The sequence below is a fragment of the Saccopteryx leptura genome, chromosome 2 (genome assembly GCF_036850995.1).
Source record: "Saccopteryx leptura isolate mSacLep1 chromosome 2, mSacLep1_pri_phased_curated, whole genome shotgun sequence".
Lineage (NCBI taxonomy): Eukaryota > Metazoa > Chordata > Mammalia > Chiroptera > Emballonuridae > Saccopteryx > Saccopteryx leptura.
This window is the reverse complement of record NC_089504.1, coordinates 116121861-116193949: the sequence shown is the minus strand read 5'-3', so window position 1 is coordinate 116193949 and position 72089 is coordinate 116121861. Positions and strand designations below refer to the sequence as shown.

Below are 72089 nucleotides of genomic sequence, written 5' to 3'. Positions count from 1 at the left end.
GGTATTAAAACAGAATCTATTGCCAAGTCCAAAGGCCCACAGATTATGCCTATGTTTTCTTTGAGAAATTTTATTGTCTTGTGCCTTTCACTTAGGTCTTTGCTTCATTTTGAGTTAACTTTTATATATAATGTAAGGTTATGGTACAACTGTGAATATCCAGTTTTTCCAGAAAGCATTCACTTTTGAAACTTATCTATTTCCCTACTTAGGTCATCAGTTCCATAAGGACAAGGATTATTTTCTGGTTTTTATCACTGATGTATCTATCCTCAGCACCTAAAACATTGCCTGGCTCACAGTGGCCTCTAGACTTGTTGAATAAATAAATAATAATTAACTCAAAAAATGTTATTTATTATCATCATCAATATTTCACACTTTTCACCTGCAGCCCATGTAGTCTGAAATACCTCATCTAAAACAGTCTGCCACGTGAAGCCTACCTTCATTCTTGTTCCTGGAATTTACTTCTCCATGGTAGTAACCCTGACCTTGCAAACACCCTAAGGGTACTCTCAGCCCTTCCCTCTCCGGTCTGTCAGCCTCCGGAGCACTTTCTCTCCAACTCTCTGCCTTCTCTCTTTCTCTTCTATCTTCCTCATCATTCTAGCCTCCCACTTTCAGGGCTCCCTGTTCTGCGCAGTGCCCTCGTCACCCACCCTGGCGACCCCTAATGCTTGCCTGGTTTCTTGCCTTTCACAAGGTGCTCTTGAGTTTGCCTTTTGGATACCCACGAGGCCCTGAGACAGACTGAGCGCTCGGTATTACCCCTGCAGAAAAAGGAGAGCCTCAGTCCTGAGAGGCTGACTGGCACTCACGCTGCCGGCAGTCTCCATCGCTCGCCAGCAGTGGCACTGCGACTACCCCCAGGTCTGACTCCAGATGGGGGCAAATGCCACAGAACAGGCCTTCCAGATTTTTGTTTGTATGAGAACTGTTCTGTCACACTGTCTGGGCTGCCTTCCCAAATTGCCAGTCCTCTCCTGGGTCACACTAAGCATTGTTAAGGTATCAGTCAGCTTTTGACAAATGATGGCTTAAGTACCAGACATTGCCATTTCACAGACATTTTGTTTTAATTGTTTTAATCCTCACTGTCCTCTGAAGCTGAGGGGTTAACAAACTTCCCCAAGTTCACCTAACTAAAACTGGTAGAGTTGGAATTCAAGCCCAGGTCTTTAACAGTTGTTAAGCAAACCCTTTCCATAAGGAGATTCACGCTGAGGAAAAGCCGAACTAGTCGAAGGGAAGGGCATAGCCGTCAGTGAAGATGGCTATGCATTGGTCCTAATCACTCTCCTTTCTGAAACAAGGACAGCTTCCTTCAGAGGGCTCCAGAATGGGCATTCTGAGTCCTGGGTTTTCTGCACTTGCCTGTTGAGCTCTTTCAACTCTTCCCCCTCCGCTTTCCTCTAGCTCCTGGGCTAGCCCCTCGCTTCCCATCCTCCCACTCACCCAAACCAGGCCCTCTTCATTTTCATGTCCCCACTCGGGAGCTGGAAGCCAAAGAAGCCTGCAGCCCTCTCTCCCCCAAGCAGAGCAGTAGCTCAGGCTGAATAAAAGCTCTGAGCCCTGAGCCACAATCATTATTTCTTCTTAACTTGCCATACCTTTTCTTTCAAGTGACCCCCATTCATCATTCTCTGCAGCTTGTCCCCCAGTCCTCTTCTCTAAGGACCCATTCTTGGACATCTTCAGAGAGGGACTTGCTTTCCCAGCCACCATTAGAGCCCCCTCCCAGCCAGCCCCCAGCCCGCAGATCACAGAGTTCATTACTGAGCCGACTGCTGCTCTCAACAACTGGATGCTTAATGGAGACGTATCTATCCGCCGGCACGGCTCTAAAAGCAGCATACGTCAGTTAATAGTCTCTTCCTGATGTTTTTTTCCAAGGTAGGGCAAACTGGTGAAAGGCAGAAGAAATAATCTTCTCATTATGTCTTTGGGAAAAAAAATTAAAACTTGCTCTAATAAAATCATCATTCCCAAAATATGCAGGAAGGAAGATGGAATTTCTTCCATTCCTAATTCAGATGGCAGCATCGAGAAGGGGAGAAAAAAACAGGGAACGCACGGTAGATTGGAAAAGGCACAAGGGGCCTAGATTTGGAGTAAACAAAGTCTTATTTCATTACAAAACATTTGTATTAGTGGTCCCTCTACTTTGTTTCATTGATTTGCATACTCAGTTGCACAAGCTTGAATTAGTTCTGACCTTTCTCAGGCCAAATTTCATTTAATTCTCCTCTAGATGACTTACATTTACTTATTTATTCCTCTAAATCATCTTGTCTGATTCAATCCACCACTCCCCCGTTATCCTCCTCGATGGAGCTCCCATTATAATCTCAGCGAGGGGAGTTTTCGTGTGTGAGTTGGGGGTTGGGGGGAGGGGTACTGTTAGTAGAAAAAGAGGCATCAAAGGAAGAGTTGGAAGGCTAGGGCCCTGGTAGCAGAGCCAGGAAGGGGCGCTCCCTCTGTCAGACTAAGAGCTCTTTCCTAAGGTGCTGGGGCTAATGGATTATTTTCTTTTGCAGTATTCTTTTATTGATACTAATGGGCTATTTCTTCCTGAATACTGTTCCCTGATATACTCTAAAAGAATCTATGAAAGAGGACTGCTCTCTCAACCCACAAATTACACTTCCTGATGCATTTGTTGTGTGTTCTCTGAGGCATTCTTTGTGATGCACAAACCACATTCAACATTTACTGTGTACAGGATACTGGTGTCAGCACCAGCACTTGCTTAATTGAATTCTAGAAACAACTTTACCCTTATAGTCAGTCAGAAAGACTGGCCAGATGTTCTGTAAACCATTTTCTTTCATCCTGAACACACACGTGGACTACATTTCCTAGTTTCTGTTGCCATTAATTGGGTGAAGTCACGTGACTGGGTTTTGCCCAGTGAAATGTGGGTCAAAGGGATATGGATTACTTCCTGTCCTGGCCCATTAAATTACACTAACCTTAAGAATTTCTCACCCTTCCCCATCTTTTGGTCAATTGGGGAGGACTCTGAGGGGGTGTGAGGGAGGCCACAAGACAGGGGAACCTGAATCTCTGAGCCACAGGTAGGAGCAGAGCTATGCAGAAGAGCCACCAGCTCAGGAACACTGGTGTTGAACTATAGTATGAGTAAGATATTAATTTTTATTGTGTTAAACTACTAAAATTTTGGTTACAGCAGTTAACTTACCCTGACTAATATGTCCCACATTTTACAGATTATAAAATTGAGACTCAACAAATGTATGTGGCTTCCCCAAGTTCAAATGACTATTAAATGGCCAAGGTGGAAATCTTGGACCGGTTTTCTGACTAAAAATCAATGCTTTAGCCACTACGCCACAGCTGCTTTGTAATCGCTTATATTACTAACTTCAAAGAAGGAATCAGAGACAAGCAACTGTTTTATACAAATGCACTTATAGTTCATTGGTGCTGTCCTAATTAGGACCTTAATTAAGATGGCTCTGGGGAAAACGAGACTGAAATCAGGGAGGTAATCAGGGCCAAGTCCTGGGCAGAATACAGGAAGAGATATTGCAAGGTCACCTTTGCAAACCTCAAAACATCCTTTGCCAACTCAGCAACAAGGGTAGAAAACGGCTCTGCTGTGCTCACGCTAGCAAAAGGTAGACCATGTGTGGCCCTTGGGAGGGAGAAAGTCTTAAGCAATCAAGGAAGAATGTTTGGAAAGTCATTTTGCATAGCCAGCAAATCAGCCCACCATCACTCCTCTGTTTGAAATTCTTCAGTCGCTTCCCAGTGTTGACATCAACATCATAAAGTTCAGCTTTTTATCTGAACACAAGGTCCACCATACTCTACCCACTCTTACCTTTTCAGTTTCAACTCTCTTTCTTAAGAACAGTGTGGGCAGAGTGTGGGGAAAGTGGCTTATGCTCCTGCAATCTAGATCATCTCAACTCCAGAGCATACCATGCTGCCCAGGTCTTTGCAAATGCTATGCCCTCTGCATGCCCCCATTCTTAGTCTCTGCCTCTTTAGAGCTCAGGTCATGGGCCATCTCTTTCTCCAGTCTAGGGTTGGTGCTCCTCCATACCCCACAGTTCCCTTTGCACATCAACTATCATGGTGGCCAGACTGTACTGCAATTGTTTATTCAGCTTCTTACCAGACTGCGTATTGCACGTCTCTGATTTTCCAACACCCAGAATAGCACATACAACACAGTAAGAGCTCAACAAATGTTAGCTGAGGGTATGGGTAGATAACTGAATAAACGGAGTCCTGGAGAAAAGTCACTTGGCACCATAGTAGGCAGAATAATGGTCCCCCCAAAGGTGTTTACATCCTAATCCTTGTGACTTGCAACTATGCTATGTTACATGGCAATGTAGAATTAAGGTGGCTGACCAGCTGACCTTAAGATCAAGAGGTGATCCTGGAGTGTCCAGATGGGCTCCTGGACTCACAGGTGTTTTTAAAAGAAGGAAGAGGGAGGCAGAACAGTCAGTGGTGGTGTGATATGAGGTGACAGGGGTTTGACCAGCCACCACCAACTTTGAAGCTCAGGAATACAGCAGCCTCTAGAAGCTGAAAAAGGCAAAAGTAGAAAAAGAAACAAACATAAAAGCACGATTTTCCTCGTAGAACTTCAAGAAAGAAACGCATCCCTGCCAACACCTTAATTTTAGCCCACTGAGAGCCATTTCAGGCCTCTGACTTCCCAGCTGTAAGATAATGCATTTATGTGGTTTTTAGCTACTATTTGTGGTAATTTGAGAGAAGAAAAATACAGGCACTTTTAAACCCATGCAAAGAATTTCCAAAAGAGAAAACTCTGTTTGTTCTTCCACATGAATTGATATCTCTATACACAAAGCTCTATGCTAAGATCTGGAAAGATACAGGACTGAATAGGAACAAGTTCTGACCTTGGAGTCTATCCTTCCAGGGGATTTTGGGGCAGGAAGGGTTGGATCAGACGATGACCTGCCTCTAAAAGACTCTAGAAACCATTGAAGGAGGGAGAGAACTAATATTAGGAAGGAAAAAGAACTGGAAGCAGTAGCTGAGCAGATCTCTCCCGGGCAAACACAAGCACAGGGAAATGTGCCCATGGGAGCCACCTGCCACACTGCAGTAAAGGGGGCTGTGAAGGCAGCTGTGCAATGTGAGCTCTGGATCAGGCTGCCCAGGGAACACATATGTAACACACATGTAGTTCCATACATGCAGAAAAACCTGCCCTTGGTGACAAACCTGTGTAAGACAGGGGAATGAGAATTGCAGAATGCTCAAGCCAGAAATTGCTCTTGTCCAATTCCTGTGTTTAACAGGTGAAGTGACCATGGCTCAGAGAGGAAAATCCACCTTCAGTTTTTTGTTTGTTTGTTTTATTTTAAAGATTTTATTTATTGATTTTACAGAGAAAGGAGAGGGGGTGGAGTAAGAAACAGCAACTCATAGTTACTTTACTTTAGTTGTTCATTGATTGCTTGTCATATCTGCCTTGACCCGGCAAGCCCAGGGCTTGGAACCGGCAACTTCAGCATTCCAGGTGGATGCTTTGTCCACTGAACCACCACAGGGCAGCCCCACCTTCGGTTTGAAGTCTTCTTTGGCTCCAGCCAGCCAGGTTTAATCCTCCTCCCACCACACTGGCATTTCCTCAGCCCAATTCAGATCTTCACAGCAGTAATCACTACAAGTGCCACAGTGTGTATGTGGCTACCCAATTCCATTGTACTCTCTACTTCTTGAAGAGGGGGACTAAATCATCCAATTTTTTTAAGTCCCCTTAAACAGTGACTAATACATGGTCATTGAAAAATAAATGTGTGTTGAATGAATTAATATAAAATGGTGACGGGGCAAATCAGATATGCAGAGACTTCCCAAATTAAGGTACTGGAGAAAAGAGATTAGTGACAATTTTTCTTTCTTTTTTTTAAAATTTTTATTAATTTTAATGGGGTGACATTAATAAATCAGGGTACATATATTCAAAGAAAACATGTCCAGGTTATCTAGTGACAATTTTTCTTAAAAAAATATTTATCACTTTTATAGTCTCAAAGAAAGTTGTGTTTTAACAAACATGATTCAAATTCATGTTTTTTGTTTATATTAAAGCCTATAGTTTTCTATTTTTCTAACTCTTGGAAATCTAAGTTGTAGTCCTCACACAGTCATCTGCCAGTTGTGTGACCATGAATTGGTCAATTAATCTCAAGAGTTTCAGTTTCCTTATATGGAAAGTATGGATGACAACACCTATTTTGTTAGACTGGTGAGTGAATGACCATTCTGGCACAGCCCCCAATGCCAGCGCAGAGCAGATGGTTCTCAATGAATGATAACTGAGTGGGCATCCTCTTAGCGGGGTACATCCCTTTGCAGTCAACCGGGAAGGTCTAACCCCATCACGACACAGCAGCGTCAGCCTCTCGGGCCTCCAGCCACCGCACCAGGGAGAGCACGACTCTTATTTCCAGCCTCCCTCCCTCTGCCTTCTTCCTTCTCAGAACAGCGGCCCCTGTGCAAGGCGGGGAAGCTGAGTGCTCTGCTGCACCTGTGCCTGAAAGAGACCCGCCAACGCCAAATCTGTTCTAAAAACTCTGTCCTTTGGCAGGTGGCTTCTCTAAACCCATAAATAAAGGACTAGTGAAAAATGCTGGATTTCTATATAAAATATTACATTAAAAAATGAAGCTACAGGTATACATAAAGTATGGTCCTAATTTTATTAAATGTATAAATATAGTCAGGCACACAGATTCAAAGAAAAATAAAGACAATAAGAAAGTAAAGAGAAACTTATAATTATTTCCTCCAAGTGATAAGGTCATGCATGTTATTTGTTTATTATTTTTGCCTGTATGTGTTTGGAAGTGTTTACAATGAAAGCTAAAACATAACTATTATTCATTCATTCATTTCTCTATGCACTCCTTAGGGAGACAGCACCACAGGAGACATTATTGCTGGTTGCTGTGTGCCTTGTAGGCCCAGCACCATCTCTCCCCCAGGGCTTGCCCTCATCTCTTCCTTGTCCTTCCATTCCATTCCGGCAAATTTATTGGTGGCTCTCTTTTCTCCCAGTTCGACATATCTGTTCCCTCGTGGCCACATTCCTTGGGACGGTCTCAAGCCTCTTGAACAGGGAGAGTCTACTTCTCCTCACTCATCTCTTCCAATCCCACCTTGTTGGGAAGCCTTCAAAGCCTGAGGAGTGAACTGAGAAACGTCTTCACTCACCCCTGTTCACCTGTCCTTTATTCCCAGTGGTCCTGCTTCCTCTTCGGCATCATTCAAGTTGATTTGACCAAGTGTCAGATGAGTAGAGATGAAAGCTAGGACTGAAGGTGAGAAGGATACAAATTGGGCGAAAAACATAAAATTGGAAAAACCAAGTTTGCATAACTTGGTGTATCTAGGCCATGCATTCAGCAGCTACAAAGTCTCAAAGGCAACTACAGAAAGGGCTTCAAATGGTCCTTTTTCTCTGAGCTCTGCAGGAGGAAGCAAGGGAATGTGTCTGAAAGAGAGGAAACAGGGTGTCCCTTCTGTGAGGACATGCACTCTCCTTAAGAAAAACACTGCATTACAAGGTCCCCTCCAGACTGGAGAGGAAACACCCAGTCTCAAGGTAAGCAGAGCTGTGTCCCCAGAGTCACCCCTGTGGGGAGCTTATTTACCTAGAATTTTCTGTTCTCTGACTCATGAATTTAATGTGTGTGTGTGTGTGTGTGTGTGTGTGTGTGTTTTTAATACACTGTGTTTTTAAAATCTCAATGGTGGCTTTAGAACTGACTTGTATCCTCAGTCTAGAGGCCCATTTATAATCATAAATAACAGGAGGGTGGTGACAGGGTTGAAGGTATTACTTATTAAAATAACATTATAAGAGAGTCCCTGATTCAGTCCAACGTTTTCTTTCTTAAAATGGGATATTTGTCTCTTCTTGTTGCTATTCCAGGGAAAAGAACTGCCAAATGGAGTTTTTCCATATTTGACTTGAAGGAGGGTTGTGAGAGGGAGAAGTGGATCCTTGTTATAACATGGGTGCCAACAGTTGGCCTGGAATAAGTGTTCACAGCCAGGCTTTCAAATTCCAGTAACCAGGAGCCCCAAAATGAAAAGGTGCGTACAAATGCCTCTCTCTGAGGCCTTTGGCCAAGAAGAACGGGAACCGTTGATCTCTACTGGAGCCAGAAGGACCGAAGGATGGGGCGAAGACAGACAGGAGTGCTGGCAAAGAACTCAGCTGGGGCACTTACTGAAACCATGTGGACATGAAGTCTCTCCAGCCCTGGGCTTGCCAGACTGCTCCAGCCTTGGGCCAGGGCTAGCTGGGCTTCAGAACACTTGCCTGTTTATTCTCCCCTATTGCGCCCAGGGAGTGACCAGCCAACTGGTCTCTTTGCCCAAAGAGGCCCAACCCCACCACAGCCAGCCTCTCCCCGTCCCCGGAGGGGGGGGGGAGGGCTTGGCTGTTCCCTTAACAACCTCCCTTTCTTGTCTTCTGGATAGACCGGATTCTGGACTGCTTTTGTTTTTCTAAATGCCTCTGCAAATAAACTGATGTTTGGAAAAGCACAAGATGGCCATGGGTCTTCTGTGTTGGCCACTGGTTCTCACTTGGAAAGCAGTTCTGGGCGACACCAGCTCTGGAGGGCAAAAACAGATAGAACTCTCTCTCTCTCTCTCTCTCTCTCTCTCACACACACACACACACACACACACACACACACACACACTCAGAACTTGGCTACAAGGAGTTCATACTGGTAGGGGTAAAGTAGAAGAGATGCCATCAGTTCTTAGAGATGTTTCCTGTCAGGGTCTTAAGAAGTCTTCCCTGCTCCCAAAGGCTTTAGAGAACAAAGGTGAGTTCCATAGGTAGGAACCTTACTCTTTACAGAGCTCTTCTCCAGTTTTTGTAGGTTGGGGTAGGACCTGAAGAAGAATTCTCTATGGAAAACTGCTATCTGTGATCAAGGATCCATTGGGCACAGTGTTTGTGAGTCAAGACCCCCTGTTGTTCTCTCCTGACTGAACAGAAAGATGGATGCACAAGAGCAGGTTAGCTCATGGATCAACAGGCACCAGGGCCTGCTACATGGGCGCTGAGTTAATCCCAGGAGGAAAGGTCCTAACATCTTATCATCTGAGGGTGCGAGGAAGCCATGCCCCCCTGCAGGGAGGGGATAAGCACCGGGCAGCCTCAGACAGAGGCCTCTTCCCGGCTCTCTCAGCTGTCCCTGCCTGGCCCATCCCAGCTCAGCTATCGACATTTTCACAGAGTCATCACCTGCCATGGCCAGAGTTCCCAGAGGGCCACCCAGCATCACTGCAGCTTCCTGCAGCAGCTCTTGGTGGCAAGAATAGGCAGTTTCACCCCACTCCTCCCGTCACCTGTCACTTGTCACCAGCACACTCTGCTGCCCTTGCTGAGAGTGTCCTGGGGCACGCTGGGCCCCATGCAGCCACGCCCATCCACAGCATCCTCCAGCGCCCAAACTGCTTTGGCAGTCACCCCGGTATTGTCCCCAAGCAGTGCTTCTCTATCCCTCAGTCTGTCTCCCCTGTTCCCTGAGCCCAGGGGAGCCAGGCGAGGCCGGGCAGGCAGCCAGTGCCCAGAGCAGCAGCCGGCTCTGCCTGCGAGAGAGAAGCCCTCACCAGAGCATCAGGGCCCAAGGCTGCGAAAGCCAAGTGTCTGTGCCCGGAGCTTCTGCACCAGGGAATCTGTGACCCCCTCCTGAACCCTCTCCCAGTTTGTGAGGAAAGATTCCAGCCGCAGTACAGGGTCCACAGCAGGGCTAGCGCAGCACTCGAGGGGTGGGGTGGGGGAGAAAAGGCCCCCATGCTCTGTGATGCTAGAGCGCTGTGCTACTCACAATTGCTTTTGTTGCCATTGTTACTGTAACCCATTCCCCCCCCTCTCACCACCAGCAGCGGTTAGAGGACACAGGAAAAGGGCAGGTTATTCCACTTCACTTCCGTGAACTCTATCTTCTGGAGAACTCTCTTGTCCTGGAAAGAAGCTCATGAAGATTAAAAAGTCACTGAGAACTAATCGTGGAAGACTGTTAGTAACTAGAACCATGTGCTTAGTAGGAGCCCACAGACTCTGTGTCCAGGCTGTGGGCCACCCAGGCAGAGTTCTCAGGGCCAACCCCAGCACAGGTCCACACAGACACAAGGAGAAGAGACCGCTGGGAAACTACTTTGTGAAAGAAATTTAAAAACATTTGGTAGAAGAAGAAGAAGAAGAAGAAGAAGAAGAAGAAGAAGAAGAAGAAGAAGAAGAAAGTATTTTTCAAGAATGAAGGCCAAATAAAGGAATTTTAGATCAATAAATGAAAAAATATAAAATAAATAAAAACATGTGGAAAATTTGCAACAACATCAATGGACCTGGAAGACATTATGCTAAGTGAAATAAGCCAGACACAGAAAGACAAATACTGTATGATCTCATTTATATGTGGAATCTAAAAATAGTCAACGTCACAGAGACAGAGTAGACTGGTGTTTGCCAGGGGTCAGGGAAGGGCGAAATAGGGAGGCAATAGTCAAAGGCACAAAGTTTGAGTTATGTAGGATGAATAAGGTCTGGGCATCTCCCACACAGCATAATGCTGATAGCTGAAAAATACTGTTTTGTATTCTGAAAACTTTTCTGAGAGTAAATCTTACAGTAACTATGCTAACCACACACATACACACATACTATTACTACTGCTACTACTAATAATAACAACAACAATAATAAAGGGGGGCAAGAGGAATCTTTGAAAGGTGATGAATATGTTTATGGCCTTGATGGTGGGGATGGTTTCATTACTCTATTCTTATCCCCAAAGTCATTGAGTCGTATACATTAAATATGGACAGCTTTTTAGACGTTAATCAAACCCTGTATAGTGGTTTGAAAAAAAAAAAACACTTAGCAGAAAAAGGACACATTTTTTTTATAAAAGAAGCCTGTTTGATTGATTGTCCAATGGAGAACCCAGAGCAATAAATTGAGGACTAGGTTTCAGCCAATTCCTCACCACCCAATAGGCTTTGACAATGTTAAGGTAGTATTCCAAGCAGTTTCCCAGCGGAACAAAAAAGGAGAACTCCCAGGAATTTTCAGGAAGTCCCCAAAGCATAAGTTATTCTTTATGTATTTTTTAAATTAATTATACTCTTTATTCATTATTATGGATCTCTAAAAATTTGCTTAATAAATCAATACTAAGTTTAGTAACATTTGCGAAAGTTTAACTTCAATATAACAAATATTCAAACATAGACAACATCAGCAAACATTACTATGGACGAGTCAAATAACGTACGTAGCATTCAGACCTCCTAGTAAGACCTTCACTGGGCTAACAGCACTAGTCAGAATCACATGTTGAAACTGCCAATTTCAGGACATATTTTGCTTCCAAACTTGTTATTCCTAGGATATTTGTGACATTTGTATTAAATACATTATGCATAAAACTTATTAATATGTATCTTTTATTTGCAACAATTTTTCACCATGAGAAACAAGTGGTAGGTCACAAACACACACAACGTGGAACTGCTATATGTATGACCAACTGATTAGATCTTGACTGATTTTTTTTTCCTGTGTGCACCTATCCTGGTTTCCAAAACTGTCATCCTTTACCTTGAACTCTGTCCATGTTTCCTGCTCTTGAATTCCACTGGACTTCAATGGGTCCCTTTAAACCAGTAACATCTCTGTGTTACTTGCAAAACTTGAACTCACGCAGAAGAATTAGAGCTCCTTTCTCTTTTTTTAATTTTTCAATGGGTTTTTCTTAGAATTTGGAATTGGAAAAACACAGAAATTTCCCGAACAATGCTGGGAAAGAATCTTCCTGCGGAAATACTCGATGGGCTGCAAGTCCAGTAGAGAAGGCCCAACAGCAGGCTGTCTGGAATGGAAAATAGGGGGCTTGTGGGAGCTGGGACTGGGGACTGCAGCTGGTTCCAGGATAACTCGCCAGGACCTCAGAGAGCACAGCCCATCTGCTTCAAGTTCGCCTTGGTCAGAAAATGTATTGTGAGCAGAAGCCCCCAGACTCATTTTGCAGTTAATGAAGAACCTTAAAGAATGAAAGATGAGCCTGAGCAAGTGGTGGCACGGTGGATAGAGCATCGGACTGGGAATCGGAGAACCCAGGTTTGAAACCCCAAGATCGCCGCCTTGAGCATGGGGTCATCTGGCTTGAGTGGGGGCTCACAAGCTTGAGCACAGGGTCACTGGCTTGAGCATGGGATCACGGACATGACCCTATGGCCCTATGGTTGTTGGCTTGAGCCCAAGGTCACTGGCTTGAGCAAGGGGTCACTCACTCTGCTGTAGCCCCCCAGTCAAGGCACATATGAGAAAGCAATCAATGAACAACTAAGGAACCACAACGAAGAATTGATGTTTCTCATCTCTCTCCCTTCCTGTCTGTCCTTATCTGTCCCTCTCTCTGTCACAAAAAAAAAAAAAAAAAAAAAAAAAAAAAAAGATGGGCCACAAGGTGCTTGAACAAGACAAGTCCTGACCTGGCCATGGGATCTGTTAGAGAGACAAGGAAGTTAAAACTGAACCTATTTCTTATCTTGTTCTGATAAACTTGAGTTTGTGCCTTGGTCTTTTCATTAAGGTGGCCAAGCAGCTTTCTGATAATATTGAGAAATTTGGTTTTTATCATTCCAAGGGTAGTAGACTTGTAATCTTGAGACAAGTTTGGGTCTTGAAACCACATTTGTCAAAAAGTTTGAGGGAAAAAACTGTGTTTGTTAAAATTAAAACTTTAAGTCATGTGAAGTTGATTTTATCCACCAGTTCTTGCGATAATCACTCACTATGACATTACTGTCCTAACTCTATTTCACTTAATCTCTATAAAAACACTTTGCAAATTTTCTTAAAATTGAAAAGTTAGCTAAAAGCACATCTCCTGTGGTAAAAATAGATAACAAGTAAAATAAAAGGATCCTCTAGAAGACTAACGTTAAAACTGCTAGAATCTCAGTTTGTCATGACAGGTCTTGGCCCTTTTTTTCTTAGGTTTTGCACAAATAAGGCAGTTGTTTGCTCTAAAGAAAGCACTGGGTTGTCACACCTGGCGTAGACAATGCTTCAGGCCTGGAGGAGAGGGCCAACCCAGTCAGGGGGCCAGAACCCTAAGAAGAAGCAGCTGCAATAGAGACAGGGGAAAATTCAAGCTGTGTCCCTGGGGTTTCTGTGGGAACGTGAGGGGCCCAAACACAGCTGGTTTGTACCTTTCGTTTTGGACAGATGGCATGCCTGCCACTGTAGGGCAGAGAGGAGCATTTGGTAACAGTGAAATGTGGTTCCTTTAGGATGCTTGTAGGCATGGCTTCTCCACATGGCCCCATGAGGTGTCAATCAGGGATGGCCATCAGGAAACCCAGAGACAGTGTGGATGGGAGAGAAATGGACATCATGAGACACCCCGGGGACTCACTGTCAGAGCAGTGGAAGGAAACAGGCAGACCACAGCTCCAAAGACCCAATTCATGGGCAAACACAGAATTCCTTCTCTGTTGGGGTTGTTTGATGGTTTGTATACCACCCTGTGGTATTTCTGCTGTTTATAAAGTAACTTTAACTTATAGTAGAGCTCCAACATTCCCAAAAATTGGAGAGAGAGGAATCAGTGAAAAGTGAACTTATTTACCAAGGTCCCTTAACTGGACTAAAGATGGTCACTGAGCCTTGGCACGCCGAGGTTGCGGGTTCAGTCCCTGGTCAGGGAATGTATGAGAAGCAACCAATGAGTACACAACTAAATGGAACAACTAAGTAGAACAAAGAGTTGGTGCTTCTCTCTCTCTTTCTCTCAAATCAATGGAAAATTAAAAAAGAAAAAAAAATCATTACCGAGATGACCTTCACAATGTTCTTTTTTTTTTTTTTTAATAATTTTATTTTTTTAATGGGGTGACATCAATAAATCAGGATACATATATTCAAAGATAACAAGTCCAGGTTATCTTGTCGTTCAATTATGTTGCATACCCACCACCCAAAGTCAGATTGTCCTCTGTCACCTTCTATCTAGTTTTCTTTGTGCCCCTCCCCCTCCCCCTTTCCCTCTCCCTTCCCCACCCCCCCCCCCCCCCCCCCCCCCCCGTAACCACCACACTCTTATCAATGTCTCTTAGTTTCACTTTTATGTCCCACCTACGTATGGAATAATGCAGTTCCTGGTTTTTCTGACCAATGAAGGCTGATAGCAGATAGTGAGTAGAGAAGAATTTTATGTAGAACTTTGGACAAGTATATAAGCGATTTCAAAGCCAAAGAATCAAGTCGATACCGTCTTTGTCTTAACTAGCAGGACGCCCCACACATCAGAGCTGCTGGAGGAAGCTGAGGACCTCTGGGAAAGTGGGGGAGCCTGAGTCACTGTTTGCCATCCAGACTGTGTGTGTGAGAGAACCTGAGAGAATAGGGAACATCAGAGTTCGATTAAGCAGCATGGCTTATAGATGTGGTTTAGCAAGAGGAGACATTTAATGTAGATCTACACAGACATTTTTTGTTTGAGTGTGCTTTAAGTCTTTTTATTTTGTAATAATTTTAGCCTTACAGAAAAGTTGCATAGTACAGAGAATTCTTATATATCTTTTCCTTTCATCCAGAGTCACTTTACTGCATTTGTTTTATTATTTTCTGCTCCATCTGTTTGTTTGTCATCCATCTGTCCATTTGTCCATCCATCCATCCATCCATCCATCATTCTATATATATTATATATATGTGTATATATATGTGTGTGTGTGTGTGTATATATATATATATATATATATATATATATATATATATATATTTGCAGAGATAATGCCCCCAACTCACTTTCTGGTGAGTATTTCATAAAATCAAGGGCATTCTCATATAGCCAGAGTTTGATGATCAAAATCAGGAAAATAACATGGATACAGGGCTATTACCTAATCAACAAGCCTATTCAAATTATACCAGCTGCCCACTGCTGTTCTTTATAACCAAAGAAAAAAATCATTTCTCCTTAGGCCCAGACTCCAACCCAGGATCACACAAGACATTTAGTTGTCACGTCTCTTCAGTCCCCTTTATTCTGGGGCAGTGCCCCAGGCTTTCTCTGTCTTTTCTGACTTTGACATTTGTTAAGCATACAGACCAGTAATTTTCAAGAATGTCTCTCAATGTTGGTTTAATTGATGTAACCTCAAAAATTGTAGATTCAAGTTCTGTATTTTGGCCAGGAATACCATAGAAGCAATGTTGTATTCTTCAGGGCAAATCAAATCAGGAGGCACATGATATCCATTTGATCAGTAACCAGTGATGTTAACATTGATCACTTAGTTAAGATGGAGACTGCCGGGTTTCCCCACCACGAAATTACCATTAGTTTACATCCATTACTTGATTATTCTTGTCTGAAACAACTTTAACTATGTGGGTTACCAGATAACTTTTTTTTAACAAGAGAAAATAACCAAATGTAATACCTGCATTTGAATGGGGACCCCGCATACATGAGAGAGTCAGAGACCCACCTGCAGAGGAGGTTCAGAGACAGAAAAGGAACATGGGTATCTGAGACATTTCTGAGCTACAGCTACCAATGAGGTAAGGTGCCTTGGGGGCTTCAAAGGGTCATTGCAGGATGATAAGAAGAACAGATGAGTAGTGACAGAAGTTTTCCCTGCCCTATAGATTAGATTGGTCAAAAGCAGTTATTTCTGATAATAGCTTATTATGGGTAAAGCCCCTGATTCAAGTTCTTCTAGGTAGTTAAGGGAGGGGAGAAGTTTCTCTCACACCTGTGGTTAAAGTTGCCTTTGCTCAAAACAACCAAATAATTTTCTTTTTTTCTTCTTTTTTTTCCAAATAACTTTCTAAATCCATAATTCTTCCTACAAGTTTTAGTTGGCATTCTGCCATAAAGAAGAGCTTTTCTTTCTCCTTATTTATTCATCCATCCATCCATCCATCCATCCATGGATTTATTTGTATGAACTTGTGTGGATTCTTGTTCATTGTATGGCTTATAATCTATAAAAATCACTTTTAACTTTAATGCCTCATTTGTTCAAGATTTGGCCAGTGGGAATCCCTTGAACCTAGCTGCTATAAATTATGACATGCCTCCATCATTCTCTGAGTAGTTTCTTATTTTAAAACTATAAGAAAATGTCCCTGACCCCAACCCTAAAATTAGTGATTTCTCCGAGGTGTCCTAATTCCTTTTACAGAAAAATATTTAGAAACCAAGATCTGGAGGCTGATGCTGAGTGTGTTTAGAGTGAGTGTGTATTCACTGAAGGGAGAGAAATATAGCTAGGTACACAGGTTGGCTTGTATTTTCTTCTGTCCTTGCTGGTTTTATCTACTTATGTTTGAGCATATGAAATATAACATGGTTCTAAAAGTCTAAATTATAGAAAAATATGTATAGTCTGAGAAGCGTCATTACACACACACGCGCGCATACACACACACGCACGCACACACTCACGCACACACACACACTCACGCACACACACACACACACTCACACACACACACGCAGCCCTCTGTCCTGTTTCTGTCTCCAGTCCTTTCCACCCTTTTCCCAACTATCACCCATCAACAACCAATCTCATCAATTTTTGGTTTATCTTTAATTTTGCATAAATAAACCAATGCTGGTATATTTCTCCCCTTATTTCTTACCTAAAAGATACAGACTATAAATGCCATTTTTCTTTTTCACACTGGAAATCACTCTATATTGGTTCAAAGAAGCTCAGCTACCCTGGGCATGCCTTCCCACCGCTCCAGCTAGGGAAAGGGCGTACCCAGTGGACAGCAGTAAGGAGTCTGGTTTCAAGCTTTCCTACAATTCCTCCTTTGTGTCCCAATAAGTGACACCCCTCTGTGTCAAGCCTCATTTTCTCCATAATATCCTGGGATTGTACAAGACAATGAGTAATTAAATCCATTCAATATTACATACTACTTAGAGGAAGATTCAAATAGCTTGGCTGTTTCTCCCACTCTCTCTGCACTGCACAGAGCTCTTTAGCTGAAGTACCTTCTCTCCTATTCTCAGCCTCTGAAGCCTAGTTGATATGGGACAGGTTGGGTAGCCCCAGTAAGACAGCTGTGAGTGGATAACTGGAGGAATTTTTAAGATTACTAGTCTATTTGTTGTACCTTTCGGGACAGCTCAGAAAAGAGAGAGGATGAGCAGGAACATGCCTTTTGAGAATTGAGGGCATCTAACCAGGCCTCTCCAATGTGGCAGAGCCAAGGGGGTGTGGGGTCTCTGAGCAGATGAGCTGGGAGGAGGTGTGGGACAGAGGGTGAGAGTCGTTGTCAGGAATGAAGATTAAACAGTGTCGGGAGCCTGACCAGGCGGTGGCACAGTGGATAGAACGTCAGACTGGAATGCGGAGGTCCCAGGTTCAAAACTCCAAGGTCACCAGCTTGAGTGTAGACTCATCTGGTTTGAGCAAGGCTCAGCATTTTGAGCCCAATGTTACTGGCTTGAGCAAGGAGTCACTCGTTCTGCTGTAGCGCCCTGGTCAAGGCACATATGAGAAAGCAACCAGTGAACAACTAAGGTGTCACAGGAGAGTGATGCTTCTCATCTCTCTCCCTTCCTGTCTGTCTGTTCCTATCTGTCCCTCTCTCTGTCTCTCTCTGTCTCTGTCATAAACAGTGTTGGGAGAAGTCTCCTAGTTCTCTCCCCTACATGAAAGCCAGATGATGGTGGCTATTTCAAGGAGTTTCCAAGAATGGCATTTGATCTATATCACGACTTTCCAAGGGAAGCTGGGGGTGAGGCGTTGTAGTTTCCTAACTTCTCCCCAGCCAGGTCTCCCGGACACATGCACAGACCTCCCTACACTCTGTGGGTCACAGGCTAAAGTCACGGTAAACACACACACGCACATTTTCTCTCTCACCCTCTTCCACTCTGATCAGCATTGGGAGCAGAAGCCATTCAGTGACAAGAATTGGTATCCCAATCTAGGCTCCAAGGATCACTGGTGTCAGTTGGACCCCCAGTTTCGGACGGTATGCTGGACTGACCACGCCTGTGCGGTACAGGTCTGCAGCACAGGCATGTAGAAACCTAAATTGCTCTTCTTTACCTCCAGACATCGTTTGGTGGCTCTGTTTTTGAGGGCTCTTCCCTGCATGGTAAGAGAGACAATCAAGGTATTAAAATGCCCTAAGAGTGCCTCATCTCCCCTGCTCCTATTCTCCCTCCCTGCTCTGTTCATAGACTGCGGGAGGGGTCCCACAGCACTCTGCAAGTCATCCAGAGAACAAGGAAGCAATACGTAGAGTTAGGTCACTAGTGCTTTCCCAGCTAGCCCAGTGGTAAGCTCACACAGATCTGGGAGTGAGCACCACAGTGCTGGGTTCTGATGCTGTCACTTGCCTCTCCTGAGAAGGAGGCATCAGGTCAATGTAACTGACAGGACATGACGCACCTTGGAGAGCCATGGCCCTTCTCTACTTGACCTTCCTTTTCAAGTCTTCACCTCTGAGGCCATGAAGCCTACTGGGATTCTCCCTCCCTCCTCGGTGAGTCTCTGTGGTGGGACAGGAGCAGGAGTTACATTCAAGAACCTCAGTCTATTTTTTTCCACCACTCTGTGGAGGATACTTCCTACCTCTCCCGTGTGGGGGTTTCACTAGGGTTTACACTAGGAACATTGTGGGCTTTAGAACTAAAGTGTCTGGGTTTAATCCCTGCTCCACCATGTACAAACAGAGCATCCTTCAGCAAAGTACCTAATCTAGGTCTCAATTTCCTCATCTATAAAATGGGTTTAAAGTTAATATTAGGGCTAATATTGGGGCGTATATTTACTGGGCATCTTGAGGCAGAGGCCTCTCCCATTCTAACGGGGGAGAGGGAGGAGGGGTCACCCTTCTCTTGTTCCCATGTGCCAACTCCACCCCCCCCCCCAGCTCTTTCTTCCTCATCTCCAAGGCTCACTTGATGAGCACGCCACTGGCCTAGCCCTGCGCTCTTCCCCCAGCCCGGTCCGCCCACTCTCCACACCCTCTCCACCTTTCGGCAGGAATGACTCAGACTATCTGCCTCCGTGCAGGAGTGACTTTGTTCTCCCTCTGTTATCATCCCCAGGGTTAATCGCCTCCACTTGTCTCACAAGAAACCCTCATCTTGCTGTCCCAACTCGGGTTTCCAACCACCAAGTATTTTAACAACAGGAAGGGTACCAGCTCTACGTTCACATCCCTGCTCCCTCCTTAATCATCATCACCTCCTTATTTCTCTTCTCTTCTAATTACAAACTGCTCCCAACAACCTACTCCCCCAAAGTCAACTTCCCCTGGCCACCATAGACTCTCCTGCCTCCTCCCGGTACCTCCCTCCAGCACCAGCATTCAGGGTGGCTCTCTCAGGTCTTGGACTCCTCCTGTCACTCCCACTGCTCCTGGAGACGGGCCACCAATGCGGTGGGCCTGGCCCACAACTGTGCCCACAGCAGTCTGGCCTCAGCACCGGGCTTACTCCTTACTGCTACTCCTCCAGACCCCCTCAGCACGCTTTACCCCTGACACTTGCTTTCACTAAATGCCTTCATTTTTCACGTTTCAGAAGACCCCACTTCCAGTCAATCTAGCCCCTTCCCCAAATGCCATGAGTGGTCCTGGGGTGCTGCTTGTGGATAGTCTCAAAGGAGCTGACCTGCCTCTGTCCCTTCTGTCAGCCGTCCCTGTGCTCTGAGCCCAGCCACCCTGACATAGACAAAGGAAAACACTCTTCCTGTCTAACACCCTTCTTTTATTTCTCCCTCTTGGCAGCTTCCTTTTCCAATGATTTTAAATACATCCAAATGTTCTAATATGACAAAGGGAGAAAAACCGCCTTTCACGCGACCTTCCTTTTCAAACCAACATTCAGTGTTTTCTCCCTTTCAGAAGCAAACTTCCTAAGCAGCAAGGCAACAACAAACAATGGGTGAGATTCTGCCTTTGAATCCTGAACATCTACTATGCTGTGTGATTTGGGACTATTATTTGACTTCTCTGTGCTTTAGTTACTTCATTGGTAAAGTAGGACTAATAATAATATTTCTCTTATAAAATTTATGTAAAGACTAAATTAGATCACGTTTAACCCAGTGCCTGGTACATAATATATGCTCGGTGAATCTTGGCTATTATAATTTAGCATGACCTTTCTGATAGAGCCAATGGTGTTTTATCTATTTTCTCGTCGCTGCCAAGCAACATGTGCGTTGGCAGTGCTCCTGACACCCTCTTCACACTCTGACTTGCTTTATACTGTGTTCATCTGGGTCTTATAGTTTTGTGTTTTGGCTCTTATTGGGGGGGGGGGGGTTGGGCTGCCAGTTGTTAAAAGATCTTCTGTTTTTGTTTCCCTTCCACTTTTACAAAAGGAGTATGTACTTATTTTTTTAAACGTGGAAAATATTATTTTCAAGATTAGAAGCACTCACAATGGGATAACATTGTATATAGAAATTTTATATTCTGTTCTTTAAATTTAACATTACATCATGTGCATTTTCTAATTTCATTAATTTTTGAGAATAAATAGTTTGAATAGCTATATAATATTCAGTTCTCAAGAGATGAACAAAAGTCTCCCCTACTGTTGGACATTTAATTTTTCCTAATATTTTGCTATGATAAATATTAAAATATTTTCAATATAAATCTTGAACTACATTCTACATTATCCTTTAAATTAAGATATGGTTTTGCCCTGGCTGGTTGGCTCAGTAGTAGAGCATCCGCCCGGCATGTGGAAGTCCTGGGTTTGATTTCCAGCCAGGGCACACAGGAGAAGCTCCCATCAGTTTCTCCACCCTTCCCCTTTTCCTTTCTCTCTATCTCTCTCTTCCCTTCCTACAGCCAAGGCTCCATTGGAGCAAAGTTGGCCCAGGCGCTGAAGACGGCTGCGTGGCCTCTGCCTCAGGCACTATAATGGCTCCAGATGCAATGGAGCAAGGGCCCAGCTGGGCAGAGCATCGCCCTCTGGTGGGCATGCCAGGTGGATCCCAGTTGGGTGCATGTGGGAGTCTGTCTGACTGCCTCCCTGCTTCTCACTTTGAAAAAATACAAAAAAAATATATTAAGATATGGTCTTAAAAGAGAATTTAGTGCCTTTAAAAGGAGCATAATGAGTTTTTGGCTTCTAATCGATATCAGGATTTTTCCTATAAAGAGCTAAATTATTTTCTAGAACTATTCCCACCAGCAACTTGGAAGAGTGCTCCCCAGAAGTCTCTTCCTCTTCCCAAGCCCTGGCTACAGTGGTCTCCTCCTTCTCACTACCTTCCTCAGAGATTCTCTATGTCCTGAGCTATCACTCCATCTGATGACCTTCATCACATTCTCCATAAGTTCAGGTGTGTCTCTACTCTCAACTCTGCTTCTCATCTCAGAGGTCAGATATCTCAGATTCACCATCTCTTTACATTGGGTCTCTTCTCAGTCACTGGGTCTGTCTCTCTTGTGGTCTTTAAAGGTCATAATCTCCTCCAGTGGACTGAAAATGGTAATCATCAATTTGGAAGAAAACAAAGCGATTATCTAGTTTCAGCCCCTTTTCAATTCTGGAATATATCTTTGGTAACTTTCTAGTAGAATTAGTGTGTATGTTGTTTCTACAAAGTAAACAGAGCACAAAAGGGTCCCAACTTTCAATCAAATGTCATGTCTATATCTGAAAGAATTGAGGTAAGATAGTTATGGAAAGCATAGATAGATGAATTAATGTAAAACTAACTTAGAAGTCAGGGAACACCATGAGATCCACGGTTGCCTCCCTCTCTAACGTTTGCGGTTCTTGACACTGTGACCATGACAAGGGACCAGCCTGGACATCAGAGTAGGGGCAGACCTCCCTGGGATGTCCTGCAGCTGCAGCTCTCCCCAGCCAGTCTGTATTCTATCAGCAACTTCAGGCACCTAAGAAAGCAATCTTCCAAAATTCTCTTAAAATGGCAACCCTCAAAATGGGATGTCATTCCCAGGAGATAGAGAATAAAGTATAAATGTCAAAGGAATAAAACTCACAATATTTGTTAAAGGTTCTGTGTATATTACTATTTTTAAGTACATGCCATGTTTAAGAAAAAGTGTCTTACAGATTAATCTTGTTCTACCAAGTTTAAAATGGTCAATTGAATAATTAAGGCCCTGGCCGGTTGGCTCAGCGGTAGAGTGTCGGCCTAGCATACGGAGGACCCGGGTTCGATTCCCGGCCAGGGCACACAGGAGAAGCGCCCATTTGCTTCTCCACCCCTCCGCCGTGCTTTCCTCTCTGTCTCTCTCTTCCCCTCCCACAGCCAAGGCTCCATTGGAGCAAAGATGGTCCGGGCGCTGGGGATGGCTCCTTGGCCTCTGCCTCAGGCGCTGGAGTGGCTCTGGTCGCAACATGGCGACGCCCAGGATGGGCAGAGCATCGCCCCCTGGTGGCTTCGCCCCTGGTGGGCGTGCCGGGTGGATCCCGGTCGGGCGCATGCGGGAGTCTGTCTGACTGTCTCTCCCTGTTTCCAGCTTCGGAAAAATGCAAAAAGAAAAAAAAAAGAAAAATAAAAAAGAATAATTAAATCTATGATTTTATGTTGACATTTTACTAAATTGCAAACATTTTTTAACATTTAAGAGAACTTAAGAATCATTTAAAGTCAGATAATTAAATTTCTTAAGAAAGAAAATTTAATGTATTAAATGTATAAATATAGTCTACAACATTTAAGGGACTTTATTAAATTCTAAAATCCCCTTTAAAGTTGCTAGGAAAGAAGATCTTAAAAGTTCTTATAACAGGCCCTGGCCGGTTGGCTCAGCGGTAGAGCGTCGGCCTAGTGTGCAGAGGACCCGGGTTCGATTCCCAGCCAGGGCACACAGGAGAAGCACCCATTTGCTTCTCCACCCCTCCGCCGCGCTTTCCTCTCTGTCTCTCTCTTCCCCTCCCGCAGCCAAGGCTCCATTGGAGCAAAGATGGCCCGGGCGCTGGGGATGGCTCTGTGGCCTCTGCCTCAGGTGCTAGAGTGGCTCTGGCCGCAACATGGCGACGCCCAGGATGGGCAGAGCATCGCCCCTGGTGGGCAGAGCGTCGCCCCTGGTGGGCGTGCCGGGTGGATCCCGGTCGGGCGCATGCGGGAGTCTGTCTGACTGTCTCTCCCTGTTTCCAGCTTCGGAAAAATGAAAAAAAAAAAAAAAAAGTTCTTATAACAAAAAAAAATTTTGTAACTGTGATGATGGATGCTAAGTAAACTTATTGTGCATGGTGATCATTTTGCAATATCTACATAAACTATGTATATTATGTTGTGCACCTAAAACTAATGTAATATAATAAGTCAATTTTATCTCAATAATAAAAAAATAAATAAAACACTACAAATAACTCTATACTCATAAATTTGAAGAGTAGGACAAATTACTCAAAAAACATATAAACCACCAAAACTCAATCATCACAGATAATCACAAAGACTCAAAACAAATCATCTGAATATTCCTGTACTATTTTTAAAAATTAATTCATGATTTAAAAGCTCCTGGAAAAAATTTTCAAGGCCCAGAAGGTCTCACTGCAGAAGTATACTAAACATCTAAAGAAAGATTATATTGTCTAAAATTTCCAGTACTATATTGTACGCCAGTTTAAGATAACCTATTTCAGAAAATCTCTTCCAGAAAATCTCTTCTAGAAAATGCCTCTTCCAGAAACTAAACTATTCTATAAGTTTTGTCAAAAGAATGAATTTTATCAATAGGAAGAGGAAACACCTTCTAACTCACTCTGTAAGGCCAGTACTAAAACCAAAGTCAAAAAAAAAAAAAAAACAACAAAAAACAAAACAACCAAAGTCAGTACAAAATAAAGAAGAAAAGTTGTAGACCATTATCTCTAATGAACTTAGACAAAAAAAATCTTCAACAAAATACCAGCAAAACAAATTCAGCAAAGTATGAAAAAAAGGTATACACCATGACTAAATGTGATTTATTCCTGGCATAGAAAGCAAGATCAACATTTGAAAATTAATCAGGAGTGACGTCATAGAAATGGCGCCGTGAGGACACGAACTGAAAAATCTCCCCAAAATTTCAACAAATTCATCAACCAGAGACATAAAAATATATCCTTAGAGCATCCAAGAGTTCCACACCCTGAAGGCAACGTGCTATCAACAAGACCACCCTCAGATGCCATTAAGAAAAAGGAAATTGAATATCATGGATACAAAAGAAAGAGAAGTAACACAGATAGATGTGGAAAAAATCTATGGAGAAAAAATTTAATATATTGGAAACCTTGGAGCTAAATGACAAAGAATTTCAAATAGAAATCCTAAAAATACTCAGAGATATACAAGAAAACACAGAAAGGCAATTTAGGAAGCTCAGAAAACAACTCAACGAACACAAAGAATATATTACCAAGGAAATTGAAACTATAAAAACAAATCAAACAGAGATGAAAAACTCAATTCATGAACTGAAAAATGAGGTAACAAGCTTAGCTAATAGAACAAGCCAGAGAGAAGGTAAGATTAGTGACATAGAAGACAAGCAACTTCAGGCACAACAGAGAGAAGAAGAGACTAAAAAATTTTTAAAAATGAGAAAGCCCTACAGGAATTGTCAGACTCCATCAAAAAGAATAACATAAGAATAATAGGTATATCAGAGGGAGAAGAGAGAGAAAATGGAATGGAGAATTTATTCAAACAAATAATAGACGAGAACTTCCCAAGCCTGTGAAAAGAACTAAAGCTTCAAATTCAAGAAGCAAACAGAACACCGAGTTTTCTTAACCACAACAAAACTACTCCAAGGCACATCATAATGAAAATGGCACAAACCAATGACAAAGAAAAAATTCTCAAGGCAGCCAGGGAAAAGAAGAATACAACATATAAAGGAAGGCCTATTAGATTATCATCAGATTTCTCAGGAGAAACTCTATAAGCTAGAAGAGAGTGGACCCCAATATTTAAAGCCCTGAAAGAGAGGAACTTTCAGCTAAGAATACTATACCCATCAAAGTTATCCTTCAAGTAAAAAGGAGAAATAAAAACATTCACAAATATAGAAAAGATGAGGAAATTTATCATCAGAAAACCCCCACTCCAGGAAATACTAAAAGGGGTTTTCCAACCAGATCCAAAGAACAAAACAAAACAAAACCACAAGTAAAAACTCCACCATGAACACAATAAAACCAAATTTAAACTGTGACAACAAAAGCAAGGAAAAAAGGGGAGAGGACAGAGATTAACAGTAGCAAAAGACAATGAAGTGCAGAAACACTCGCAAAAAAAGGTACTACAAGGAATATGATAGGTACCCATTTCATTACTTAATGGTAACCACCCTTGAAAAAACCACCACAAAAGCCATGATTTAAAAAAGGTAGCAACAGAGGAAAGAAGTATGGAATACAAACAAACAAAAACAAGTGTTAGAAAAACAAAAGAGAAGAATCAAACAAGATACAAAACTAACAGAAAGCAATATATAAAATGGCAATAGGGAACCCACAAGTGTCAATAATTACACTAAACATAAATGGATTAAACTCACCAATAAAAAGACACAGAGTAGCAGAATGGATTAAAAAAGAAATTCCAACTGTATGCTGCCTACAAGAAACACATCTAAGCAACAAGGATAAAAACAAATTCAAAGTGAAAGGCTGGAAAACAATACTCCAAGCAAATAACATCCAAACAAAAGCAGGTGTAGCAATACCCATATCTAATAATGCTGACTACTAGACAGCAAAAGTACTCAGAAACAAAAATGGTCATTTCATAATGATTAAGGGGACACTGAATCAAGAAGACATAGCAATACTTAATATATATACACCAAACCAAGGAGCACCAAAATATATAAGATAGCTACTTATTGACCTTAAAACAAAAACTGACAAAAATATAATCATACTTTGAGACCTCAGTACACTGCTGATGGCTCTAGATCAGTCATCCAAACAGAAAATCCATAAAGATATAGTGGCCTTAAACAAAACACTAGAGCACCTGGATATGATAGACATCTACAGGACACTTCATCCCAAAGCGACAGAGTATACATTTTTCTCTAGTGTACATGGAACATTCTCAAGAATTGACAATATGTTGGGCCATAAAAATAACATCAGCAAATTCATAAAAATTGAAATTGTACCAAGCATATTTTCTGATCATAAAGCCTTGAAACTAGAATTCAACTGCAAAAAAGAGGAAAAAAAACACCAACAAAAATGTAGAAACTAAACAACATACTTTTAAAAAATGAATGGGTCAAAGAAGAAATAAGCGCAGAGATCAAAAGATATATACACAGACAAATGAAAATGACAATATGACCTATCAGAATCTCTGGGATGCAGCAAAAGCAGTGATACGAGGGAAGTTCATATCACTTCAGGCATATATGAACAAACAAGACAGAGCCCAAGTGAACCAACTTAACTTCACACCTAAGGAACTGGAAAAAGAAGAACAAAAACAACCCAAAACCAGCCGAAGAAAGGAGATAATAAAAACCAGAGCAGAAATAAATGAATTAGAGAACAGAAAAACTATAGAAAAAATTAATAGAACAAGGAGCTGGTTCTTTGAAAAGATCAACAAAATTGACAAACCCCTGGCAAGACTTAACAAGGAAAAAAGAGAAAAGACTCATATAAACAAAATCCAAAATGAAAGAGGAAAAATCACCATGGACATCATAGATATACAAAGAATTATTGTAGAATACTATGAAAAACTTTATGCCACTAAATTCAACAACCTAGAAGAAATGGATAAATTCCTAGAACAATAAAACCTTCCTAGACTGAGTCAAGAAGAAGCAGAAAGCCTAAACAGACCTATTAGTAGAGAAGAAATAGAAAAAAAACATTAAAAACCTCCCCAAAAATAAAAGTCCAGGCCCAGACGGCTATACTAGTGAACTCTATCAAACATTCAAAGAAGACCTGGTTCCTATTCTACTGAAAGTCTTCCAAAAAATTGAAGAAGAAGCAATACTTCCAAACACATTTTATGAGGCCAACATAACCCTCATACCGAAACCTGGCAAGGACGGCCCAAAAAAAGAAAACTACAGACCAATATCTCTAATGAATACAGATGCTAAAATACTAAACAAAATACTAGCAAATCGAATACAACAACATATTAAAAAAATAATACATCATGATCAAGTGGGATTCATCCCAGAATCTCAAGGATGGTTCAACATACATAAAACGGTTAACGTAATACACCATATCAACAAAACAGAGAACAAAAACCACATGATCTTATCAATAGATGCAGAAAAGGCATTCGATAAAATACAACACAAGTTTATGTTTAAGACTCTCAACAAAATGGGTATAGAAGGAAAATATCTCAAAATGATAAAGGCCATATATGATAAACCATCAGCCAACATCATATTAAATGGCATAAAACTGAGGACTTTCCACCTTAAATCAGGAACAAGACAGGGTTGTCCACTCTCTCCACTCTTATTTAACGTGGTGCTAGAAGTTCTGGCCAGAGCAATCAGACAAGAAAAAGAAATAAAAGGCATCCATATCGGAAAAGAAGAAGTAAAGATATCACTTTTTGCAGATGATATGATCCTATACATCGAAAATCCCAAAGACTCCACAAAAAGATTACTAGAAACAATGAGCCAATACAGTAAGGTCGCAGGATACAAAATTAACCTACAAGAGTCAATAGCCTTTCTATACGCCAACAATGAAATATTAGAAAACGAACTCAAAAAAACAATCCCCTTCACGATTGCAACCAAAAAAATAAAATACCGGCCCTGGCCGGTTGGCTCAGTGGTAGAGCGTCAGCCTGGCGTGCAGAAGTCGCTGGTTCGATTCCCGGCCAGGGCACACAGGAGAAGCACCCATCTGCTTTTCCACCCCTCCCCCTCTTCTTCTTCTCTGTCTCTCTCTTTCCCTCCCGCAGCGAGGCTCTATTGGAGCAAAGATGGCCCGGGCGCTGGGAATGGCTCCTTGGCCTCTGCACCAGGCGCTGGAGTGGCTCTGGTTGCAACAGAGCGACGCCCCGGAGTGGCAGAGCATCGCCCACTGGTGGGCAGAGTGTCGCCCCTGGTGGGCATACCGGGTGGATCCCGGTCGGGCGCATGCGGGAGTCTGTCTGACTGTGTCACCCCGTTTCCAGCTTCAGAAAAATACAAATAAATAAATAAATAAATAAATAAATAAATATAATAAAATAAAATAAAATACCTAGGAATAAACATAACAAAGAATGTAAAGGACCTATATAACAAAAACTACAAAGCATTGTTAAGGGAAATCGAAAAAGATACAATGAGATTGAAAAATATTCCTTGTTCGTGGATAGAAAGAATAAATATAATCAAAATGGCCATATTACCCAAAGCAATTTATAAATTTAATGCAATTCCCATCAAAATTCCTATGACATTCTTTAAAGAAATGGAACAAAAAATAATCAGATTTATATGAAACTGTAAAATACCCCAAATAGCCAAAGCAATCCTAAGAAAAAAGAATGAAGCTGGGGGCATTACAATACCTGACTTCAAACTATATTATAGGGCCATGACAATCAAAACAGCATGGTATTGGCAGAAAAATAGACACTCAGACCAATGGAACAGAATAGAAATTCCAGAAATAAAACCACATATATATGGCCAAATAATTTTCAATAAAGGGGCAACAACACACAATGGAGAAAAGAAAGCTTCTTCAACAAATGGTGCTGGGAAAACTGGAAAGCCACATGCAAAAGAATGAAACTCGACTACAGCTTGTCCCCTTGTACTAAAATTAATTCAAAATGGATCAAAGACCTAAATATAATACCTGAAACAATAAAGTACATAGAAGAAGACATAGGTACTCAACTCATGGACCTGGGTTTTAAAGAGCATTTTATGAATTTGACTCCAAAGGCAAGAGAAGTGAAGGCAAAAAATTAATGAATGGGACTACATCAGACTAAGAAGTTTTTGCTCAGCAAGAGAAACTGATAACAAAATAAACAGAAATCCAACTAAATGGGAAATATTTTCAAACAACAGCTCAGATAAGGGCCTAATATCCAAAATATACAAAGAACTCATAAAACTCAACAACAAACAAACAAACAATCCAATAAAAAAAATGGGAAGAGGATATGAACAGATACTTCTCCCAGGAAGAAATACAAATGGCCAACAGATATATGAAAAGATGCTCATCTTCTTTAGCTATTAGAGAAATGCAAATCAAAACTGCAATGAGATACCACCTCACCCCTGTTAGATTAGCTATTATTAGCAAGACAGATAATAGCAAAAGTTGGAGAGGCTGTGGAGAAAAAGGAACCCTCATACACTGTTGGTGGGAATGAAAGTATGGTGGTTCCTCAAAAAACTGAAAATAGAACTACCTTATGACCCAGCAATCCCTCGACTGGGTATATACCCCAAAAACTCAGAAACATTGATACGTAAAGACACATGTAACCCCAAGTTCATTGCAGCATTGTTCACAGTGGCCAGGACACGGAAACAACCAAAAAGCCCTTCAATAGATGACTGGATAAAGAAGATGTGGCACATATACACTATGGAATACTACTCAGCCATAAGAAATGATGATATCAGATCATTTACAACAAAATGGTGGGATCTTGATAACATTATACGGAGTGAAATAAGTAAATCAGAAAAAAACAAGAACTACATGATTATATACATTGGTGGGACATAAAAACGAGACTAAGAGACATGGACAAGAGTGTAGTGGTTACTGGAGGTGGGGGGGCATGGGAGGGAAGGAGGGGGAGGGGGAGGGGCACAAAGAAAACTAGATAGAGGTTGAAGGAGGACAATCTGGCTTTGAGTGATGGGTATGCAACATAATTGAATGATAATATAACCTGGACATGTTTTCTTTGAATATATGTACCCTGATTTATTGATGTCATGCCATTAACATTAATAAATATTTATTTATTAAAAAAATTAGAAACAAAGGGAAATTATTTCCATTGATAAAGAGCATCTACAGCCCTGGCTGGTTGGCTCAGCAGTAGAGCGTTGGCCTGATGTGCAGGGGACCCGGGTTTAATTCCCGGCCAGGGCACATAGGAGAAGCGCCCATTTGCTTCTCCACCCCCCCCCCCCTTCCTCTCTGTCTCTCTCTTCCCCTCCCGCAGCCAAGGCTCCATTGGAGCAAAGATGGCCCGGGAGCTGGGGATGGCTCCTCGGCTGCCCCAGATGCTAGAGTGGCTCTGGTCGCGGCAGAGCCACCCCCTGGAGGGGCAGAGCATCGTCCCCTGATGGGCAGAGCGTCCTCCCTGGTGGGCATGCAGGGTGGATCCTGGTCGGGCGCATGCGGGAGTCTGTCTGACTGTCTCCCCCCGTTTCCAGCTTCAGAAAAATACAAAAAAAAAAACAAATTAAAAAAAAAAAACCTCACATTAACTACAGGAGGTCTGCCAGATGTCATGCTTTGCTTGGTGACTATCATTGACAGAGAGCTCACCACCCTGCCAGGCAGCCCATTCTTTTGTAGGACAACTTAAGCCATTAGACTGTTAGAAATTCTTCCCCCTTCCTATTATTGTCAAGTCAAACTCCTTGATCTCCAACAACTGGTCTTGATCCTGCCCTTCTGTAGACATTGAACTAGTCTACCTCCTTTTTCTCATGAGTCTTTTCTCTAGATCTGCCTCTCCTCTAGACAATGCCTTCACGTCTGCCAATCTTTTATTTGTCTGCAACCATTTCCTGAATGCCTGCCTTGTTTCAGGCACTGCATTAGATGCTAGAGAAAAAACAGCAAACGAAACCCAGACCCTGCCCCTAGCCTACAGTCTAGTGATGATAAGAAGCACACGAGCAGGCCATTAAAGGAGAGAATGAGACAAGGTCTATAAGAGGGGCTCTGACAACACATAGAGAATCCAGAGGAATACTCTGCATTTGGCCTGGTGAAGAGGTTGGAGGAGAGGCAACAACACCTACAAAGGTGCCTGAGATCGGAGGGAGCCTGGCCTTTCATAGAATTACATGTCTTTCAGTACAGTTGGGGCTTAGAGTGAGAAGACAGGACTTACTCTCTTTCTCACTGATTTGTCTAGTTTAGAGAAACTTTGCCTAGATTCAAAACCCCTCTGAAATTGTAAGAAAAATTGTGCACATGTGTACATATGCATGTTTTCTGCAGACAATTCATAGCTTACATAGGGTTCTCAAAGAAGTTATTAGCTTTAAGTTAGGAATTACAGAGTTAGATTGTCCATGTCTTTTGAGAAGTGGCTCCTGAACCTACTACTATAACAACATGCTCAGAGGTGTGTTCATAGACAAAGCACTGCCTCCCTCCATCAGGACATAACATTGCTGCTGGTGTGGCTTAATGCAGCCTTATTGCACAGTAAATTCACACATAGTCAGTGGTCAACCATGTTCCTCATGTCATTGTCACGTAAATTCTGCCAGATTCCCTCCACCACGTTCTTGGTCAATTGACGTTGAAGTTAAAGTCAGGACTTCAATATAGTCCCTGTCAGGTGTCAGCCCAGTGCTCCAGACTCTCTGATTGTCATTAATAATAACACTGATCACAATGGCTAATATTTATCGAGTACTATGTGCCAGGCACTATGTTTAGATGATTTACACACATTATCTCATTTAATCCTCCCAACCCATAACATTGATATTATCATCTCCATTTTATAGATGCTGAAACTGAGTCTCAGAGAAGATAACAAAATTCCTAATGTGACTGAACCATGCTTTGAACCCAACTCTTCACTGTGAAGCTAAAACAGATTCCATATTTCTTTCCTTCAAAAGACTCAGCATTTCATGCCCAGTTCCCTGTTTCTAGTGCTTTCCCTGAATACTGCCACAAAATGAATCTTTCTAAAGCACTATCAGATCAAACCTGAACCTCTCAGGTTCTATTTCAATATGTCTATCTTTTTAAAGTATGTGACTCACCTGTTTATAATCCCAATAGATGTGCAGTCTGTTTTGGGCTGCCTTGGAACATGGCTCCAAAGTGGGCTTCTCCCCACTGCCGGGGTCCGTCAGGCAGCGATCGTCAGCCCCTGCCTCTGCGATCAGTGGTCCCACATAGAGCTCCCCAGTCAGGTGATAGTAAACATGCTGCAAACAGCAAAGGGCTGTGCTGTGGGCACAGGCAGCCGAGAGGCCCTGCACCATATCATGGGCATAAAGACTGCTCCTGAGTCCCCAGACACTCAGTCACCATGGGGAACACTGACTTTCTTGGGTAACAAAAAGTACCATCTGCTTCTTTTCTCCACCCCCAGTTGATTTCAGGAAGAAGACGAGGCATGAGAAGGGAGCTCTAGCCGGCTTCCTCCCTACAGGGAGCCCAACAGAATCATGGCTCACATGGGTGAGGAAGCTTATCTTTGGGTGGGGACCTCACAATTGAATTTTATAAAGTGTCACTGCAAGCCTCAGCTATGTTGTTGCCAGGAAATGTTTCAGATTCTCAGTCTGACCCTGCCTTGTTCAGTGACTTTGAAAAGTAAGTTGTTTTTGTCACAGGTATTTGTTTTTTCTTTTTTCATTCATCAAATGGAAATGCTTTCTATCCTGCATCCCTCAAAAGGCTCCTGTGAGGGCAATGTGCAAAGTAACGTGACAGATGTGAGTAGTCTCAAGAGAGAAGAGTCCCCTGATTACACCTTTGACTTGATGCCAGATCCCTTCTATCCCCAGGAGGGACTTCCATTCAGCCTGTCTACTCTCTGTGTCCTTCTCTACAGAAGAAGCCACAGGCAGTGTCCGTTGTCCACCTTCCGCCTTTCAGGTACACAAGGAGTGGCGCAAGGGTGGAGGCCAGCAGTGGGACAAGGATTAAAAAAGGATGGAGGGTTATTGTCAGTGAAAATATTACCATGGAGAATGAATGCAGCAGATCAATCCTTTCTACCTTTCTACTCGTATCTGAAATAGAACCGTCTTGCCATGACTTTTTTTTTCCAGAGACAGAGAGAGGGATAGACAGGGACAGACAGACAGGAACGGAGAGATGAGAAGCATCAATCATTAGTTTTTCATTGCACGTTGTGACACTTTAGTTGTTCATTGATTGCTTTCTCATATGTGCCTTGACCGCGGGCTACAGTAGGCCGAGTAACCCCTTGCTCAAGCTAGTGACCTTGGGTCCAAGCTGGTGAGCTTTGCTCAAACCAGATGAGCCTGTGCTCAAGCTGGCGACCTCAGGGTCGAGAACCTGGGTCTTCTGCATTCCAGTTCAATGGTCTATCCACTGTGCCACCACCTGGTCAGGCTTGCCATAACTTTTTGAATGAACTTGGAAGCACTCAGTTATAAGTACAGGTTTGGGTTTCACCATGACTCATTACCTCGATTCTCAGCTCCTGCCTCCCCATCATCTAACACTGAGTCCAAACCTGCCAAAGGTTGTTGGGGTTGAGCCTCAGCAGACTCATCCTGTCTGGGCAAAGAAGATTCTGAAAGGTACCTGTGAACTGTATCCATGACAGGAATGCATGATGGGGGTGTTCCCTGGAATAGGCCCCTGATCCAGGCACATATTTCCTGCCAATGAGTTTTTCATCTGAAGGGGAAAAACATGGGACAACACTGTTGGAACGAGTCAGAGAAAGGGCCCCCAACCTGTCCAGCCCATGCATTTTCTCCTGTAGTCCAAGGGGGCCAGCAGTTACCAGCCAAAGGGACTGGCAGTTTGGTATCCTGTCAGCAATTTCCTAATCGCTAGACAAATTCAGGGACTGCTGTGATGCTCATTTCCTGGGAACACCCAACAGCACGTACAGAGAAGGGGCTCTTACGGGTGTTCAGGTGGGCGAGGCCAAAACTGGGAGGGCCAGAGCCAGGACTGCAGTTTGCCAAGTAGGAAACCAGAGGCTGAGAGAAGGAGCAGAGATGGGGACTGAGGAGCAAGAGATAAGAGGAAGCCAAGAGGGTCCAGCGGCATAAAGCTGAGGACAGAGTTAGGGATGAGAAGGGACTCTTGGGCAGGATGGGTTTGGAATCCTTTTCTGAGTAGTCATGTGATTCAGGTTTCATTGTGTGTTACAGTCAAATATTTAAAATCTGAAATGTAGTTTTATAATACGTACTTCTCCATAACCCACAATGTTGTGAACTGGCTTCAGGATCGGATAAACGTTTTTCAGGTACCAGTCAAAAGTTTTACATTTCAGTTTCTCCCGGAGTGCTCTTCTGGAAGAAATATCTCCATAATCAATTCCAGAGGTCTGTGAATGAAACATGGAGAGTTTCAGTGTAACATCCCTGACTCCACCAAAGGGTATGGATGATACCTGAGGGAACTGGGTATGTTTCTGATGGCCTTTAAATAACCTTGATAATTTATAGTTTTCCAGGGAAAGTGAAAAAAATCAAACCCTAGGTTTCAAAGGCACTTGCAAGGCCTGTGTAGTGAGATCACTCAGCTTTATTTCTCATCATTAGCAAGCTGGCACAGACTGCTCCTATTAGAGGTAGTATTTACATCAATAAGTTAAAAATACTATTCATGATGGTCAGAAAAGGCTTTCAAAAGGAATATTCTTGCATCAGGATTTGGAGGTTAAGTACTACAAGAAATGTTAAAGGGCCTGCTATAAGAAGAGGAAAGGGAGACAAAAATCAAGAGAAAGAGGATGATAGGTTTCAAGAATAAAATGGCAATAAATAAGTACATATCAATAATAACCTTAAACATAAATAGATTAAATGCACCAATCAAAAGACACAGGGCAGCTGCACAGATAAGAAAACAAAACCTGTATATATACTGTCTATAAGAGATCCACCTCAGAACAAAAAATACACACAGACTGAAAGTGAAGGAATGGAAAAAAGTATTTCATGCAAATGGAAATGAAAAAAAGAAAAACTGGGGTGGCAATACTTATTTATATCTGACAAAATAGCCTTTAAAAAAAAGGCTATAGTAAAGGACAAAGATGGTTACTATATAATGATAAAGGGAGCAATCCAACAGGAGGATATAATCATGGTAAATATTTATGCACCCAATATAGGAGCACCTAAATATATAAAGCAGATTTTGATGGACATAAAGGGTAAGATTGACAGCAATTCTATAATAGTAAGAAATGTTAATGCCCCACTAACATCAATGGATAGATCCTCCAGACAGAAAATTAACAAAGAAACAGTGACCTTAAATGATACACTATCAATTGAATTTAATTGGTATCTTCAGAACATTTTACCCCAAAGCAGCAGAATATACATTCTTTTCAAGTGCTCATGTTACATTCTCTAGGATAGACCATATGTTAAGACACAAAACAAGTCTTAATAAATTTAAGAATATTGGAATCATATCAAGCATCTTCTCTGACCACAATGGCATGAAACTAGAAATTAACTATAATAGAAAAATCTGAAAAACATTCAAACACTTGGAGGCTAAATAGCATGCTATTAAGTAATGAATGGATTAACAATGAGCTCAAGGAAGAAATAAAAAATTTTCCTTGAAACAATGAAAAATGAACATAAAACAATCCAAAATCTATGGGACACAGTGAAAGCAGTCCTGAGAGGGAAGTTCATAGCATTACAGGCCTACCTGAAGAAGCATGAGAAAGCTCAAATAAATAATCAACCCTGCACCTAAAAGAACTAGAAAAAGAACAAATAAAGCCCAGAGGAAGTAGAAAGAAGAAAATAATAATACAAGAGTGGAAATAAATGACATAGATGCTAAACACACACACACAAGATTAATAAAACCAAGAGTTGGTTTGTTGAAAAGATAAATAAGATTGATGAATCTTTAACCTCATCGAGAAAAAAAAAGAAAAGACCTAAATAAATAAAATTTAAAATTAAAGAAGAGAATTAATGACTGACATCACAGAAATACAAAGGATTGTAAGAAAATACTATGAAGATCTATATGCCAAAAAATTGGACAACCTAGGTGAAATGAGTTAATTCTTAGAAACATACAATCTTCCAAAACTGAATCTGGAAGAATGAGAAAACCTAAGCAGACCAATTATAACAACTGAAATTGAAAGTTATTAAAAACTCCCAGCAAACAAAAGTCCTGGACCAGATGGCTTCACAGGTAAATTTTACCAAACATTCAAAGAACTAACACCTATCTTTCTCAAGCTAGTTCCAAAAATTCAAGAGGTGGGAAGACTTCCAAGCTCATTTTATTAGACAAGCATTATCCTAATTCCAAAACCAGATAAAGACACTACAAAGAAATAAAATTATAGGCCAATAATATCCCTGATAAACATAGATGTTCAAATTCTCAACAAGATATTATTAGCAAACCAGATCCAGTAATACATGAAAAAGATCATACATCATGATCAAGTGGGATTTTTTCCAGGGAAGAAAGGCTAGTAAAATATTCACAAATCAATAAATGTGATTCATCATATAAACAAAATGAAGAATGAAAATCATATGAACATATCAGTAAATGAAGAAAAAGCATTTGATAAAATTCAGCACCCATTTATAATCAAAACTCTCAGCAAAGTGGGAATACAGGGAACATACCTCAACATGATAAAGACCATCTATGACAAACCCACAGCCAACATCATACTCAATGTGCAAATGTTAAAAACAATTCCCTTAAGATCAGGAACAAGACAGGGGTGGCCTCCTTTCACAACTCTTATTTAACATAGTTCTGGAAGTGCTAGCCACAGAAATCAGACAAGAAGAAATAAAAGGCATCCAAGCTGGAAAAGAAAAAGTAAAACTGTCATTATCTGCAGATGACATGATACTGTACATAGAAAACCATAAAGTCTCAGCCAAAACAGTACTAGAGCTGATAAATAAATTTGGCTAGGTGACAGAATATAAAATTAATATTCAGAAATCACTGGCATTTTTATATACCAACAATAAACTGTCAAAAAGAAAAATTAAGGAAACGATCCTCTTCACTATTGCAACAACAACAACAACCACAAAAATAAAGTACCTAGAAATAAATTTAACAAAGGAGGTAAAAGACTTGTACTAGAAAAGTTATAAGATATTAAAGGAAGAAATTTAGGAAGATACAAACAGGTGAAAGCATATACTGTACTGTATTTATGGATAAGAAGAATTAACATCATTAAAATGTCCATACTACCCAAAGCAATCTACAGTTTCAATGCAATACCTAAACTGATTGCATTTTATTTTTGACAGAGACAGAGAGAATCAGAGAGAGGGACAGACAGGAAGGGAGAGAGATGAGAAGCATCAATTCTTCGTTGCAGCTTCCTAGTAGTTCATTGATTGCTTTCTCATGTGTGCCTTGACTGAGGGAGCTACAGCAGAGCGAATGACCCCTTGCTCAAACCAGTGACCTTGGGCTCAAGCCAGTGACCATAGGGTCATGTCTGTGATCCCATGCACAAACCAGTGATCCTTTGCTCAAGTTGGTGATCCCGCACTCAAGCCAGATGAGCCCACGCTCAAGCCAGCAACACCGGGGTTTTGAACCTGGGTCATTCCGCATCCCAGTCTGATGTTCCATCCACTCCACCACTGCCTGGTCAGGCTGGTTGCATTTTTATGCACCAATAATAAACTATCAGAAAAAGAAGTTAATAAAAAAAATCCCAGTCATAATTGCATTAATAAAAATAAAATACCTAGGAATAAATTTAACTAAGGATGCAAAAGACCTTAGAAAACTATAAGACATTGATGAAGACACAAATAAATTTAAAAATATACCAATTCTATGGATAGGAAGAATGAACATCATTAAATGTTCATACTATACAAAGAAATCTACCGATTTAATGCAATCTCTATAAAAATGCCAATGGCATTTTTCACAGAACTAGAATAAGTAATCCTAAAATTCATACAGAACCACAAAAGACCTCAAATAGCCAAAGCAATCTTGAGAAAGAAGAATAAAGTTGGAGATATCACACTACCTGATATTCAACTATACTACCAGGCTGTAGTAGTCAAAATGGCAGGAAAACAGATACATAGATCAATAAAACAGAGAAGAGGACCCAGAAATAAACCCATGCCTATATGACCAATTAATCCATGACAAAGGAGGCAAGTATAGACAGTGGAGGCAAGGACAGTATCTTCAATAAATTATATTGGGAACCTGGACCGACCATGCAAAATAACATACAAGAATAAACTCAAAATGGATTAAAGACTTAAATGTAACACTGGAAACCATAAAACTCCTAGAAGAAAACATAGTTACTAAACTCTTTGACATTGCTTTTAGTGGTGTATGTTTGTCTCCTCAGGCAAGGGAAACAAAAGAAAAAAATAAATAAGATTATATCAATCTAAAGAGTGTTTACGCAGAGAAGGAAACCATTAACAAAATGAAAAGACAATCTAAACGGGAGGAAATATTCACCAATGATACATTCAAAAGGAGTTAATATCCAAAATACATCAGGAAATCATACAATTTAACTCCAACTGCTCCCTTCCCCACCAAGAAACAATTTGATTAAAAAGTGGGTAGAGGATCTGAAATAGACATTTTTCCAGAGGACATACAAATTGTCAATAGACATATGAAAAGATGCTCAACATCACTAATAGTGAGGGAAATGCAAATTAAAACCACAATGAGATATCACTTCACATCTGTCAGAAGGGCATTCATCCACAAACCAACAAACAACAAGTGTTGAGAAGGATGTGGAGCGAAGGGAACCAACCCTCCGGCACTGTTGGTAGTTTTGTCAATTGGTGCAGCCACTATGGAAAATAGTATGGAGATTCATTTAAAAATTGAAAACAGAACTACCAAATGACCTAGCAATTCCACTTCTGGGTTCTTTTATTTCCTCTTTATTGAATTTATTGGGGTGACACTGGTTAACAAAGTTATACAGGTTTCATGTGCACCATTCCATAACACATCGTCCGTACAATTTATCCATCTCAGGTCAAGGGGCTTGGGGGAGGTGGAGGAGGATTTAGGAGGGCTAAATGGTGATTCACTTCTGGGTTCTTGTACAAAGAAATCCAAACACTAATTTGAAAAGTTATATGCTTCCCCATGTTTATTGCAGCATTATTTACAACAGCCAGAGTATGGAAACAACCTAAGTATCCATCAAGAAATGTGTGGATAAAAAAGAAGTGGTACATGCATACAATGAAATATTACTTAACCATAAACAAGAATAAAATCTTGTCATTTGTGACAACATGAATGGACATTGGAGGGTATTATGCTAAGTAAAATAAGTCCAACAGAGAAAGGCAAATATCATGATTTCACTTTTATGTTGAGTTTAAAAAACAAAGTAAGGAAAGAAACAGAAATAAACTCATAGATACAGAGAAAAAAAACTGATGGCTGCCAAATGTGAGGGGAGTTGGGGGACTGGGTGAAAAAGGTGAAGGGATTAAGAAGTAAAAATGGGGTTACAAAATAGTCACGGAAATGTAAAGCACAGCTTAGGGGATATAGTCAACAAAATAACTGTATGGTGTCAGGTGGGTGCTACAGTTATCCAGAGGAACGCTTGGTAAGTTATAAAATATCTAACTGCTATGCTGCATACCTGAAACTAATATAATTTTGAATGTCAATTGTAATTGAAAAGTTAAAAAATGCATAAAATAAGAAAATAAATCCTACCCTATAGATATGTTATGATGATTAATGAGTGCCTGAAATATAGTGTTGCTACATAAATGTTGTGTCATTATCATCAAACCATCTGGACTTAACCCTTATTCTTTAGGGGCCGGATGGCACTTTTGCTCATCTCCTCCCATTCCCCACCCTACCACACCTCCTCTTTGTTCTTCCCTGCTTCTATACAATTCCACAACAAACCTGGAGAGGTATGTTCCAGGCCAGGTAGACCATGTCTTTGTACTCATCCAGCCAGACTTCTGCCACTCTGAGAGCATTGCGCTTCATGGCAGGAGTCAGATCCAAGGCATAGGGCTTGTGGTGTCTCTCTAGGTGACCAATCCGAGAGCAGGGCAAGACCTCGATTCTCCCTCCACACTGCCACACCTGCAAGAGAAGGGGAGAAAATCATTGGGGCAGGCGTGGCCCCATGGCTCATAAGTGGCATAACTTACTGAGGCAGAGAGACCAACAGTTTGGAGTCATTTTTTTAAAGAATGTAAATTCAGTCTTCCCAACCCACTTATATAAAACAACTTTCCTTAGAGGTTTACCAACTCCTTCTCTCCTGTTATTCACAGTTCCAGAAATCCTACCCCCTTCAGGAAGTCCTTCTGTCCCAACCAAAGGAAGATCTGTTCCTGTTTCATTTATCCTCAAGGAAAGTGTCAGTGTCCTGAGAGGCACCACGTCCTTAGATAATCCCACTGGAGTTAGCGTCCCACGATCCCCCTCTGTCCTGCACGTCAGATATAAGGCGATGTGCTGGACAGACTCTCAGGTGGCCCCTATGATCCCTGCCTCTTGGTCTTCACAGCCTTCCCTATTCCCCTCCCCTTGACTGTGGGCTTATAATCTTCTTCTAACCAATAGGATGTGGCAAAAGTGAGAGTATGAACACGAGTATGTTATATAAGATTGTAGTCCACCTTGCTAGGAGATGCACTTTCTTGCTGGCTTTGAAGAAGCAAGCCATCATGTTGTGAGCCACGATGTGGAAAGTGTAAGAAACTAAGGGCACCTCCAACTGACAGCCAGCCAAAACCTGAGTGCCTCCTCCATCTGGAAGACTTCAAGGAACTGGGTGCTGTCAACAACAACATACACTTAGAAGCAGATCCTTCTAAGTCAGTCCTAGATAAGAACCCAGCCCTGGCCAACAACTTGGCTGCAAAGGCAGAGGACCCTGTTAACCCATGACTCTTGATCCACATTAACTGTGAGATAATAAACGTGTCTTGCTTTAAACCACTAAGTTTGTGGTAATGCTGTTACACAGTAATAGATAACTAATACAGGTAATTCTTGACCAAGAGATATCATGACTTATGATAGAATTACTGTATAAATATATTTTTTTCTTGTCATCCTGATGGGTGCAAACATACCTCTCAGACCACATATTCCAATATTTGGCTTAATAATATGGTCTTCCTCTCAGTAGATGATAAAACTATATATAATGCAATGAGATTGATGTAATGGTAAGTGTCTTCTCTTCATGGTTGCCCATGAACTGCAGTTCCAGGGAGATAATAAGCCTATTTGGCAGCGGTTAGCAACCTGCAGCACTCATGTCTGTGCAGCACTGAGACAGGGATGAGCAACTTAAGTTCTTCTGGTTCACTTAACTGCACGAGGGGCCAGTCCCCTTCTCCGACTTTCCACTTTTTTCTTTATATTTTGTTGAATTTATTGGGATGACATTGGTTAATAAAATTATATAGGTTTCAGGTGTACAGTCCTACAATACATCACACAATACACTGTATTGTGTGTTCACCACCCCAAGACAAGTCTCCCTCCATCACCATCTATCCGCCCTCTACCCTCCTAAACCTCTCACCCCTTTTCCCTCTTGCAATCCCCACACTGTTGTCTTTGTCTGCAAGTTTATTTTCTTTCCTTAATCCCTTCGCCTTCTGAACCTAGAGATTCACTTCCTTTGCCTCTTGAAGAAAAGCCAAGTTTTGAAGTCAGGCTGACCCGTGTTTAAATATATCACTACACACCAGATAATGAGGGGGCACGTGCTCCGCCTCAGTAAGCACACCCAGGTGGACTAAGTAACGTAACAAGTACTCAGTGAACAGCAACGCTGATGATCATTAACCTGAAACACCTCTTTTTCTTGCATTATTCTCCTCATTAGCTCCCCAAACCATGAGAGGTTACACTAATTTGTTTTCAGATTTTATCTTCTGCAGTTAACCATTTGAAAATCCAAATATAACTTCAATGTTTCTAGTTGAAGTCATTTTCCAAACCTCAGGAATGTAAGGGAGAAAAATGAACTGTTGGCACAAGAAACCTTAAATTCAAGTGAAAAGATACAAGTCAGAGTTGTCATTTATAAAGTAATATTAACTATTATCCTTAACCAACACTTTTCAAATTTTACTCTCACAGTTTATTCCCACTTGCCAAACAACCCTCCTCCTTTCTCTCTCTCCCTCTCTCTTTTCCTCTTTGCCGGACACACCAAGACATGAAGCTTCTGCTTATAATAGCAACGGCTTACTTTGTGCCACATATTATCCTAATATTTTTCATACACTGAACCCACACCACATAGGTATTATTATTATCCCCACTTAAGTAACTTGCCCATATTTACTAGCTAGTAAAAGAAGAGCTGGGTTTTGACCTTCTGGCAGACCACGGGTTAAGCTCTGGGAAGCACCAGGAATATACAAGGTGCCTGACAAGTGCTGGTTTTCCTTTCTCGCCCATCAGCACCATTGCTCATCGCCATTAGTACACACATCATGCACACCATCACTGTGTGGCCTCTAGATGTCAAAATAAAACACTCCATGCAGCTCTGAGTTTCTCCGAGATCTGTGATTGGAGATAGACAGATCCTAACAAGGGCTTTGAGGTTTTAAAAGGCAAATGGCCATACACAGAAACCAAGGAATCTGAATATGGGTAAACTGTTTTATCCAAGAATAACAAAAGAGCCTGACTGGTGGTGGTGCAGTGGATAGAGCATCGATTTGGGACACGGAAGCCCCAGGTTCAAAACCGTAAGGTCACCAGCTTGAGCGCAGGCTCATCTGGCTTGAGCGAAGGCTTACCATGGTCACAGGCTTGAGCCCAAGGTCACTGGCTTAAGCCAGGGGTCACTGACTTGTCTGGAGCCCCCCAGTCAAGGCACATATGAGAAGCAATCAATGAACAACTAAAGTACCACAACTATGAGTTGATGATGCTCTCTCTCTCTCTCTCTCTCTCTCTTTCTCTCTCTCTCTCTCTCTCTCACACACACACACACACCACACTCATTATGTGTGTGTGTGTGTGTATATATATATATATATATGGTAATAGAATGACCCTTCCCTGACACTCCTTACTTTTCCAGAAAAATTATTATTTTTTAATCATAAAATGTTTAAAAGGAAGAGGACTTCTTGATGGCAGAGTTTGACATGTGGGACAGAGAAACAGAAACAGAGAGAGGCAGCCTCAATGCAGAAAGGGAAAGCAGAGAAAAGAACAAGGAACTCAGAAAGGGTAAGGAGGGTTTTGGGTTCTAAGTCGAGGAATTGGGGTTCCAGCCAAATTCATGGGAAGCTCTGGTAGGTAGGAATACCCCAGCCGCAATGGAGCTAGGGTAACCCTCAGGACTTTGCTAAGTACCTTGCATAAAATAATTTCTTCTGGGCCCTGGCCGGTTGGCTCAGTGGTAGAGCGTCGGCCTGGCGTGCGGGGGACCCAGGTTCGATTCCCGGCCAGGGCACATAGGAGAAGCGCCCATTTGCTTCTCCACCCACCCCCCTCCTTCCTCTCTGTCTCTCTCTTCCCCTCCCGCAGCCAAGGCTACATTGGAGCAAAGATGGCCCGGGCGCTGGGGATGGCTCCTTGGCCTCTGCCCCAGGCGCTAGAGTGGCTCTGGTCACGGCAGAGCGATGCCCCGGAGGGGCAGAGCATCGCCCCCTGGTGGGCAGAGCATCGCCCCTGGTGGGCGTGCCGGGTGGATCCTGGTTGGGCGCATGCGGGAGTCTGTCTGACTGTCTCTCCCCGTTTCCAGCTTCAGAAAGAAAAATAAAAAAAGAAAAATAATAATAATAATTTCTTCTGCATTTATATTTTTGAGCTAGAGACTAATTGTACTCCCAATATTTATTCCCCTATCCATCTATAGTCATAAAGGGAATAACTGGGTGCATAATCAACTAGCTGAACTCTACATTTCCCAGTCTCTTATGTATATATGTGTGGCCACATGACCAGTAGTGGCCAATGAAATACAATAGACACAACTTGCAGGTAGAACCCTAAAAAACAAAGGACATAACTTTCTTTCCTCCCTTTTCTCTTTCTACTAACTAGAATACAGATGTGATGTTGAGTGTGGCAGAACCACAAGATGGGAGCTGCCCTCTAGATCTTGAATTGTTAATGTTCAAATGGTTATGAAAGAGAAATCAATTTCTATCTTGCTTAAACTTCTGTTATTTTTACCTCTGACACAGAAGCCAAATAGGAATTCTGTTTCATATCTTAATAAATAATTTCACATTATTTATTACATTTTGACTACACAATCATTCTAATGATGTAGTTAAAACAAGAACATTTCACAAATGGGAAAACTGATCAAATCCACCAGGCAAAAAAAAAGTTCTCTCAGCCAAAGAATAGTGCCCAGAGCCTCAAAGTTTATTTGTTAACCCATAAATGCGGGGTCCTGGTTGGGTCCAAAGTGGGTGCAATATGTGGTCATCAGTCTCAACTGGAAAGAAACTGAAGGGAGTAGACCATAATAAGCTTTAAATCAAAATGATCTTGTTTCCCCAGAAACCACAGTGGACCAGAGGTCATATGGTTTCAGGCACAGAATTTTGGAGCTGCAGGTTGGGGGTCTTTTATAGAGGCCCAGTCCACAGGGAGTTAACAGAATTAGGAATAGAACCTAGATCCAGCATTTCTTACAACCTTCTTGACATCCTTATTATTATTTTTTATTATTAACTATTTATTGTATATAAACCATGTTTCACTCATTTTTTAGGTTCTTGGTGTGGCAGGTATGCCTTAGAGAGCTTGTATGTTGCCCAGAATGATAACACAAACTTTCTAGTGGAAAAGTAGAATTGGGACTTAATATTTAGACTTCAATACCCGTGCAATTTTCACTATCTTTATGCAACCTCTTTTAAAAGTTCAGCCTTAGGCTAGAAAACGAAAGAGGGGAAAACTAACATGAACAGTCACAAACCCAAGGGTCAGGCTCTTGTAACAAAGGCCCATAGATTATACAGAAGAGGTAAAACAATGCTATGGAAGGGATATTTTATGTATGAGACCTGTTCCAAACTGATCATGATGGGTTGAACTTATTGGCCCCAGTTCTTTGTGGCTTCACTCTAGACAGAAGACACTCCTCACACCTTGACTTTGGGTTTGTCCATAAGATATACTTTGACAAATTGGAAAAGGGCAGAAAAAATAATGCACTAGTTCTAAACCAAGACCTTAACCAACCCATCAAAGGACAGCTGGAACATCAGATCACAGAAAGTAAATTATTATTATTGTAAGTCACTGAGTTTGGGGTGGTTGGTTACACAGCATTTTTGTGACAATAACTAACTGATATACTGATGAAATATGAATTTGCACTTGAAATTTCTCCCATTGTATTAGTTTGTACCCTGAATTCCCTTATAATTCAGGGTATTCATTCGACCTGAAAAGGCACAAGAAGCTGTCAAGGGCAAAGAGGAGGCACGATGGCTGAAGAGAACCTAGTGTACAAGAAGTGGGTCAGAACTAGAACTGGATTTAGGGTTTTATTGCTGTACAACCCATCACTGGCTATTTTTCCGAGACTAGACTACATTTCAGCGGGAACTTATGTCATCATGTCACTGCTCTAGCTGTCCATTCCATTCAGGAGCAATTTGGCTGCCCACAGATCTGTATCCCTTGGTCCCTCTGCCCAGTTTCTCCTTTGTCTTACAGAGAGCTGTCTGTCACATGGTTGTTTTATTCTAGGAGATGCTTAGAAAATGTCTGAATTCCTTAGGAAATAGGGATGCCATCTGCTGAGCCTCAAAATCTGTTGGACTGATTCCTACCCATTTGTCCCAGATGTATAGACCTACATCAAAACTCTCCACTCCAGAAGTCCTGTTGTCTCTCTGGTTACCTAGAAACATGAGGATTTTCTCCACCTTTATTTTTTTTTAATATCAGCGCTTTTTTTTTTTGCCTCTATTTCATTCCTCAGTTCACTTTGTTCATTAGATCTCACATATAAGTGAGATCATATGATATTTTTCTTTCTTTGCCTGGCTTATTTCACTTAGCTTAATAATCTCCAGGTCCATCCATGCTGTCACAAAAGGTAAGATTTCTTTCTATTTTATGGCCGTGTAGTATTTCATTGCATATATGTACCACAGCTTTTTAATCCACTTGTCCACTGACGGACACTTGGGCTGTTTCCAGATCTTGGCTATTGTAAACAATGCTGCAATAAGCATGGGAGAGCCAGGGTCACAGGAACCAGAGGGACAGCAGTCAGAGTGAAGGGGGATGAGGGGATGGGATCAGAGAAGGTAAAGGGATTAGTGAAACTATATATATGTACATAACACAGAGATATAGGTAACAGGACAGCAAATCCTAGAGGGAAGGGGGGAGGGAGTTGGGGGAAGGGGGCAAAGGGGGTATAAAAAGGGACACAGGGGTGGGGGTGAGGGAGTTATATTCAGTGGGATACTTGAATCCATGTTAACACAATAAATTAAAATAAAAATATATATCAGCTTTTTAAATTAATTATTTTAAAATTTTTCTGAAGTGAGAAGTGGGGAGACAGACAGACTCTCACAGGCACCTGACTGGGATCCACTCTGCATGTCCACTAGGGGGCGATGCTCTGCCCATCTAGGGCATTGCTCCGTAGCATCTGGAGCCATTCTAGTGCCTGAGGCAGAGACCATGAAGCTGTCCTCAGCACCTGGGCCAACTTTGCTCCAATGGAGCCTTGGAGATCCATTGCGGAAGGGGAAGAGAGAGATAGAGAGAAAGGAGCAGGTGAAGGGTGGAGAAGCAGATGGGTGCCTCTCCTGTGTGCCCTGGCCAGGAATTGAACCCAGGACTTCCACATGCTGGGCCGATGCTCTACCACTGAGCCAACTGGCCAGGGCCTCTTCACCTCTTGAGTCAATGACATTCAGCCTTGTTCCAGGATTCCAGAGATCTTACTATCCTCCTATTATTTCCCCTCTGCTTTGTCCCATGAGGAGAATGGAAATGTACCCACCCTCAAGCTAAGTTCCACATTCTCTCCTCCATAGACCAGCATGCCACCATCCAGAGATCCGATCTTTCCCAGGAAAAGCCTGTTGGCAGCCAGGATGCCCATGATGGAAGGACTCCTGTGGAGCACAACGCAAGAACGTTATCAACCTCTCAATAATGAATGGGTTAGGATGGAAATAAGGAGTAGGAAGCACAGTGATGGTCAAGCATCTTAACCTGTAGGCTTTCCTTCAACCCTCCAGCATATAACCTTCCCTCATAAAATTCTGTAAAAGTACATCTTTTTCATCTTGGTATTACCTACTTCATAGCCTAAAACATGCTTAAAATAACCCAAATGTTTTCTAAAACATTATAAGGTTTGCTTCACTTTGCTTGAAAGTTCTCAAATCACCTCAAAATGTCTGTGATGTCCGGGATCAGCTTTTTCTCCCCCTCTATCCCCTGTGCTTCGTTTTTCCCACCCTTCTTCCATTACTATCAATGACACGCCATTCATTCCCGACTTCCCATGTGCTAACCAAGTTCCTGGGCCCCCTCAGGCTTACTTCACTGGAGCAGTGACATCACTCAGATCAGTCCAGGCCTTTGGCAGTGAATCATAGCGGCACCATAGTTGCCAGTTAAACCCATCAACTGCTAATGCATACTTTTCCAGCTCAAAGGTGTCAAAATGAATGTTATCAAATACAGGAGAAGCAATCACGGTGTGGTCTTCCTGAATCCGAGCCAAGATGGGCTCTGCCCTGGAAGAAGAGTGTGTGACAAACTCAGGTTGAACATGAGGGTGAATAGCAGAAACAAACAAAGCTGCCCTGGGCACCTTGCCCTGATACCTAGCACCTTCGTCGCTTAGGCTGTGCTGTGTGGTGAGAGGAACTCTCCAGAGTCCAGAAAACCTCTGCAACTATGGGATAGCTGGGGATGCCAAAAGCTGATCCCTGTTAAAAGTATATTTGAAATTAGTACCCAAATACTACCCCCAAGCCACTGTGAACGAGGACTCTCAGTATTCTACCTAAATTTACATTATCTCTTGGGTATAACTGTTACCAAAGTGATGTCTCTTTACTATCTAATTCTCACATTCTGCAAAGAACACAGCTGTCTTTGTATCACTAATTTCAGGGCAGGGAAAAACCTTAGGAATCACTAAACAATAATCTCTTCATTTTACAAGTAAGGACAGGGGTCCCCAAACTACGGCCCGCAGGCCGCATGCAGCCAGCCCCCTGAGGCCATTTATCCAGCCCCACTGCACTTCCAGAGGGGCACTTCTTTCATTGGTGGTCATTGAGAGGAGCACATTGACCATCTCATTAGCCAAAAGCAGGCCCATCGTTCCCATTGAAATACTGGTCAGTTTGATTTAAATTTACTTGTTCTTTATTTTAAATATTGTATTTGTTCCCGTTTTGTTTTTTTACTTTAAAATAAGATATGTGCAGTGTGCATAGGGATTTGTTCATAGTTTTTTTTACACTCTGGCCCTCCAACGGTCTGAGGGACAGTGAACTGGCCCCCTGTGTAAAAAGTTTGGGGACCCCTGGGTAAGGACATAAATACCAAGTGCACTGACATGAAATATACTAAAGTCAGGGTTGAGATCAGGGTCAACATGCCAAGCCCATTGCTTTTTCTTCCGCTCTAGATTGCTGTCCTTAGCCAACCAAAATCCTCAAATAAAAGCATCTGGTCTGGGTAGCTTCCCTTTGTTTAAGGTCTGGGGTTAGCTTTTCCTATTTGCACACTATCTTATTTTGTATTCAGCATGTACAATAGCCCCTCCCCCACCCCGGTCTTCCCTATTTCAGAAGAAGAAACCTCCTGGAACCTTACCACCCAACATTCACTTCAATATGAGCATCCAGGATGGCGACCACATCAGCCGTGGCCACTTCCACACCAGTGTTGCGTGCTTGAGCAAGACCTTTCCTTGTGGTATGCCGTACTATTTTCAGTAGTTTTGGATACTTCTGGTTGTAAAGCTTAATATATTCATCCAAGTTTGCCTTTAGTTCTCCTGCCAATGAAATGCACACTTGTGGAAATGCTGACTGCTATCATCAATTTGGTACAGAAACTTTATACCATTTTATATATGTAGTGGTTGAACAACCTCCTAATCTCCTTTTGCTCAGACGACCTTAGATAATAATACTAATGCCAGACTCTGTTATACAAGCTTTATGTATATTGGAAATTTTTAACCAGAAGGAGTAGGACCAGTGGTGGGATTCAGCTGGTTTACAACAATTTGGCAGAACCGATACCTAATTTTTTGTTGAGTTCAGCAAACCGGATGTTAAAATACCACTTGTAATCAGGGTTCTCTCTACGGTGGGCACTGGGGCAGCCGCCCAATATGGAAATCACAAATTTACATTCCTTACTCTTTTTTAACGTTCATCTGCACAGCAGTGTATTCTAAGCACCTGTAGTGATGTTCATTCCATCCATAGGTGAAAAAAATGGCAAGTGAGGACACCAATCAAGAAGCAAATATGGAAATATCTAAATTAACAGTTGTATTGTCTTTTGTCAGGTATTATTTAATATTTTTCATTAATATTTTAAAACTTTCTTATCTAATTTTTTATACTTTTTTATTGTTCTTGTTTAAGAATTAAATACATGAAATAATAAACTACCTTTCAGTATATATATTTTTTATACTTAAGATGGTCATTAGGGCAGAGAACTGGTTGTTATTTGAATCCTACCACTGAGTAGGACAGACCTGATCTAAGGTAGAAATGCTGATGGTCAGACATTACAGAGATATCTTGCAACATCTTCTCCCCAGCTAAACACTCAAGATTTTCTAGAGCAACTGAAATTGTTTTGTCTTGTATTAGCTATTCCCATTTGGCCTACTCAAGGACCAACTGAGACAGAATGCCCAGACTAATCTCTTTTCCAGCTCTGGCTAATGAGTTTATTCCCCAAGATTATGCAAAGAAGATTCACCATTACCAGATTACTTAGAGTTGTTTTCTTTCCCTTCTCTCTATTATAAAGCCTGTCTATGCACCTTTCTTTGTTCTTTGACTGAGCCTACCAGTTGGCTTTCCCATATGTATGAAAAAAACTTGCATACAAATCACTAAGCAATGTTTATGGATCTAACCAAAACAAACAAATAAATAAAATAAAGTATCTAAGCAAATGACTTCCAGATAATATTAATTCACTATTTTTTCAAAGAATCCTATGAGGAAGGCACTTCACTATCTCCACTTTACAGATGGAAACACTGAGGAAGAGAGAAGTTAAGAAACTCGTTTATGCCATGCATATAGTAAGTGGCACACCTGGGTGTGAGCCTATATTGTGTTTACCTATCATGCCACGCTGCCTCAGGAACAATGCACTTGATGGGTTTATCAGGATTTCTCTCCATCTCCTCTCCCCGACTCCCACCCCCATAGCCAACAGATGAGATTCTTTCCAGTTCCTTTCTCAAAAGAGTAGATTTGTGAGTCTTGGTGATCAGGACCTGGAAGCAATACCAACATGACTAAGGTGCTAAACTTTTATCCATTTTAGAACTTTCCCTGTTGCACTCCAGGGTGACAGATTTAATCATTGAAGGTGTTAAAGATAACCAATGGACCTGAAGGCTGTTTGCTCCTACTGAAAAAAAAAACAATAGGTGGAAATTCCCTGCATGTACTCAGTCCCTACTTTTAGAAGGTAATCAGAAGGGACAGGCACAGTGTTTTCTGCGTCTGCACCACCATGGCATCTGTGGTGAAGCAGAGCAAGAGACAAAGAAGCAGGTCCTTGCTGACATGCTACTTTTCATACATTGAGGTGTTTTTCCATAGGTTTGTTTCACCTCATCAGTTAAAATGGGAACTTCTTGAAATCACTGACATTCTCGTCCATGCATTGTTCCTGGCACATGGTAGAAACTCAATAAATAGTTGTTGATTTTAGAATTTACCTAAAATTGGGGAAGAAAATACAGGACCTCATTTACATTAATATAATTTCTGAAAAACTTAGATTAGCACTGTTGACACTTGAAACATTTGACCTGATGCAAATTAAGCTTTACATCTAGGGGGGAAAGTAAGGGGCACACCTCTAATACCAAGCTGTGGTGTTTCAACAGTATTATAAATGATACTGAGATAAGGAGTAATAACACTAGCTAACATTTATTGTTATCATGTTCTGAGGATTAGTACATGTATTACGTAATCCCCCGAAAGGTCCTGTCAGGAAGGCACTATTATGTCTCCCCTGTTACAGATGAGGAAATGAAGGCACAAAGTAGCTGAGTGACTTACCCTAATGTCACATGAATAGTAAGTTTCTCTTGTGGCATGCATGATAGAGATTTCCAGTTATTTTTCTCAGTTTAACACAAAACAGATTTTTGAGTTATGCTCAGTAGGCTCAATCTAACTGGTGTTTCCATGGTTAATGAATGAGACAAGGTTGATTCCTGTCCCAGTAACAACAGTCAAAAATGATTAACAATTCCCTCTTCTGTACCCATCCAAACAAATTATTTCTATGGAAAGCACAAATGAGTTCCCAACCCAAGTGAGAGGAATGTGTTGTGTGATGGGGGCACAATATAGAATAATCGAGGGCTACCTTATGTGTCTACCCAATGGGTACGTATGAAAAAGTCTTGACTTATTCCTTATCTGCTCCTCACGGAATCCACAGAATCACTGTTGTTGTTGTTGTTTTTTTCAGAGAAAAAGATATCTTCAGATGTCCTCTAACTCAGTGGTCCCCAACCTTTTTTGGGCCATGGACCGGTTTAATGTCAGAAAATATTTCACAGACAGGGCTTTAGGGTGGGACGGATAAATGTATCATGTGACCGAGACAAGAGTGAGTCTTAGATGGATGTAACAGAGGGAATCTGGTCATTTTTTAAAAATAAAACATCATTCACACTTAAATATAAATAAAACGGAAATTATGTAAGTTATTTATTCTTTCTCTGTGGACCGGTACCAAATGGCCCACGGACCGGTACCAGTCTGCAGACCGGGGGTTGGGGACCACTGCTCTAACTTAGCCCCTGCATTTGCTCCATGAAGAAGCTGAGTCCCCGAGAGGTGACATGACCTGCCTCAGGTCATTTCAGAGAGCGAGGGCATGGCACCAGGGTCTCTTTGGGTGTCCAGAACAGAGGTCCTTCTAATTAATTCCTATTTCTGGCTTGAAAATCAGGTATGCAAGTTGGTATTGCCCTCCATGTCCATAAATGAGTCAAGTCAGCCATTCTCTTTTCTTTGGTTTTTGGTGGAATTTTGAGTAGGAACTGTACCTTCTCATTTTTTGTGCAGTTTTATTGGAAGGACAAGAAAGTATTGGTATTTAAAGCATGAAAAGTATTTTTAGTGTTTGGAAATTAAAAAAAAGGTTTAAGAGATCCTTTGTCTCTTCTCCTCAGGATAAACTGCTCCTCCTTTGAAGCTGCAGTAACCTGTCTGGTACTTAAAGACCCCTGGACTGCTGCGTAACAGTCTTTACTAACAGAAACCTCCTCCTTATTGTTAGTACTAAACTCTGGTTTTATGACTTCATTCTAGTGTCTTTTATTTGCTGCCCAAAATTAGTAAAACTAAGAGCTAATACTTTCCGAGAAGTTACTATGTGCTAAATGCTATTCATAATCTATGTATTATATCAATGAACCCAGTGGCTAGGGCGAGGGCTCTAGACACTGAAGTTTATGATCAGATCTCAGTTCTGTATTTTACTGGCTGTATGATGTTGAGGAGTTTCCTTGACCAGACTATGCCTTATTATTTTGCATCTGTGAATTGGGTAAAGTGGTTCCTTTTCCACAGGATTTTTGTGATGGCTAAAATTGTTAACATACAGTGTGTCTGTAAAGTCATGGTGCACTTTTGACCAGTCACAGGAAAGCAACAAAAGACAATAGAAATGTGAAATCTGCACCAAATAAAAGGAAAACTCTCCCAGTTTCATACCTATCCAGTGCAGTTCAATGTGGGCTCACACACAGATTTTTTAGGGCTCCTTAGGTAGCTATCCCGTATAGCCTCTACAGACTCGTCGCTGACTGATGGCCTACCAGAACGGGGTTTCTCCACCAAACTGCTGGTTTCCTTCAACTGCTTATCCCACCGAGTAATGTTATTCCTATGTGGTGGCGCTTCGTTATAAATGCGCCAATATTCACATTGCACTTTGGTCACAGATTCAAATTTAGCGAGCCACAGAACACACTGAACTTTCCTTTGTACCGTCCACATCTCGACTGGCATGGCCGTGGGCTGCTCCACTGTATACACAGTGTTACATCATCATCTGCACATGCACACATGCTGCCACATCCTCCTACAGAAACTGTGAGGGTTTTCCTTTTATTTGGTGCAGATTTCACATTTGTATTGTCTTTTTGTTGTTTTCCTGTGACCAGTCAAAAGTGTACCATGACTTTACGGACACACTGTATGTAAGGCTCTTAGAATGAACAATGTTAGCTACCATTATTATGTCATTTAATTCTCATTGCAGTGTATGAGATAGTTATTGTTATCAATATCCATGTTTTTCAAGTAAGACTATTAGAACATGGAGAAATTAAGTTACTCAAGGACATAGAGTTTATAAAGGAGGTATTTGGATTCTGAATCCTTAGAAAGTAATAACTCAAGTCTACCCACTATCTCCCAGTACTCCATGTGTCCTCCTTGGGTGGTTTAGACCAGGGTAAGGAGGGAGCATGCTATGAGCAAAAGACATTGCCACTTTAAAGAGTCTCAGCACCCAAAGCTCCTCTTATCTCTGGGTTTAACTTACCTGAGCAGATTAGCTTTGTTCCTCATAACAAGTGATTTGTATTTTATTTTTTAAATTTATTTGTTGATTTTAAAAAGAGAGGAAAGAAAAGAGAGAAAGAGACAGAAACGTTGATCTGCTTCAGTGTGCACTCTGACCGGGGATCAAACTCACAACCTTTGCATATCAGGATAATACTCTAATCACTGAGCTATTTGGCCAAGGCCATAAAGAGTGATTTGAATCCAATCTTGGTGTCTGAGATCCTCCTTTGGACCCCACCTCACTTTCTCAGGCCTTTCTCATGGCGCATGGACAGGGCACAGGTGGCTTTGGAGTCACATAATCTTGGGCCTGCCTCAACTCCACAATTGACTGGCCATGCATTTTGAGCACACTATTTGTTCTCTCTATCTTCATTTCCTTATCAATGTTATTGAGATGACGATCTTCTGTCTTGACTTAGTGATTAATGTGCCAATGCAAATAGGGATCAATAAATGGATCCCTTTCTTTTCCCTATATGAGGAGTCCAAAATATCCTCAACTCTAAGCTAAAACCCCTCTCCAGCCTAGCACAGTCAATAACTGGTGATTGCTACTACTATTTCTTGGTCAAGTTTCTCACCATTTGAGCTAAAATCATCCACCAAGATGATCTCTTTCAAAAACAGAGGCGGGGTCCGGTTGATGATACTGGTGATGGCCCGTTGTATAATGGACAGAGCTTCATTCATGAATATGAGAATGACGCTGAGGGACGGGAGTTGTGAAGGATATGTCTTCTGACGACACCTATAAAAGACCATTTTTATAACCAGTCTACTTTTTTAAAATTTATTTTTATTTAGACAATTTAATTTAATAGGTTGCAACTTAAACATTGTTATCTAATTTATCACTTCACTACATATAATGTTGTATTAATCAACTCACCATTTCCCAAGCTCATTAAAAATAAAAACTCTCTCTTGCTTATCCCAGTAACAAGAATATTTTATATATCAATAAATATGGACAAAAAACATATAGTCATTTCAATAGACACCGAGAAAGCATTTGACAAAATTTAACATTCCTTTATAATAAAAAGAAAACACAACAAAATAAAAATAAAATAAAATTTCTGATAAAGGGCATCTATAAATCCCACATATAACATCATACTTAATGGTGAAATATAGAATGTTTTTGCCCTATAATAAGAAACAAAACAAGGATGTCTTCTCTCACCAATTTTCAACATTGTACTGGAAGTCCCAGCCACAGCAATCAGACAAAAAAAAGAAAAAAGGCATTTAAATGGGAAAGGAAGAAGTTAAACTGCCATTATTTGCAGATGACATGATACTGTATATAGAGAACCCTAAAGATGCCATTAAAAAATGACTAGAACTGATAAATGAATTCAGTCAAGTGGCAGATACAAAAATAAATGTTTATAAATCTGTTTCACCTGACCTGTGGTGGTGCAGTGGATAAAGCATTTACCTGGAACGCTGAGGTCACCGGTTCGAAACCCTGCACTTGTCTGGTCATGGCACATATGGGAGTTGATGCTTCTTGCTCCTTCCCCCTTTCTCTCTCTCTCTCTCTCTCTCCCTCTCCCTCTCACTCTTATTCTCTGTCCTCTCTAAAATGAATAAATAAAAATAAATTATAAATTTGTTTCATTTGTATACACCAATAATAAATTATTAAAAATAAAAAATAAAAATCCCATTTACAATTGCATAAAAAAATACTGAGGAATAAGTTTATCCAAAGAGGTAAAAGACTTGTACTTGTAAAATTATAAGACAATGAAGAAAGAAATGAAGAAGATACAAATAAATGGAAGCATATACCTGCTCATGGATAGAAAAAAATAACATCATTAAAATGTCCATACTACCCACAGCAATCTATAGATTCAATGCAATTCTTATCAATATACCAATGGCATTTTTCACAGTACTAGAACAAATAATCCAAAACTTTGTAAGGAACTAAAAAAAAAAGACCCGTAATAGCCAAAGCAATCTTGAGAAAGAAGAATGAAGTTGTGTTGTGGTGACAGTGACTACTTGGAGATCAGATGAAATGCTCTGAGGGGCGAGGGGAGGCAACAGTCCCAGTCAGCAGATCAAAGGACTGAAGCCCCATCCCCAGCTTTACTCAGATATTTATTAGCCAGTACAAATAACTCAAGGAAGCAGAAAGCAGAAGTTTTCAGGGGATAAAGTAAAGGACAAGGAAATTGCTGATTCCTAACCTCTGTTCTGAGAGCCTAGATATATTTTTTACAGGGACAGAAAGAGAGTAAGAGAGAGGAGAGGGATAGATAGAGACAGACAGACAGGAATGGAGAAAGATGAGAAGCATCAATCATCAGTTTTTTTATGTGACACCTTAGTTGTTCATTGATTGCTTTCTCATATGTGCCTTGACTGTGAACCTTCAGCAGACAAAGTAACCCCTTGCTCAAGCCAGCGACCTTGGGTCCTAGCTGGTGAGCTTTTTTTTTGCTCAAGCCAGATGAGCTTGCGCTCAAGCTGGCGATCTCAGGCTATCGAACTTGGGTCTCCACATCCCAGTCTGATGCTCTATCCACTGCGCCACTGCCTGGTCAGGTAAGCCTAAATATTTTTTGTTGCTAAATCTTATCCTGCTGTTTGCTGTTTTCAGTATGGGTCAGAGAGGTCCCTGGACTCTTGTCTGCTCAGGGCTTTCACGTTAGGGCATCTCATTGTCTCTGGTTGCTATTCTAACTCTGCAAGTTTTCCACAACATATTCTTACAAAGTTGGAAGTATGACATTACCTGATATCAAATTACACTCTAAGGCCACAGTAATCAGAAAAGCGTGGTACTGGTATAAAAACAGAGATATAGATCAATAGAACAGAATAGATAGTGCAGAAATAATCCCATGCCCAAATGGTCAATTAATATTTAACAACAGAGGCAAGAATATGCAATGGAAAAATTGGATAGATACAGGCAAAAACAATGAAACTAGACCACCTTCTTGCAACATATACAAGGATAAATACAAATTGAATTAAACAAACATAAGAATCAAAACCATAAAAAAATCTTAGAAGGAAACATACGCAGTAAAATCTTTGACATTCTTCACAGCAATATTTTTTCTAATGTATCTCCTTAGGTAAAGGAAACATAAGAAAAAATAAAAAAATGGGACTTTATACCAAATTAAAAAGTTTTCACACAACAAAGAAAACCATCAACAAAATGAAAAGACAACCCACTGAATGAAGAAGATATTCACCAATGATACATCTGATAAAAGATTAATAACCAAAATTTATAAAGAGCTCAGACTCTTTACATCAAAATAGCAAACAATCCAATTAAAAAACGGGTAGAGGACCTGACTAGACACTTCTCCAAATACGACATACAGAAGGCCAATAGACATATGAAGAGATGCTCAACATCACTAATCATCAGAGAGAAGCAAATGAAAACCACAATGAATGGATTAAGCAGTACAAATTAGTAATTGAAGAATAGCTACAGAGATGCAAATTGTAGCATGAAGAATATATTCAATAATGTTGAGATAATGGAGCATGAGGCCAGGTGGGTGCTTGGAGCAGCAGGGGTACCACTCTATAGAATGCATGGTTTTCTGATCACTTTACTATCTAAAAATGGTACAGAATGGTATTGAATGTAAACTGTGGTTGTAAAATTAAAAACAAAGAAATAAGTAAACCACAGTGAAATATTACCTCACACCTATTAGGATGGCTATTGTCAGTAAACCAACAAACAAGTGTTAGCAAGGATGTGGAAAAAAGGGTTCCCTTGTGTGCTGTTGGTGGGAATGCAAGTTGGTGCAACCACTTTGGAAAACAGTATGGAGGGTCCTCTAAAAATTAAAAATAGAACTGTGTCATTAGACAGTGATTCCACTTCTGGGTATTATATCTGAAGAAACCCAAAACACCAATTTGAAAGACTATATGCACCCTTATGTTTATTGCAGTATTATTTACAATAGCCAAGATATGGAAACAACCAAAGGGCTCGTCAGTAGACAAATGGATAAAAAAAGAGGTGGGTCATGTATACAAGAGAATGTTACTCGGTCATAAAAAAAATAATTAAATCCTACCATTTGTGACAGCATGAATGGAACTCAAAGGTATTAAGCTAAGCGAAATATGATAGTCAGAGAAAGATAAATACCATATGATTTCACTTAGATGTGAAATCTTAAGAACAAAGCAAAGATAAAAACAAAACAGAAATCAATTCATAGATACAGAGAACAGAATGATGGTTGCAGGAGAGGAGGAAGGTTGGAAGACTGGGTAAAAATGGTGAGGGGATTAAGAAGTACAAATTGGGGCCCTGGCTGGTTGGCTCAGTGGTAGAGAGTTGGCACGGGGTGTGGAAGTCCTCGGTTTGATTCCTGGTCAGAGCACAAAGGAGAAGCGCCCATCTGCTTCTCCACCCCTCCCCCTCTCCTTCCTCTCTATTTCTCTCTTCCCCTCCTGCAGCCAAGGCTCCACTGGGACAAAGTTGTTCCAGGCACTGAGGATGGCTCCCTGGCCTCCGCCTCAGCGCTAGTATGGCTCCTGTTGCAATGGAGCAACACCCCAGATGGGCAGAGCATTACCCCCTGGTGGGCATGCCAGGTGGATCTCTGTCAGGCACACGCAAGAGTCTGTCTGACTGCCTCCTCGTTTCTAACTTTGGAAAAATACAAAACATAAAACAAAAAAAGAAGTACAAATTGATAGTTACAGAATAGTCATGGGGATGTAAAGTACAGCATAGAAAACATGGTAAATAATACTATAATATCTATGTATGATGCCAAGTGCGTACTGGAAACATTGGGGAGATAACTTTGTAAAGTATATGATTGCCTAACCTCTATGCTATACACCTGAAACTAATACAAAATAATATCCAAGGTAAACTGTAATTGAATAATTAAATTAAATTTAAAAAAAAGTCTGTTCAGTCAGCCTGCCAAAACTTTATGCCCCTTCCCACCAATTTCCGACACTTCCAACCCTCTTCCCAATCCTTGACTTTCTGCTGTTCCCAAAGCTCATCTGCGAAATAGAGGCGGTCCCCGGAAAGCCCAACCATAGCCCACACTACCTGAAAGCCCGTGTGTCCGGGATGGAGCGATTCAGGGGCAACTGGTTACTCAGGTAAACGTTGTAACCAAACTCCTGGAAGAGGTCCTGGGCTGCTTTCTGCTGGGCCTCAGAAAGCCCCGCACCCCAGTGCTTGAAAAGTGGTGAGCCTGGGAAGAATTTCTTTCTGGATTTGTTTTCCTTTGCAGCACTTGCCTTGGCTTCCACAGCCTTTCCAACAGGGTGCTCTGCATCCTTCACCCTCTCCAGTGTGTTGCCCACATTGTCTTGTGGCTTCCGAGCCAATTTCATACTTTCTTCTGCAAATGAAGGGCAGGGGAGAAAACATTTCAGCTTATCTGTAGTCACCTGGGCATTGCTTTGCATTCACAGTTCATTGAAATGTTTTCTTCTCCCAATTCTAACAGTCACAACTCTTGTGCCAGAGGATCCGATCAGTCAGGGGAACTTGTCAGAGTCACGCCAGGCTCTCCCAGCGAGGCGAGCAGGTCACACCTCTCCCTCCAGCTCTGCCAGGTCTTACCCAAGTGCCACACCTTCAGAGATCCTCCAGGAACTGTGGTCTGAGGCATACTTTGCCAATAGCTAACGTTTTTCAGAATAAGGACCAGAAGCCACTTACATCACAAACATCTGTTGGATTATTTTAAAATGCAGCTATCCAGGCTTACCCTTAAATCAACTAAATCAGAATCTCAGGGTCAGATAAGGAGAGGGGAAGAGGCCAGAATCTGCACTTGTAACAAAATCCATGAGTAATTCCTTTGTACAATAAAATTTGAGGCTCTGGCTGGTTGGCTCAGTGGTAGAGCGTTGGCCTGACGTGTAGGGGTCCTGGGTTTGATTCTCGGCCAGGGCACACAAGAGAAGCGCCCATCTGCTTCTCCACCCCTCCCCCTCTTCTTCCTCTCTGTCTCTCTCTTCCCCTCCCCCAGCAGAGGCTCCATTGGAGCAAAGTTGGCTCGGGCGCTGAGGATGGCTCTGTGGCCTCTGCCTCAGGCGCTAGAGTGGCTCTGGTCGCAACAGAGCGACGCCCCGGATGGGCAGAGCATTGCCCCCTGGTGGGCGTGCCGGGTGGATGCCTGTCGGTGCGTGCGGTAGTCTGTCTAACTGCCTCCCCATTTCTGGCTTCGGAAAAATACAATAAATAAATAAATAAAATTTGAGAAGCATTGTACTACTCCTTCCTAACTGTGTGACCTCGACCAGGGGATTTCAGTTGTTGATGTCGTAGATTTACCAAGTACCTCAGAGAGTTGCTGTGATGACGATGCAGATTAATACCCATGAAGTGCTTACGACAGGGCCTGGCACACAATAAAGTTGGGCGATTTGGCCCTGGCCGGTTGGCTCAGCGGTAGAGCGTCGGCCTAGCGTGTGGAGGCCCCGGGTTCGATTCCCGGCCAGGGCACATAGGAGAAGCGCCCATTTGCTTCTCCACCCCTCCGCCACACCTTCCTCTCTGTCTCTCTCTTCCCCTCCCGCAGCCAAGGCTCCATTGGAGCAAAGATGGCCCGGGCGCTGGGGATGGCTCTGTGGCCTCTGCCCCAGGCACTAGAGTGGCTCTGGTCGCAATATGGCGACGCCCAGGATGGTCGCAACATGGCGACGCCCAGGATGGGCAGAGCATCGCCCCCTGGTGGGCAGAGCGTCGCCCCCTGGTGGGCAGAGCGTCGCCCCATGGTGGGCGTGCCGGGTGGATCCCGGTCGGGCGCATGCGGGAGTCTGTCTGACTGTCTCTCCCTGTTTCCAGCTTCAGAAAAGAAAATGAAAAAAAAAAAAAAAAAAAAAAGTTGGGCGATTACTGCTATTTTACTCTGGTTTCCCTGTTTCCTCTGCTGGGAGAGGAAGGGTACTGAGAAGAGTGGAAAACTTTTTAATTTGTTATGATAGGAAACGGGAGGGAGAACCGATCTGTGAAACACAGAGCACTGAGGGTCTAGGAGAGGGCTGGCTGAAGTGTGACCAGGAACTTGAAGACACTCAGTTGTGAGAATTTTTCCAGCAGTGCTCAGCACTTGGGTGGCAGAGAAGATGGGCAACTGCTTTCACACAACGTTGGGGGTTTCTTAGGAGGGTGCAGCAGAACTAGTGCGCAACGGAGTTGTGGATCGTGGCCAAAGAAGAGTTGGAGAAATGGTACTGTTACAGAGAGGAACGAAATGAGCGTGTTGCAGAGCGATGAGCCTGTGCTCAGAAAAGGATAGCACAACATTTGTCATTTCACACTTTGTCATTTTACAGGTGAGCAGTCCTGGCTGATGACAACGTCTAAAATAAGGTACACCGTAGGTATGTGAGGCGGAGGGAGGGCATGGGCTGTGCAGACGGGAAGGCAGAGGTGTGGAATGGGGCATCCGCAGTAGCCCAGGTGATGGCAGGATTTGGGGCCAAGACAAAGACTGTGCACCAGGATCCACTGCAAGGTCTGTGATGACTGCGTAAACTTGTCAGGAAGGCCAACAGAAGAAACGTTAGAAGGCGGCCAGGTTTACGTAATAAGGTCAAGAGCTATTATCATAGCTGTCTGACTCTCTCCTTTCTGCAATCAGTCCAAACCTAGAGCCTATTAATATCTCCCAAGCCCAACATTGATTATGACACTTCTCAGTGTGAAATCCCAAATGTAATCAAGATACTCCACCATGACTCACTTGGTTCTCACTCATCTTCCCTTAAACCTATACTAAGTTCCAACCAGGCTGCTAGGGTCACCCCTAACCCATGTTGTACATTCTTACAGGTTAAAAGAATCACCCATTTTTAAATATTTACACTTCAAGGGCACCAGTGGGGCCAGGGGACAGTCGCATTATATGAAGATCATCTGAATGGATGCTGCCCAAGGCCACAGCACATGGCTTTGTGAGCCTAGCGTGGGCTGAAGTGCAGCTACATATACAACCCCTTAAAGGGAAGCGGGAGAGTCCTGCCACTGGGAGAGGCCTGTTTGGAAGGCGGCAGGAAGCTGCTCCAGGGAGAAGGAGAGTCAGTTACAGAAGTGCTTAGGTCTCAGAAAGGAGGGTCAAAGAAAGCTCAAAGTGGCAGGTCTTTCAAAGAAGGCTCATGTGACTACCTTGCATATTTGCTCAAGTGGAAAGTAAGTGTGAGAGCAGAATTTCACAGTACTGTATTCCAAGTTGAATAGTATTTTTATTCAAATTCTTTTGTACTAAACATACATGGGTCACAGCATAGCCCTGAGTTCTCTGTTTTTGTTTATTGTTTTTAAATTCTCCTCTGTTTCTCTTTGCGGGATGTCTGATTTTTCTCATTTATTTATTGCTGTCAATGGTGATTGTTTGGACCTGGCCGACAGTCAATCTGAGGACATAAATGCAGAATCCAGCGAATGCACACAGTGCCTCTGGACCATTCCCATGACTTATACTTAAACTTTCCAGGACCCAAACAGGACACACCCAATGTCATCATTCAAGTGAGGCTTTTAAAACTCTCTGGGGAGGTTCCACAAATTGGTTTAGTGTCATCAAACCCTCCCACCATAGGGATATCTTATCATTTGTACTCTGTGGTAGTTTACCTGACTTGTGTAAACATCCTTATTGATTTATGATATCCTCCAGTCATTTTGGAGGCAATGAGCAAACAGGATGATTCATAATTTTGTATTATGTGTATATAGACATACTTTTAAAAAAAAGTAAATGCAACACTTAAACATTCAGAATTGCCTGACCAGGTGGTGGTGCAGTGGCTAGAGCATCGGACTGGGATGCGAAAGGACCCAGGTTGGAGACCCCGAGGTCTCCAGCTTGAGTGCTGGCTCATCTGGTTTGAGCAAAAGCTTACCAGCTTGGACCCAAGGTTGCTGGCTCGAGCAAGGGGTTACTCAGTCTGCTGAAGGCCTGCAGTCAAGGCACATATGAGAAAAGCAATCAATAAACAACTAAGGTGTCGCAATGCACAACGAAAAACTAATGATTGATGCTTCTCATCTCTCCGTTCCTGTCTGTCTGTCCCTATCTATCCCTCTCTCTGACTCTCTGTCTCTGTTAAAAAAAAAAAAAAATCAGAATTGATCCCAATCTTCTGGAGCCAGCTTTTCTGGGGTCAGGGAGCAAGTGTTTGTTTGAATCACCATGCATTCATCTTCCACTGGAATGACCAGGACGCCCCGTCAGTCACCTGACCACAGAATAGCTTGCAACTGCTCCTCAGAATATAACAGGCTCTCTTGCCTCTCCTCATTGGTCACGCCTCAGCATGGCTCCTCCCTATCCCCCTACTCAAACAGGTCCTTAGTAATTAACAAAGCACTAGCAAAATTCCCGAGTTACTACCTCTGGACTCTCTTGAATAAGAATCTTCCCTTAGGTTGGACTGAGCACCCAGACCCCAGAGGTGCCATTCTGACTAGATTGCATGAAGGGAGTTGGTACAAGAGACAAAGTAGCTAAAATGAAATTGAGAGCCACCAGTTCCCATCCGCAGCTACATCTTAAGATGCTTACAGATGTGGTCAGTGTGACATGTGCAGAGGCTTTGATTTCAGGAAGAAGAGCATTTGTGATCTGGAAACAGGGTCCAGAAGACGTTTTGAAATCTCAGGTGGTAGGGAGTCCCCGACACCACATCATTTTAAAATAAATAAAATGTGGGGAGCACCCAACAACAAAAGGAGGAACCGGTCGTTGCACAGAGGGAAGGGAAGCACGCCAGGGGCTCCAGAGGACCTGTCGAGGCACACTGTGTTCCAGCTGCAGCGACAGCAGCCAGGCTTCAGGCAGGACTCCTGCCGCTTTAAGGCCCTAGTGGGCTGAGCCCTGGGGTTGGGTGAGGATGTCTTGGTGCGGTCTGGGTATCAGACCCCAGAGTGACAGTGACTGCCCAGGTGTACAGGCACCTTCTTGGTGAAGCACACTGAGCATATTTGCAAGTCAATGTCCAACCCCGCTGGCTCCTGTGCTCCAAGCCAGGGCTTCCCACGCTGACAGTCAATCTCTGTTTCATCTCCTTTCCTCCCTGGTCTCACTCTTCCCTCCATCCCTGTCTGCCTGGCCTTTGTCCTCGCTCTCCTACACTCATTCTGAGGCAGGACAGTAAGAAGCTAGGAATATTCTTTGACACGTAGAATGGGGAGACAGATAGTTGAACAGACTGGCCCAGCAATTTGCAGCATGATATAGAAGGTCCCCTCCCTAGAGATAACATCTGGGACTCAGTTGTATTTCAGCTCCAGGCCCAGAAAAGCAGCAAAGCCAGGTGGGTGATGCCAGGACCAGCTACAATGACTAATAACCCCCTTCCCAGGGGCTGACCAATCAGTAAAGACCACAATCTTAAAAGGGCACACCTGGAAATCTTCCCCTAAACTCTCAAGTCTTTAAAAACCATGAAAACAAAGGACCCAGCCAGCATGATCTCCCTCCCTCAGCAAGCCCAAATTTTTCCCTTCCTTTTTTCTTACCTCATAGGTGCGTATCTCCTAGATTTTAAGGGTCCCCACAAGCCTTGCAACCAGGGAGCAACGGGCGGCGGCAGCAGCAGCCTGGGCTAACCGCCTGGACCTGTCTCCTGGACCCCCTTTCCTCCTACTGCCCATGTGGCTCATTTCTTTCCCATAGGTTTCTAGAGAGCCAACACAGCCTCACCTCGGCTCTCCTGTTGCTTCTTCTATTCTAGGCCCTTCCTTGTGTCACTCACTGTCCCTAGCTTCAATAAACATACTCTCAGAGTCTTCTGGACTTGTGGTGAAATTTTTCCTGCATGAGGTCAAAAATCCACACACTACTGGCAGGCCCTAGGCAGATCTGAGGGTCAGGTCCCCTTTCTGGTAACGTTTTATTCATTTACTCATCCATGTGATTTTTATGTGTCAGACACAGGGGATATAAAGTGGTAAGACACTCTATAAGATATTCATGAAACCAGCCCTTATGAAACACGTCTTCCAGAAAACTGTCCCACAACAATGTGAGGGAGGATGTAGAAGGTGTTATGGTGCTTTATGATTCATTCTTTCCGCTGCCCTCCCCACCCCGCCCCTGCAATCAATTTTCCTTTTTCTGTCTTGTCTCCACATAAATTCTTTCATTCTCTTGCCCTGGACTCTTATTCTTTGCTCCTCTTTTGTCCTCATGTCTTTGGTCCTCTCTTGTCCCCTTTTTCTCTCTCCCTTTCCCTGATTTCCACACTTCCTTTGTCTCATCTTTTCCGTCCTTCCATCTATCCCTCTATCTTGCCCTGAACTTACGCAATGCTCAATTCTCATTTTAAAAAACACTTAGGCCCTGGTCAGATAGCTCCATTGGTTAGAGCACCACTCCAAAGAACAGAGGTTACCCATTCAATCCCCAGACAGGGCACATACAGAACAGACCAATGTTCCTGTCTCTCTCTCTCTCTCTCTCTCCCTCTCTCTCTCCCTTCCTCTTTCTCTCTAAAATCAATCAATAAAAAATTTTAAAGGAAACTAAAAGATGCTTTTCCCAACTCCAGCGGCCATGTGGACACACCCACACATCCCTGCAGTCACTTCTCTGGTCACACAGTCAATATCCCTTCAGGGGCACAAGCGTTCGATCCCGTCACTTGGGATCAGAGGACACATGGCTGCTTCTCTTCACTGGACTCAGATGCTGAGACACATAAAAATCGGAGGGGTTGAGGCCAGACTCAAAAACAAGCCCCAGAATTCATATGAAGAGGTTAAAATTGATGGACCTTAAGGGCATTATGTAAGTGAAAGAAGCCAGAGAGAAAGACAAATATCATTTGATTTCAACTGGGATGTGAATCTAAAAAAAGCTCAGAGGTGAGAGGGACAAGCTCATGGATACAGAGAACAGATTGATAGTTGCCTCAGGTGGGTGGGGAGTAAGCAAAATGGGGGGAAGGGGTCAAAAGCTCCAAACTTCCATTTATAAAATAAATAAGTCCTGGGGATGAGATATACATCACGGTGACTACAGTTATAACACTGCAGTGCATATTTGAAGTTGCAAAGAGAGTAGATCTTAGAGCAGAGGTCCCCAAACTTTTTACACAGGGGGCCAGTTCACTGTCCCTCAGACCGTTGGAGGGCCGGACTATAAAAAAAACTATGAACAAATCCCTACATACACTGCACATATCTTATTTTAAAGTAAAAAAACAAAACGGGAACAAATACAATATTTAAAATAAAGAACAAGTAAATTTAAATCAACAAACTGATCAGTATTTCAATGTGAACTATGCTCCTCTCACTGACCACCAATGAAAGAGGTGCCCCTTCCAGAAGTGCAGCGGGGGCCGGATAAATGGCCTCGGGGGGCCGCATGCGGCCCACGGACTGTAGTTTGGGGACCCCTGTCTTAGAGGTTCTCATCACAAGAAAATATTTTTCTAACTACATGTGGTAATGGATGGTAATTAGACGCACTGTGATCATTTCACAGTAAATCCAAATACTGAATCATTACACTGTACACCTAAACCTAATATAATATTATTCAACAATTCTACCTCAATAAAGAAAGAGGTTAAAATTTGGCACCCCTCTGTTTGTAGAGCACTTTCTTTATACATTCCTCAACCATGTGAGGTGCAGTATGTATGGGCTCAGCATCTCCACTTATAGACCGGGAGCCTGCAACTACGAGAGAAGCACCTGCTGCCCAGCCACACAGTCGTCACGGCCATACCGGGCGTCCATCTCAGGTCCTCTAACAAGCCTCTGCCCCAGAGACTGTCATCTCTGTTCATCAGCCCTGCCACACAAAGACCTTAGGGCAGGGCTGTGCCTAGATATTCCTGAGCCTCTCAGGGACTCTTAGTCTGAGCCTCCGTCTCCCTGCCTGCATTATGTACTTGTGATCATGAGTATGTGCAAGTGTATACACACGCATACACAACACATCAACACACCCTGCTCCCCTCCCTGTAACTGTTTGCTATAATTCCAACTAATTCCTGATACTTACTGCCCATTTGGAGGCATTGAGTTCAATGTCAGATGTTAATCTGAACAACTGAGAGATGAAAATGTGTCCTATCATTCATTTTTTTCTCCACACCCCCCTTTTTTTCCTAAATGTCCCTAAGCGTGTGCACGCACACACACATATCATCCCCTCCAAGTTAGTGTTATAAACTTACTCAGATGCTGCAAATCCAGCTCCAGGTGAGAGAGTCTCCTTATCATTGTCACGTTCCATTCAGACAGAGACAGACGAAGCTCCTGTTGGACACCACCCAGAATCAACTTCTGTAAAGTCGCCTTGGTATAAACCATTAGGAGGAGATTGTAGGCAATAACCAGAGCCAGCCCAATGCTGAAAACTTTGCAGACACGTCTCCTGAGCATCATACTCTGTCTCTGAATCTGCCGCTCCCTGCGGGGCTGAGGGCATCAGTGCTCAGGCACTCTAAGGATGAGAATCAGCTGAGTCTCATCCCTGCCACACACATAACTGATACTCTCCCCGATGAACCAGATGGTCTCCGACTGGGAAAGCTGTCACAAGCTATCTGTCTTCTCCCTGAGCAGTGTCAGGTGTGTGGATTATGACGTGGCAGCCACCCAGTGACTGGCAGGTTACCTGGGCACACCTTGCACTGCCTCAGACAGAAGTCAGGTGAATCCTTGCTCCTCAGCTAGTTCAGCCTGCAGGGTGAGAGGCCTTTTTCTCTATATATTCTTTCTGGTTTTGTTTTAGTGTTTAATGTTCCCTCTCCCTGGTGAAATTGTCCGGGACACTCTCTGAAAGGGCATGTGAGGTCTACTCCTGTGGGTATAAAAGGGGATACATAGCATGAGAAAGAAATCCACAAAGTGGGAAGCTTCTGTACCATATGGTCTTGGAGAGCAAGCATAATGTTGCAGATGTCTTGTATCTTACTCTACAGAATTTTTAACACTGTAGATATGCAATGAATGTTGGATCAACACACCTAAAGAGAGGTTTTCCTGCTGCTTCCACCTAGAAGCAGGTAGGTGAGCTGGAGGCAGCCCCCTGAGCTGGCCCCAGGCGATGACCCTTTGTCCCCATCCCTGCCCTCTGCCCGTTATATGCATAGCTCTACTGAGGTTCTACCTGGCCCCAGCTTCCAGTCACTCCTCTGCTTTCACACCTCACACTGACTATATGTCTTGGACAAATCATCTACTTATCATCATTGTAGATTAAATACTTGAAACTATTTCCCAGAGCCAAAAGTTTCCAGTTCTCAGTCTAGTGTTGGGTCCCTCCCAAGCCACTCTCCCACCCTGTGCTCACCTCAGCACTTCTCCCTCAGTGCCTGAATACAGCTTGCCCCAACAAGAGTTGAGGCAAACATTTGGATTAAAGAAATGTGACCTTAAAACAAGCAAGACAAAAACAAACAAAATAAAGAGTGACAGTTTTCTTGTTATTAAACAATAAGTCGTTAAAAATTAGATCAAAGAAGAAATACAAAACAGCTGTGAGAGGGGAGGGGGTTGGAAGGCTGGATGAAAAAGGTGAAGATATGAAGCAAAGAAAAAGGAAACTCAGAGCCACAGCCAACAGTAGGGTAATTACAAGTGGGAGAGAGGGGAGGGAGGTGGAAGAGGGTAGAGGGGGAATAAATGGTGATGGAAGGAGGTTGGACTTGGGGTGGTGAACACATGGTGCAATGTACACATGATATATGTACACCTGATACCTATATAATTTTGTTAACCAATATCACTCTAATAAATCCAATTAAAAATAAAATAAAAAAAAATATACTTCTTAAACAAACAAAAGTCACCTGGAAACAAATGAAAATGAACACACAACAACCCAAAATCTACGGGACACAGTGAAAGCAGTCCTGAGAAGGAAGTTCATAGCATTACAGGCCTACTTTAAGAAGCATGAAAAACTTAAATAAACAATCTAACCTATACCTAAAAAAACTAGAAAAAAACAACAACAACCATAAACAAAAAAAGCAAAGCCCAGAGTAAGTAGAAGGAAGGCAATAATAAAGGTCAGAAAGGAAACAAATGACATAGACTCTAAAAAAAATACAAAAGATCAACGAAACAAAGAGCTGGTTCTCTGAAAAGATAGACAGTTCTTTTTTAGGGGTGGGGAGTGGACAGAGACAGGAAGAGAGAGAGATGAGAAGCATTGATGATAGTTGTGGCACCTTAGTTGTTCATTGATTGCTTTCTCATGTATCGATATTATATGTCTTGACCAGGGGCCTACAGCCGAACCAGTGACCCTTTGTTCAAGCCAGTGACCTTGGGCTTCAAGCCAGCCACCATGGGGTCATGTTCATGATCCCACTCTCAAGCTGGAGACCCTGTGCTAAGATAATGACCTCAGGGTTTCGAACCTGGGTACTCAGCATCCCAGGTCGATGCTCTATCTACTGTGCCACCACCTGCTCAGGCAAGATTGATGAACTTTTAAACAGATTCATCTGGAAAAAAAAGACAGAGAACCCAAATAAATATAAAAAATGAAAGAGAAGTAACAACTGATATCACAGAAATAGAAAAAACTGTAAGAAAATACTAGAAACAACTTATGGCAACAAATTGGACGATCTGAAAAAAAATGCATAAATTCCTAGAAACATACAATCTTTCAAAACTGTATCTGGAAGAATCAGGAAACCTGAATAGACCTATTACAACTAATAAAATTGAAGCAGTAATCAAAAAACTCACAGCAAACAAAAGTCCTAGACCAGATAGCTTCACAGCCAAATTTTACCAAATATTCAAAGAACTAACACCTATTCTTCTCAAGCTATTCCCAAAAATTTAAGGGAAGGAAGGGCTTTCAAGCTCATTTTATGAAGCAAGCATTATCCTAATTCCAAAGCCAGGTAAAGATACTACAAACACACACACACACACACTCACAAAAAAAAAAAAAAACAACCAAAAACATTAAGACCAATATGCCTGATGAACATAGATACTAAAATCTTCAACATTATGTTAGCAAATCAAATCCAGCAATACATTAAAAAGATTATACACAGCCTGACCAGGCGGTGGTGCAGTGGATAGAGCGTCGGACTGGGATGCAGAAGGACCCAGGTTCGGGACCCCGAGGTCTCCAGCTTGAGCGCGAGCTCATCTGGTTTGAGCAAAAGCTCACCAGCTTGGACCCAAGGTCACTGGCTCGAGCAAGGGGTTACTCGGTCTGCTGAAGGCCCGCAGTCAAGGCACATATGAGAAAGGCAATCAATGAACAACTAAGGTGTTGAAACAAAAAACTGATGATTAATGCTTCTCATCTCTCTCTGTTCCTGTCTGTTTGTCCCTATCTATCCCTCTCTCTAATTCTCTCTCTGTCTCTGTAAAAAAAAAAAAAAAAAAAAAAAAAAGATTATACACAATGATCAAGTGGGATTTATCTTGGAATGCAAGATTGGTACAAGATTTACAAATCAATAAACATGATACACCACATAAACAAAATAAAGGATAAAAATCACATGATCATATCAATAAATGCAGAAAGCAACATTTGATAGAATCCAGGAGCCAGTTATGATAAAAACTCCCAGTAAAGTAGGAATAGAGGAATCATACCTCAACATACGAAAGGCCACATATGACAAACATAAAGCCAACATCATACTCAATGGATAAAAACCAAAAATGTTTCCCTTAAGATCAGGAGCAAGATAGAGGTGTCTACTTTCACCAATGTTATTCAGTTAGTGCTGGAAGTTCTAGTAAAGTAGGAATAGCCACAGCAATCAGACAAGAAGAAAAAATAAAAGGTATACAAATTGGAAAGGAAAAAGTAAAACTGTCATTTTTCATTGATGGCATGATATTACATGTGGAAAACTCTAAAGACTCCACCAAAAGACTACTATATCAAAGTAGCAGATAAAAAATTAATATTCATACATGAGTGGTATTTTTATACACCAATAATGAACTACCAGAGAGAGAGAAATTAAGAAACAAATCCCATTTACTATTACAACAAAAAAATATATATATGGTACTTGGGAATAAATGTAACCAGAGGTAAAAGATATGTACTCAAAAAATTATAGGACAATAAAAAAAAATTGAGGAAAATACAAATAAGTGGAAGCAAATACCATGTTCATAGACGGGAATAATTACCATCATTAAAATGTCCATACTACCAAAGCAATCTATAGATTCAACACAATTCTTGTTAAAATAACAATGACATACTTTATAGATTCTAGAATAAATATTCCAAAAATAGTATGGTACCAAAAAAGAACCTGAACGGCTTCAGCAATCTTGAGAATGAAGAACAAAGTGGGAGGTATTACACTACCTGATATCAAGCTGTACTACAAGGTCACTGTAATAAAAACAGCCTGTACTGGCATAAGAACAGGCATATACATTAACAGAACAAAACAGAAAATTCAGAAATAAACCCACACTTATATGATCAATTAATATTTGGCAAAGGAAGCAAGAGCATACAATGCAGTAAAGATAGTCTCTTTATTTAGTGATGATGAGAAAATTGAACAGGTACATGCAAAACTAGACTACCAACTTACATCATACACAAGAATAAACTCAAAATGGATAAAAGATTTAAATGTAAGTCATGAAACCATAAATATCCTAGAAGAAAACATAGGCAATAGGATCTCAGACATCCCTCATAGCAATACTTTTGCTGATATATCTCCTTAGACAAGGGAAACAAGAGAAAAAGTAAACAAATGGTACTACATCAAACTAAAAAGCTTTTTACACAGCCAAAGAAACCATCAACAAAACGCAAAGGGAACCCACTGTATAAGAGAATATATTTCTCAATGATATAACTGATAAGGGGTTAATATCCAAAATTTATTTTTAAAAAATTTACAAAAGTTAATACTAGGAGACAAACAATCCAATTTAAAAATGGCAAAGCACCTGAATAGACACTCTGCCAAAGAGGACATACAGATGGCCAATAGGCATACAAGGAAAAGCTCAAAGTCCCTAAGAATCAGAGAGATGCAGAGGCGGATTTAATGGCAGGTACACCGAGTGTGTGCCCTGGGCCCCAACTTCTGAAGGGCCCTGCAAAACCCCAACTTTACACTTTTTCTAATGTAAGGAGCCTAATATTTTCTTCTGCACCTGGGACCTCAACCGACCTTAGTCTGCCTCTGGAGAGATGCAAATTAAAACCACAATGAAGTATCACCTCACACCTTCCAGAATGGCTATCAACAACAAATCAATAAACAACAAGTGCTGGAGAGGATGTAGAGAAAA

General features: G+C 42.0%; 1 protein-coding gene across 1 annotated transcript; it reads right to left on the bottom strand.

Annotated features, from left to right (window-relative positions):
- Positions 1-17930: 17930 nt before the first annotated feature.
- GALNT8 (polypeptide N-acetylgalactosaminyltransferase 8) lies at positions 17931-67370 on the bottom strand. The gene is made up of 11 exons (XM_066368614.1): positions 66995-67370; positions 58893-59190; positions 54394-54560; positions 48822-49005; positions 47531-47728; positions 46984-47098; positions 39903-40088; positions 34171-34308; positions 33549-33644; positions 32027-32194; positions 17931-18183 (listed from the first exon to the last, which is right to left on the bottom strand). The coding sequence occupies exons 1-11, from the start codon at positions 67203-67205 to the stop codon at positions 18040-18042; spliced, it is 1905 nt and encodes a 634-aa protein (XP_066224711.1). The 5' UTR covers positions 67206-67370; the 3' UTR covers positions 17931-18039.
- Between the last annotated feature and the right edge of the window lie 4719 nt (positions 67371-72089).

What these genes read in the sequence shown, in the direction of transcription:
- GALNT8 (XM_066368614.1), bottom strand. Translation starts at nt 67,205, where the DNA reads ATGATGCTCAGGAGACGTGTCTGCAAAGTTTTCAGCATTGGGCTGGCT. An exon ending in GCTGGATTTGCAGCATCTGA is followed by an intron (nt 59,191 to 66,994) that starts GTAAGTTTATAA and finishes CTTCATTTGCAG; the next exon opens with AAGAAAGTATGAAATTGGCT. An exon ending in GATGTCACTGCTCCAGTGAA is followed by an intron (nt 47,099 to 47,530) that starts GTAAGCCTGAGG and finishes TGTGCTCCACAG; the next exon opens with GAGTCCTTCCATCATGGGCA.